This window comes from Saccostrea echinata, unplaced genomic scaffold (genome assembly GCF_033153115.1).
Source record: "Saccostrea echinata isolate AGI-Se365-2 ecotype Australia unplaced genomic scaffold, CSIRO_AGI_Sech_v1 ptg000030l, whole genome shotgun sequence".
NCBI lineage: Eukaryota > Metazoa > Mollusca > Bivalvia > Ostreida > Ostreidae > Saccostrea > Saccostrea echinata.
Genome location: NW_026889779.1, coordinates 9,957,332 through 10,016,797, shown reverse-complemented (window position 1 = coordinate 10,016,797; position 59,466 = coordinate 9,957,332). Strand labels below are relative to the sequence as shown.

General features: G+C 32.4%; 1 protein-coding gene across 2 annotated transcripts; it reads right to left on the bottom strand.

Moving 5' to 3' along the window:
- Nucleotides 1-4,151: 4,151 nt before the first annotated feature.
- On the bottom strand, nt 4,152-38,094 carry LOC133197252 (alpha-1,6-mannosylglycoprotein 6-beta-N-acetylglucosaminyltransferase A-like). Of its 2 annotated transcripts, XM_061333206.1 has the most exons (19): nt 37,995-38,094; nt 33,987-34,167; nt 27,550-27,649; nt 25,907-26,068; nt 23,995-24,096; nt 21,651-21,733; nt 21,033-21,122; nt 20,032-20,109; nt 19,195-19,365; nt 18,981-19,047; nt 18,369-18,471; nt 14,068-14,202; nt 13,544-13,677; nt 13,306-13,430; nt 13,029-13,193; nt 11,061-11,207; nt 8,392-8,511; nt 5,829-6,012; nt 4,152-5,487 (listed from the first exon to the last, which is right to left on the bottom strand). In XM_061333206.1, exons 2-19 carry the CDS (start codon nt 34,131-34,133, stop codon nt 5,231-5,233), a joined length of 2,370 nt encoding a protein of 789 aa, XP_061189190.1. In that variant the 5' UTR covers nt 34,134-34,167; nt 37,995-38,094; the 3' UTR covers nt 4,152-5,230. The 2 variants fall into 2 exon arrangements, with proteins under 2 accessions (XP_061189190.1, XP_061189191.1); XM_061333207.1 differs by lacking the exon at nt 23,995-24,096.
- Between the last annotated feature and the right edge of the window lie 21,372 nt (nt 38,095-59,466).

Sequence of the window (59,466 nt, the reverse complement as noted above, 5' to 3'; positions counted from 1 at the left end):
ACAAATTGATGACTTACAGTGTAATTTTTGCAAATTTTGAATGATGATTTACCTGCACAAATTGCTATTGTAGAACATTGCTTTTCAAAATTTTCATTATTTACTATTTCATCAGTGACATAATGGCTTATTCAGTAAAAATGCTTATACTGAAGTGCCAGGGATGGACAATTTTGCCTCGTTATAAGCATAATTTGTTAAATCTGCTAAGTTTACAATATACATGTGTACATGTAGTTTTAAAGTCACAGGGAATGAAAATCATGTTACTGTAAGCATTAATTCATTATGAGCATGTTTGCTATAAGCGTGTTTTACTGTATAATTATGTCAGAACCTTACATGATGCGCAGCCTCGCTTAAAAGCTCACTTTGAAACAGCCAAAAGCTAAAATGAGCTTTCTAATCTAGAAGTGTCTGACGGCCATGAATGTAATTTTTTCACATTTAATTCTGCAAGTCATTGAACTACTTTGACAAACAAATTAGATTTTGGAATAATGCCATCATATATTTATAGCACTGCCTAATGGGTTCCTTATTCGCAAATGGTCATTTTATGACTGTATATATATGCATTAGCATTTTCAGTGATGTATTATCAGATTTGTTCAAATCGTGGTCCTGATGGTGGGCTAGAGTGGGGCCACCATAGGGGATTAATGTTTTTTTTAAATTATTGGAATACTTAAGAAATATCTTCATAAATCTCTTTTATAAGAGCAGCAGGGCAACAATTAGTCATATTAATATGCAAGCATCTTCTTGTAGTGTGGATTAAAGTCAAGGACCCTTATGATGAGGCTGCAAGAGCAGATCAAAGCTTTAATATTTGGGAATTAATACACAGCTTCTTCCATAGAACAGGAAGTCCACAATTAGTCACCTTGATGTGAGCAAATGAATGTAGTGTAGTATTGAGCATGGATTACTCCATTTACCCGATTAATACAGAGGGTTTGCAGTGGGTCTGACCAGTCAATGCTTACTCCTCCTAGGCATTTGATGCCCTCTGGCATTTCCAGAGGTCTGTTTTTGCCCTTTTAACTTGATTTATGAAATTGACTACTATCTGGATTAGGGGTGGAGCCACAATAGATACATTAATATGTAGTCCAAGTTATAGCTATATACCGAAATATAGAATGTAGGGAAAAAAAAACTTTTCTGGCACAGCTATTGGTTCTTGAGTTTTTTTAAATGACCCCACCCAATTTTGCATTTTCTTGATTACCTCCCCTTGGAAAGGGACATGACACTTTGTAATCGCCTTATCCAAGGATGCTCTGTGCCAAGTTTGGTTGAAATTGGCCCAGGTCTTCTGGAGAAGTAGTTGCAAAATGTGTAAAATTTACAGACTTATGGACAGATGCCAGACAAGGGATAATCAAAAAGCTCAATTGAGCTTACAGCTCAGGTGAGCTAAAAATGATGCCTTTGAAACATCTTAACCTGTGCATGTTTAAAGAAGCTAAACACATCTTATTTATCAGATCGAAGCCAATGATAGATGTAATCTTTTAGTACTTGTATTGTATGACAGACAACGATAAGGTTTTCTTTCCAGGCGCAAACACATCAGCTTAAGGAACTTCTATACAAAGCATCCTAAAAAATTCCAATTCCATGGTATTTTATTGCAATTAAAGTGATCTGCCCTTGGATCTTAAAATTAAAATAAATTGATTACAACGTTATACTCCATTTGTAATCAATTAAAGCAATTTTGTTTAAAATGTAATTACAGCAAGTCAAGATAAATTTATTGACCGCTTTATTTGCCTGCTTTTCCCCCATTAAAGTAATTTCAGTTCATCAATACATTGCTGTCTTTAAACATTTTTTCTTAGGGGTAAATGGCAGGTTTCTTTTGTTGAATGTAAAATAGATAATAAACTCAGGTCTTACACCTTTTCACAATGTCAAAAAAAAAAACCAATAGTGAAATAGACGGTCCTAAATGACCAAATATCTTATCTTTGGAAACTTGATATACTAGCTGGTAAATACATCACTAATATGTACGTCCATCTCTTCATCGGTCACTTCATATTTTATCTAATAATATTGTGCATAATAATAAATACCAAACAATTGTCAACCACTTTATTTTAAGTGTAATTTACAATAAATCATGTAATTTTTCTGTCATAAAGATCATATATAGATGTATTTATTTTGACAAGTTGAATGCTGATTCTCAATTTTTTCACAGGTTTATTACTACAATTAAAAAAACAAACAAACAAACAATTGAAACACTCATTAAGTATAATATACATCTAACTGGTGTTTGTAAAATTCAGAACAAAAAAAAAGGTGTCTACCTAAAGTATAAATCAAGGAACAAAATATTTGTTCAGTGTACCAAGATAGGTATTTGGAATGGCTACATAACATTACCACAGGAAACAGCTAGTGTATACTGGTACAGGTATTCATGTGTGAATTCATGCAGTGGTTGTTTTTAATGGACTTTATGAACATTCATACTTCATAGTCAAGTTAAAACATAAAATATATTGAACTAATGAAAATTTTAATTAGTTTGCTGAATTACAGAAAAAGACCTTTCAATGAAACTTTAATCAACTTGTATGTTACATGTAATGAATTGCTATACCAATATTAACAGGAAAGACAATCATACATTTTATACAAATCCCCTGCAATAGATTCAAAATCTTGATTATTTTTTTTGTTTTACACAATATCTGTGAAGTGTAATTTTGATTTTTCAATAGATCTTAAATTTATCAGATTTAGACAAACAAGATCAGAGCACCATGAGGTAGCTTAACAAAGTACAATTAATTAAAGAACTAAACGAGTAAATAAAAACTGATGGCAACATTTCTCATGTTTTTGGTCATATATGTAAAAAAAAAAAAAAAATTCAATTCAGTAGTCTTCCATGCAAATTTACCCTGAAAATTTGATGGACCATAAAATCTACACCACTATGACCTAGAATAGATTAATGTGTACCAGGAATGGTGGGTATGTATGTACATGTATAACAATTAAAGTACTGAAATTGATAAATTGGTCAGAGTTGCACTTTGTTGCTGTTTGTTAAAATGATTAAATTTGTCAAAAGGAATGGAAAAAAGCAAATTCAAACATAAATTAAGTCATAAGTCTAAGCCTTCAGCACCCATATGACATTATACAAAAACAGAAATCAAAGTGCATATCTGTAAATATTTTTGCAATAATTTTCTAATTTGCTGAGGAGGGTGTATGACTGTGTGTGTTATTTTATATGATTACTGATAAACAGAGAGATAGATTTTTCTCTGCCTACTTTGCTGTACAGCTACCACATAAGACATATATCCTGTAGATTTCATTGGCACAATACAGGTACAGTTTCATCTCATTTTGATGATAAACAAAAAGGGAAGCAATCAATAAATTAACAGCATCAATATATCTATAAACAATGTACAGTATTTTGAACAACAAATTGCACTGACTGAACATTTAAGCATGTGACAATTTTTCTGACAAGAATATATTAACAAGTTGTAAAGCATTCAAGTATTGTAAAGCATTTAAAGTACTGACAAATGCTTACTTTAAGGCCAGCTTATTAAATCACTATCAACATTATCACAATCATCATCCACTCCTTTAAAAAAAAACAAAAACAAAACAACAAAACTTACATGTATTTACTTAAAAAAAAAAAACATTTTCAATTCCTGCGACAAATTTTTCAATTTGTAATTATATACCCTTAATTCATTATGTTACATATGACTGAACAACTAAAGATACTTGATTAAAATGAGACAGCATAAATTTATGTACCCAGTAGTTCAAAACAATGTTACATGTACTTTACACATACAGAACAATGGAATGTCCTCTCTTCTGACTAGCTTTGTGAGACTTAAAGAAATCACTTTGAATTCTATGCATTTACAGATTTTTATCATGTGGTTATGTTACAAATACTAGGATTTGAGCATTTATTAATATTTTTTTTTAACATAAATAATAGTTTTTATTTGTTTTGAAAATATTCTATAAATTTCTGATTTAAAATTTCCATTTAAACTTAGAAAATGTGTTAAAGGTACTAAAATACCATAAATGACACTATTTCATGAGCAATACCTATTTCATACATTTAAAGTAGTTGAAAATTTCATTTCTATCATGAACGTTTCTTAGACACGAGATCAACCTGACATTGAAAGCAGTTTTTTAAGAACATGTAAATTATGCATTTAAAAATTTAATTCAACTTGTGCTTCATTATGCTAGGAGTATTACAAAACTCAAAATATCAGTCATTAAACTGATTTAAGTATAATAGGTTTTCTTTAAAGTTTGTAATTTTTGCATTAATTTGCTTTTTCAAAGGTATAGTTCAAATGTCTGCATTTTTGCAAATTTCCTGTAATCTCATTGGATCTTCAATACATATACCAAAGATAATAGGAATGTGAATGTTTCACAACCCTATTTCCCCAAATTTTGACTATAAATTCAAAAATTCTGCAGAACCTGTTATGCAGAATGTTCTTTGAAATTTAAAACAGACATTACAGTATTTATAATTAACTTACAAGCTTTACCTATAAACACATATATTTATAAAAAAAAAAATCATTATTCACATATATTATACTTTCATGTAAATCAGTTGAATCTGATTTGTCGAGAAACATTTGTCAAAAAACACTGTTACCCACTGAATAATGAAGCCACGCCCTCCAGCGTAGCAACAATCAACATTGCTTGAGGACGGGTGATATTCCAAAAAATAGTGACTGCGCAGAATTTATGCATGCAATGTTCACTGTTATATGTATTTTTATAAAACATTCAGTATAATATAATAAATATCGCATGTAGTTGATATGCGCCTCAGTTGACAATGGTTTTCTTGGGGTGAAAATTTTCAATGTTACACTCAACTAAATGCAATATTTATATAATGTTTTATGATGAAATAAATAATTTGTCCATGATTTAAGTGAAAATTCCATCTTTAGAAATATTTTCCAAATGCTGGAATAAAACAGATGAAAAAGACTTGCACAGTAAATGGAAGAACAACACTCTTACATAGCAGGTGGCTGCTACATGTACATGTAATTAAATGCTGCATTGGATTTAAGGAAAGACAACACAATATTTAAGCCAATCACATGACTCAAACAATATTCTAGTCAACCAGACGAGTTAAAAAGAATATTTTGACCAATCATGTAACTCAAACACACTCCTTACAGAGAGCAGTTTGTCCCTTGATGTAATTTCGACATGGACAGTATCGACGGAAATTATTTTTCTTGCCTACACAGCTAAACAACAACTCTTCACGCTGGAGAGCACACTCCATGGTGCTTGGATCATAACCTGGCACGAAAATGTCTGCCATGTAGTCTTCTCGACTGCATTCCACCTTAGCCTGCTTTATAGAACGAGCTGAGTTAATCTGAAGGAAATGACTAGGCTCACAAATTAAACCTGAAAAAAAATATTGCATGGTAACATATAGGATAGAAAATATTTAATCAGTGTAAATATTTCTTTAATATTTCTATTTTTACACAACAAATATTAACTTCACTTTTATCTGAACTGCCTCCTACACATACTGTAAATGTACTTTTTTCCATGGGAACAAAATTCTGCTGATCGAATCAAATTTTCTGTTCAATTTGCATGTAGAAAATTAAACAGATTTCTTAGATCGTCTTAAATGAACTTTAAGTATGCTAGGACAATATTTCTGCAGAAAATTTGTGACTGTGTACATAGCATAAATTATACCATGTGTGCTTCTACAGTATATAACATAGCTGTACCTTTTCCCCAGCAAGCATCTTTACAAGACTGGCCATCTGATCCCATGATATACGATATGGCTGACTCTGGCGGCCATTTTGCCTCTTGTTTCTGGAAATGACACCAGTTCTGATGTTCTATGTAAGCATTCATCCTTTGGAGCATTCCTTCCTCTGTAAACTCATATGGCATGTGAGGTTTGAACTGAAACAATTTACAAACCATACATGTACATTTGCACATCTTGAAATGAGTGGGGGAAAAAAAATTAATCTGGATCTAAAACTACTCTCAATATATCAAATACCAAATACATTTGTAAAAAAGATTTTAAATTTACAGATTTTTTTAATTTTTGAAAAATATTTTCAACATTTTGACCAAATGTCCATAGAAGTATTGTCATGTTGTATTTAATGAACTGTGTAATTTTTGTCCTTGTGTGTACATCTCCAGCTGATCATATGAAGCTGTCTTTGAAATCATACATATAAATGTTCATATATCCCAAAAAAGCTAAGACTAATTCTGTAAATACTTTAAACCAACTATTATTCGTGTGCTAGAAATATCTGCAACTTTTGCCACCTTCTTTTACTCTTCTTTTACTCTCAAATATTTCTTGCTGCAAACCATGTGTTTATTTATTGCCAGAATGTTTTCACAGTCTCACAGTCACTGAAAGTTGCAGATGGATTTTCAATCAATTAAAAGTTGTTAGAATTCAAGTAAATACTAGTTGGTTTACAGTAATTCACTTGAAGTGAAATACAGCATGTTTATGGACAAACATGTTATTGACAAGCTGGAATTGACCCTCTATAATAATTACCAACAAAATAAGACACGCACCTCATGAAGCATACATATTCTTGACTGGTTCATGATTACACTCCTTAAACACGTACATGTACGTGTACAATGTATATAAAGTATTAAGCCTGTACATGTAATTATAACCCTCTTTCATTTTCATGTAAATGATAATGAATTTAAATGTGCATTGTGTTGTGATTTCCTAATAAAACATGCTAAATGTTGCCATAATGTTTTATGTACTATTACATATTTTTTTCTTGGACTCACACATTCATTGTAAAAATAATTAAAACATACACCAAAGCACCAGCACCTGCAAATTTTAAAATTTCATTGGTATAATATAAAATAAATATAAAGCAGAACGTGTAAGGCAAATTTGGTGCTGTAATGACTTACATGTTTTTTCATATCCTAAATTAAATTGTTATAGAGAACAAACACATCAAACTTGAAAAGTGAAAGAGGTACCAAGACACCACAATACCAGAAGTATGTGTTAAGGAATTCCTTAGGTTCAATCAAACCTCAGAGTTGCCAATTTGATAAAAAATTGTCTTCAATCTGTTCACTTAACACTTAATGTATATATTAGGGATGTCAAATCGGTCAATATTTGATAATCAGTTACTCGGACGATTTTCCGATCGAGTACCCGGGTACTCGGAAAAAGTGTGTATAAATGCATGTAAAAGTTTGTTGATTTATAGACCTGTATAACCTATCAAGGTTTCCTTTCATTTATAAGTAATGCATGTATATAATCATCGAGCCCAACGAAAATGATTTTTGGTACTTAATTTATGCATCAAACAAACACAAAAGACATGATCAATTAATACACCAAAGACTACAAAATTATGATTTACAGTTCTTGTTTAGGAAGACATTTTGATCAACGGAATGAAGAGAAGGACGCAACTTTGTAAAGATTAGACTAGCGAAAGAGAATATTGTTGTCGTGATCGCTAGTCGTAAATTGTTAACATTTTCAAATTTTTTCTTTTTTAATTAATAATAACTTTGAAATTTAAGTATGACGATTCCTTGTTACTAGTATTTATAACTTCACCCATCATGCATAAATTATCCCAAGTTTCCAACTGCCGTTGATGCTCTGGAAACAACCCAACAAAATAGAGAGTGTTTCCTTAAAATATATGGCTGTTTCCCCCCGTATACGCTAAATTTTACTATGCACAGCTGACTTTTAATAATTTTTTAATCTTCGGTTATTTTTAAACATTTCTTCACTTTTGAATTGATAGCGGTATTTCTACGTATGCCCGATTTCGCTACTGTATCCTGATTGAATAATCTAAGGATAATTAATGGATCTACAATGTAAGTAAACGATTGAAACATTGAAATCAAATAATTGAAGCCATCCAAAAATTAGGGTCACAAGTGTCAAGTGATTGGTCACAGTAATTATACTGTATATACATGTACATAGCCACAGGCGGTAACGGGCGATAACGGGTATTAACTGGAGAAGGTGACGCTAATTACTGTAAAGACATGGACAGTGCATATTTAAATAAAAGTTTTTAATAAATATATGCACTTTGAAATATGAAAAAATATACATCCGAGTACCGATTTTAGTATTCGATACACGGACGTTCGATCAAGTACCCGGTTAACTGGGTACTCGTTGACATCCCTAGTAAATATACAGTCATTCAGTCTATAAATGTCCGACCTTTCTAATTTTTATGTAATTGTACATTACTGTATGACTGCATATACATATAAACTTACTTCTCTTTCTAGTAGAATCTTATCCAGCACCTTCTCTACTTCTTCTTGATTATTGATTTCGACTGTATATACATATGGTTCACCAATAAACATTTCTGCATATGGGTGTTGACTAGTTAGCTGAAAAATAAGATACCAACATGCTATACAAGATAATTCATTTATAAGAATGTTTCTTTTTCTAACCTCAGACTAAACATTATAGAACATTAAAGGTTTGTAAAATATGTACAAAAATTGTTGTATTTGGAGAAATTTTGAATTTTGTTTGTTGTAAACATGCAAGCAAATGCTTGAAAACTGTTTTCACCTTAGTAAGTAAGACACTAGGATTATGGACCTTGATAGTAACTACAAACTCCTGACTCATGCATACTGCTGTATACAATTATACAATCTGGTGAAGGCACTTTGATCATTATCACATCGCATGAATCTTGTCTTCTAGATGCTTCTGAGTACCAAAGTTTTTAAAAGATGAAATGATCAACCTAGACCCACCCTAAGTACCAGAATACATTTATTTGGAACTCAAATTTTGAGCTTCTTTCCCAGTTTATAAGCATTTTACAGATCAATGATATAATGACTTTAGTTGAAGTCTGCTCTGCGGTCCTGTGGCCAGGACCACTGGTAGTACAGAAATAAAATTTTGAACACTGCATGAAATTTAATGATTTTAACCCCATTTTTCAAGCTTGGGGGGTAGGAGGTGGGGTTAGACCATGATGATGAAATCTGAAATTTTTGTCCCCTTAACTCATAGATACTACATACCAAAATTACTAGAAATTGCCTCAGATGTTTTAGAACAGAAACCAAAAATATTCAAAAATTTACAAACCATGCATGACAACAGACAGCATTATAGTCATCTGACTTAATCAGTTGACTTATAAAATTAAATCTCTGTAGCTTCCTCCAGTTTCTGTTTTCCCTTCACCCCCCCCCCCCCCCCTTTACCCTCCTTTTATCAATGTGAGATTCATGTATCTGAGGGTTTGAAACATGAAAGTTGACAATAAAATTCATATATTAGTCAGTCATACCTATACACCCTTCAACATCTTATTGATTCTCCAGATACTAAATTTCACAAGTACCCGGTAATTGCTTTCAATGGTTTTGGGTGTGGGCATAAACTTTTGGAAAATTCTTGATTGGATTGGGTTTCTATAAATATCTGTAAGTTTCCCTTTTGACACTGTGTACTTAAAGGCCAGAAAAATTTAAAATTTAACATCCTAACTTGCCTAAAAAATTGGGGCAGGTGGCCAAATTTTATTTCTTTTTATACAAAATTTTCACACTGTTAATATAAATATGGCAAGATAGATTTAATTTAAAAGATAAAAATGCTACAGAAAATGGTAAATCTATAAGAAATGTTCAGCAGAGGTTACATGTATATTCTATAGACTATATTACACAACCTGTTTTGCAAAATTCTGACAATTCAATTTTGATAATAAATGTTAATACGAAGAAGAATAATTTGATCATATCTTTTTGAAAATTGTTGATGATATCTAGATGTATCAAAACTTTTAATTAAGATAAGTATAGTTTTGCCTGTTTTCTGCCTTCTCTGTACAGACATATTATTTTTTTCCACATTATACATTGCTTTTCTCACTATTCTACTTTTAATGCAAATGGGGGAAGGGGGTTAACTCAGACTAAAGGGATGCCAATTGTTTTTCCTTAGCAGGGCTCGAAATGATTGATGGTCCGCTGGTCTGGGGCCAGTAAATTCTGGATTTGGGCTAGTGCTTTGTAAAACTCGCATGTCTTTGAGGCCAGTGATTATTTTATGCATATCAAAATCAATTCACAGTCGGGCTAGTTAACTAGAAAGGTTTGTGCGTCCAGTTTCTATTTGGATGCGAACAATTCCTTGCTCTGTTAGGTTGTACTATGAAATAATGCAATGTAAATTCAATATCAAGGATATTTCTCAGAACAAATTTTCTTGAGGAGTATATTTTTAAACATTATTTGTAATGTTTTCTAAATGCTGTTTCACCATGGTGGAACAAGATATAAATGGTGTATTACATGTATAAAACAAGAAATATGTGCAGTAAACAAGGGCTATGCACAATCTGAAAGTGGCACTACTAGAGTTGATTAAGGATCATGATTTAACAATGAAGAAATATGATTTTTTAAACTGTTGTATATTAAAATCGGAAGATAAACTCATGATTACGTTGAATATAGTCTGATTTTTATACCCTCATAACAGAGTTGGAGTGGATAAAGTAACACGCCTGTGTGTGAGTGAGCGAGTGTGTATGTGACGGAAGTTACGCAAGCAATAATTTATATTGGGATTGATGTGCTCTTTTGCTCCACCTTGCATACCCTTGTTTAAGCACTGGTTTTGGGCCAGTCTTTTTTATAACTACTTGCCCACTGGGACAGTGAAAGTTATCAATTGACCAGTAAAATTTTAAGTTGATAGCCCGAGTGACCAGTGCAAAAAATAATTATTTTGAGCCCTGCTTAGTAAAATGTAATATAATCAAAATAAAAAAACAATGTGCCGAGGCACTTCGAGAGGGGTGGGTGGGGATGAGGATCTGAAATTTCATTTCTCTGGCCTAGGAAACTGCAAAAATTTTATAATGATATCTACAGTGAAGCATTCATGCATTTAATCTTACCTCTCTAGCTGTTGGTTTGCCTTTAAAAAACTGTGTATTTTTACTACTATGTGGGGTGGGAAATTTGGGATTGATATAAATAGCACCATTAGCTATGGCTTCTAAAGGAGCAGGTCCTTCATATGGGAAGCCTAGGCCAACAAACACCTGTAAGAAGAAAATATTAATCTCAAAACAACAACCATTAAGTTTCAACACATGTAATTAATGTATCTGAAATATTTTTTTGTTCATACAATTTTTAAAATCATTTAAGACTATAAATTTACAGAAAGATATGTTTATGTAGCAACATGCCCCAGATGGTGACAAATTCAAGTTGACCCCTCAAACCAGACTGGAAGCTTTGTCATTAACCTTCAATTTGACTATACATGTACAATGAAACAATTCTACAGTAAAACAGTGAACATCAGGTTGTAATGAATTACAGAGAAGTTATTTTCATTCCCTGTAACTTTAATAATCATTACACATTGAACTGAATTACATTCATAACAAATAAAAACAAGAGGCCCAGGGGCCACATCGCTCACCTGAGCACTGTGGCTAGGAAAAAAGCAAAAATCAGTTTAGTAATGAAAAGCTTAAATGTATAAGTTGTCCCAACCTAACCCTAAAAGGGAGTTGGGATATGATTTGAACATAATAAGATCTAAACTAACTCAGGATGCTTACATAATTTTTTGTCTAACTGTGACTTTTTTCTCTACAAGTTTGAACTTTTATTGTGGCCCCACCCTACCCTGGAGGTCATGATTTGAATAGACTTGAATCTACACTATCTGAGGATGCTTCCATATAATATGACAAACTGTGGCTTTGCTGTTCTTGAGAAGATTTTTAAAGATTTTTCCTATATATTCCTAATCCTATGTAAAACTTTGATCGTTCATTGTGGCCCCACCTTTACCCCAGGGGTCATGATTTAAACAAACTTGAATCTACACCACCTGAGGATGCTTCCATATAAATTTGACCAGTCATGGCTTTGCTGTTCTTGAGAAGAAAATTTTCGAAGATTTTACCTATATACTTATGAAAATTTTGATCATCCATTGTGGCCCCACCCTATTCCCGGGGGTCATGATTTGAACAAATTTGAATCTACACTACCTGTAGATGCTTCCATATAAATATTACCAATTATTGCTTTGCTGTTCTTGAGAAAAGATTTTTGAAGATTTTTCTTATATACTCCTATGTTAAACTTTGATCGTCCAATGTGGCCCCACCCTACCCCCGAGGGTCATGATTTGAACAAACTTGAACCCACACCACCTGAGGATGCTTCAATATAAATATTACCAATCGTTGCTTTGCTGTCCTTGAGAAGAAAATTTTTCCTATATACACCTATGTTAAATTTTGATCGTTCATTGTGGCCCCACCCTACCCCTGGGGGTCATGATTTGAACAAACTTGAATCTACACCATCTGAGGATGCTTCCATATAAATATGACCAATCATAGCTTTGCTATTCTTGAGAAGATTTTTGAAGATTTTTCCTATATATTCCTATGTAAAACTTTGATTGTCCATTGTGGCCCCACCCTATCCCCAGGGGTCATGATTTGAGGAAACTTGAATCTACACTATCTGACAATAATTCCACATGATTTTCATCTTTCCTGGCCCATTGATTCTTGAGAAGAAGATTTTTCAATAATGCCTTTAATTTCTAGCTATTTTGTAATTATCTCCCCTTGGAGGAGGGTGTGGCCCTTCATTTGAACAAACTTGAATCCCCTTCACCCAAGGATACTTTGTGCCAAGTTTGATTGAAATTGGCCTAGTAGTTCTGGAGAAGAAAATGAAAATGTGAAAAGTTTACGACAACGCCAATGACGACGACGACAGACAATGGACAAATTTCGATCAGAAAAGCTCACTTGAGCCTTCAGCTCAGGTGAGCTAAGAAATGTAATACCCTAGCACATCACTTTTGGTGTGTAATGATTTTTTACCTTAGATTTCCTCAGCAATATATGAAAATCCTCTGGCTTTTGCAGACCGTGGTTTTTGACAAAACTGGGTACAAAAGATTTGGTGTCTTTAGCCTTTTCATCAACATAAACTGTACCATGAACTTCCAAATGTTTTTTGATTGTATTCAGATAATTTTCCTTGCCCTAAAGTAGTGTTAGACAAATTCACAAATAAAATTGTTTAAAACATTGAGCTCTACATGTGTTTTTAACTGCTTTATTTTATTACTTTCACAGTAAATCAAAGACAATTTACCTCATACATGTAATCATTTTTTCCATACACTAATGCCCTGTTCTCTCGTTTGATTCCCTTCACATCTGAATCATTTAAATGCTGCTCCACAACAAACCCCATAAAGGAATTATCTGGACTGTGAGCTACACAAAGATGCAATACAGAGAATTATGTAAATAATTGCAAATATTAATCTAAAAAATGATGTGGAAAGAAATTTATGAATACATATCTTTCAAACAAAAAAACATCTTACGAAACATGGTGAAGAACTGTTGAGGTAAAAGGTCCTGTCCCCCCCAGGAGGTTAGCATTTTGTGGGCCTTGGCATATGCTCGTAAGTTATATGCCGGCTCTGTACCAAAGGAGTCCACAATCCTCAATAAACAGCTGAAAATTTTAGACATCACAAAAACATTCATTCAAATTTCTTTCATATGGACAGGTAAGTGATTGAAACATTTGAGGAATGTTTGTATCACAGAGTATCTTGGTGTTGTGACTTGTCAGTCTAACTCAGCAATGGCCATTGTTTTTAATCTGAGATACAAAAGCACTTTAACACACATTTTGTATTGATTGCAAGTCTTTTTTAGTCTATTAATTCATTGGTATTTCTTGATGATTGATTTGACTTACCTCCTTAATACACACATTTTTATCTAAATTTATATCAACATCTTTGTTAATGAAGACCAATTAAGTTTCCTTGCAATATAAGAATTAAATTAAAATTATAAAATTATAAACTAGAGACAATGTAAAAAATCCTTCACACACCTGAATTTGCCATAGCCTCCTTTAACATATCTTTTGAATTGCCTGAGACCTACAATGTCTGTGTAGATGATATGGACGGGCAGATCCTTTCTACTCTGACAGGGAGAGTTAGCCGCAGGCAGCTGGCTCAGAATTCTACAAATCAACACATTGAACAATATAGATCCCTGTACTTTATATAGAATTTATTCTTTTTCTAAGAAATTCATAGTAATATTTTCTTATTCACACTTACTGTTTTGACTATAAACAGATTTTACTAAAAACTAAGAATTTTAGTTACACATAAAACATGACTTTATACATGTACAACTTGACTCTTTATTGTGACTCTATCCTTTAATAGAAGTAATTTTATTTTAGCAAAGACCACATTAGGGTTAGTGCTCCATTCCTTAAAAGTAATGGAGCCAAGGCCCCAAAGGGGCCGAGGCCCATTGCTTTTAAGGAATGGAGCGCTACTCATACATTAATTAACCTGATTAAAATCCACTTAAAATCCACTGTTTTAAATGCTTGTAATTATTGTTTGTTAATACCATATATAATAAACAAGAGGCCCAAGGGCCTTGAATCGCTCTTCTGATAAACTGTACAACCTATCACTTCTATTTGAAGTCTCTAAGTATCCTGTATATTTAGATAAACCATTGAAATTCCAATTCACACTCTGAGAACCCAAGATGATTCTAAGTCAACTAGTACCTGAGAGTTGGTCAGATGACCTACTTATCACTTGTCATTCTCTGAGGACCCATCAACTAAGTTTGATGATTCTAAGCCAATTAACACCTAAAATATTTTTTAAAATTATAACCATAAAATTTCAAAAGTAGGACATGGTGACCTACTTTTCAGTTGTCATACTCCAAGGACCCAAGATGCATCAACTGACAAAGTTTGATGATTCTAAGCCAATTAGTACCCAAAATATTTAATTAAAGCCATAAATTTTCAAAAGTATGTCACCGTGATCTACTTTTCAGTTGTTGTACTTCAAGGACCCAAGATGCATCAACTGACAAAGTTTGATGATTCTAAGCCAATTAGTACCTGAAATATTTAATTAAAGCCATAAATTTTCAAAAGTAGGTCATGGTGAACTACTTTTCAGTCGACCTACTCCGAAGACCCAGATGCATCATCTGACAAAGTTTGATGATTCTAAGCCAATTAGTATCCAAAATAATTAATTAAAGCCATAAATTTTCAAAAGTAGATTACAGTGACCTTCTTTTCAGTCGACCAACTCCAAAGACCCAAGACTCATCAACTGACAAAGTTTGATGATTCTAAGCCACTTAGTACCTGAAATATTTAATTAAAGCCATAAATTTTCAAAAGTAGGTCATGGTGACCTACTTTTCAGTTGTTGTAGTCCGAGGACCCAAGATGCATCAACTGACAAAGTTTGATGATTCTAAGCCAATTAGTACCTGAAATATTTAATTAAAGCCATAAATTTTCAAAAGTAGGTCACTATGACCTACTTTTCAGTCGATCTACTCCGAAGACCCAAGATGCATCAACTGACAAAGTTTGATGATTCTAAGCCAATTAGTACCTGAAATATTTAACTAAAGCCATAAATTTTCAAAAGTAGGTCACCGTGATCTACTTTTCAGTTGTTGTACTTCAAGGACCCAAGACGCATCAACTGACAAAGTTTGATGATTCTAAGCCAATTAGTACCTGAAATATTTAATTAAAGCCATAAATTTTCAAAAGTAAGTCATGGTGAACTACTTTTCAGCCGACCTACTTCGAAGACCCAAGATGCATCATCTGACCAAGTTTGATGATTCTAAGCCAATTAGTACCCAAAATATTTAATTAAAGCCATAAATATTCAAAAGTAGGTCACAGTGACCTACTTTTCAGTCGACCTACTCCAAAGACCCAAGATGCATCAACTGACAAAGTTTGATGATTCTAAGCCAATTAGTACCTGAAATATTTAATTATAGCCATATAAATTGAAAAGTAGGTCACGGTGACCTAATTTTCAGTCAACCTACTGCGATGACCCAAGATGCATCAACTTACAAAGTTTTATGATCATAGGTCTTAAAATGTCCAAATTATGCCTTTGAAATGCTTTGAAATCGAATGCCTGCAAAGTTCAAAAAGTAGGTCACTGTGACCTACTTTTTATTACATATGTTTTATGGCCCCAAGATGCATCATCTTGCAACATTTCATGATTCTAAACCTCTCAGTATTTGAATTATTGACCTTAATTGTTTTGAAAAAGATTAGCCATAAAATTCAAAAAAGTAGGTCAAGGTGACCTACTTTTTAGTTGATGTACTTTGAGGACCCAAGATACATCAACTGACAAAGTTTGATGATCATAGGCCTTAAATTGTTCAAAATATGCCTCTAAATCATTTTGAAAAATAATGGCCACAAAATTTTAAAAGTAGGTCACCGTGACCTACTTTTAAGTCAACATGATATGAGGTCCTTAGATGCATCAACTGACAAGATTTGATGATCCTAGTCCTTATGGTAAGCAAAATATCAACATTTTATTAAAATGTAATTTTTGGTCAACTTTGAAGTGACCTTGAGACCAGGCCCTTTGCCCCAGGGTGATGCCTTGAACAATTTTTAATCTACAACATATCCTCATCCTTTTGTATAAGTTTGGTGATAATCTGCCCAGTGGTTCTTGAGAAGAAGATTTTTTAGCAACCAGTACTTTTGTTTCTATTTTCCTAATTATCTCCCCTTGTTAAAGGGTCACAACCCTAGTTTTAGTATAAAAGGGAGTCCTTGGGCCAAGGATACCCTGTGACAAATTTGACTATAATTGGCCAAGAGGTTCTTGAGTTATGGCCCATATTCTAAAAAGTTTACGCACACCGCAAAAAATGGCCATAGCATTAGCTCTTTGAGCCTTTGGCTCAGAAGAGCTAAAAATGTATAAAAAGATACACCGTAAATATATATTTAACATAGTAGTATTTAATATAAAGAGAGAGAGTAAGGCAAGTAAAGTGTTATAAAAGTAATTTAAATCTATCGTCTGTCAACAGCTTAGATAGCTTAGTGACATGAGTGTCTGACTATCATAGGGAGGGTATCCGGATTGATCCTCAGCGGTACCTGTATAATTTTTTCTTAATATGAAAATAAACTTAAGTTAATGAAATTTTCTAAGTTCTTTCTTCGGTAGAGGCACGGGAGTGAGATTTTGAACATAGCGAACACCGTTTTAAATGTAATTTGCAAATCTCCATTCCTGAAAAATAATGGGGCGCTCAAACAAAAGAGTGACATCACAAGTGGATTTTAAATGTTCAGTAAGAAAGTATATAAATCAAGGGTACATAGGTTAAAATCATTAAGTAATCTTTGATAAATAAAATTGATTATAGTCATTTATTAAAAATTTGTATAGATCTCCCAAATTTGTAACCAAAGTTAAAAACCCTCTGAAAGAAAAATCATTAGATGGCTTTTTTTAACAACATACATTTTTCATGACAATCAATCCATCTCTTGGTTGTTTTTTGTTTTTTTCATTTACCTTACTATGATTTTCCTTTCAAAATATAATCATTAAAATGACCACCAAAATCAGGAGGATTGGAATCAATTCTTAACAAGGGAAGTAATAAGATCATTGCAGATCCAAGGGTTTCTTTACCACCACGTCCCTTAAATGTGTAGAATACATCAGAAACACTTGACTGGCAACGATGTTATTAATGGCAGTTGTAAACTTTATTGAACATTGAAAATTAAATCATAATAATGAAAACCTTTATTCAAACAGATAAAAGCATTCAACAGAGAATCCACAAAAGAGAATTGTCATAATGGTACATGTAATTATTTTTCTCACTTGTATATGTATAAAAGTTTTATGAAATTGAATCCAATGAAATGTATAAATGTAATACAAAAATGATAAATAAAAAGAAAAACAGAAGTAGTCAAACAAGTGCAGTTTTCTTACTGAAATGATGACCTATTTAAACTGAGAGTAAAAATCAAGCAATGCATTTTAAGTTCTGAAAAAAAAACATAAAGATACTGAAAGTTATATAAAACAAATGTTTTATATTACCTATGGAAACTCATCACTTGTGGAGAGAAAGTATTTTTTCTATTTTTGAACTCTGAATTACAGAGCCAAACTGCTTTATATGATGTAGACATGCAGTTTTACAAAAATAAACAGAAGAATGCAAAAGAAAACTTTCATTTAATTTAAATTTATGGCCATGCACTGACTTTAGATTGGGGTTAAATGATTTTTTTTTACATTTACATGTAGTTATGTAACTTACTTTTCCAGCTGGTAAGTTTCACTGGTGATGGTCAGCTGATGTCCTAACACATACAAAGTACATATGAGATCACTCCATTGGACAAGTTCTCCAAGTGGACCACCTGATTAAAACAAGTAAAACACATGACTGTGGAATCATCACTCTTTGTGGTTCATGGTTTTTGTGGCTCACCCTTACCCACAAACTTATATCCCCACACTTAATCTTCTGTACCCATGAAAATACTTCCCCATAGACCAATAAAATTTTGGTTGCCCTCAAACATTGACCCCCAAGAATCAAAATGATTCCACAGTATTTCACAAACCCATTATCCCTTTATCATTCTGCAACTCAAGGCCAATGTACTATTAGTGAATACCAAAAAATTAAGTTCAAAATTTTCTAAAATTTTAAGTGACCATTACACATGTATAAAGATTATGCAATAGGAAAAAAATTTATACTGTCCAAGCTTTATTAAAATCCAAAAATCAACCAGCTTTGAGATTTTAATAATGGAAACCACGCAGTAAGCATTGTGTATTGAAAAAAAACATGCCAAATATAATTTCTCTTTTGAGACAAAAGTTTTCACAGCCTTACATTTCTAAGAATATACCGCTTTACCTTTAAATTGATTTTCTGCAAACCTCCACCCAGACTGCTTGGATAGAAGTCCCAAATGAACAAGAATCTGGAAGAAAGCCTCTGATAAATCACCACTATCCCATAAAAACAATAACTGTTCTAAGGAGATACCACTACATGAAAGCAGAACAGTACTAAATCACCTCACTATTCTAAAAATCGTAAAATATTCATAAAAACTTTCAAACTGTACCTTTTTCCGCCGGCGTTTCTTCATGCTTTGTTTTGATTTGAGTTTTTTGGCAGCGGACACCCACTTGGGCCACATTTTGCGGATCCTCATTCGTATCCAAGCATAACCCTGTCTTTCATTTGGATCCACCAAAATCTTCATTAAATCTTCAATATCATCATTTATATCAACCTAAAAATCATCATATTTATTAATTATAAACAATCTAATTCCAAGCAAGAGAGGGTATCGAATGGCATGTATCAACATCTATACAAATCCTTGAGACAACTGCATACAGTCCAGGGTATATTTTTTCCCCCTTCATGCATCATCATCTTTAATATGTTACATGTACTCACACTAAACCCAGTACTAGATGCACTGTTCTATTCTATTTATATGTTATGATCTTTTATTGAAAAACTACGACTAAGTTTATGTTTTAAGCATTAAATGAATTTAAAGAAAATATTTCGAAAACACCATTAGCTAACGCTAGTTCTTGTGACCCTTTATCTCTTTTCTTTGAGCATGACAAAAATTTTCAAACTCCTGATGAAAATGAAGATTTTATAAAAGCCATATTTATTCTGCAAAATCTGTTAGCAAAATTTCTTGTATTGGTAAATTTTTTTCTCTCTATATGTTAATGAGTGATTAATCTCCATAGTAATGGTGAATATAAATGTCAGTGTGTTCATACCTAATGTGACATAAAAACTGACAAAATTTACTGCAAATTCTTGTACCAATGTAATACAATTTAAATAGATCTTAATTTTCTGTAGAAATATCCAAGCCACAGGAATGTTTTAACAAATTTTTTATCACTTTTCCATGAAATCAATTACTTACATATTGAATTTTTGAAGCATCTTCTACAGGTATTTTCACACTCTTTTTCCAAGTTCTCTTTGGACACCATCCCTCAACCTGTCCATGCAAAAATATATGACAAGGAACATTATTCAAAAAAAAAATATATATATATATATATATATATATATATATATATATATATATATATATATATATATATATATATATATATATATATATATATATATATATATATTAGTGTTGTCAACGAGTACTGGGTTAACCGTCAAACGATGCGAGTATCGGTTAGTAAAACTGCTACACGGTTACTCAGATGTATAATTTTATAGATTAAATAAGTGGAAATATATTTTGCTTGTAAATGATACCAATTTTATTTAACGTTGGAGTTGATCTATCATTTCACATTCGATTTGTTTTGATTATACTCTTGGTTTTTAGAGTTCAAATAATTGATGGCTTTGATTGCCAAGGGGTATACAGTTTAAGAAGAGCTGAATCAATTATAATTACTGCAATTAAATTGTGTTAGCATGTCCTCAGTATGAATTTCGAAATGTTTTAAAAGAACTTAAATCCATAAACTGTAAATATTTGAGATGGAATGAAAATTCATGGAAACCAGAGATATACTTCGGACCCCTCCTCCCTCTCAAAATAGGAAACTATTCAGGTGTAATGAATACAAATTTATTTAAGAGATATTGTGTTTAAATTTGTAATTATAAATAACCGGTATATAAATAAAGTGTGTACAGTGCATTTGAGTTTTATACAGGCCGGTATATAAATCATGAAATGATATGGAAATTGTATATAACAATTACCGTTTAATATATACCACAAACAAAGATGTTAAGGGGTTAAAGAAAAACCATCCGAGTAACCGGGTACTTGATCGGATAAGTAAGCGAGTAACCAATTACTAATAAGCGTCTGATTTGCAAATATTTTTTCAGTTTATTTCTACATGAAAGTATATTGTGAATTTCACTGATTTTATGTTAAACACATACCTCACTTAAATACATAAGAAATGAACATTCCGATCCATCTACCCCATAAGAGGCGTAACATGGGTCAGACTGCCACATCTGTCTCATCCACTGGTAAGAAAAAAATTCTCATACAAATAATTTATACATTCCTTTTAAGTTTGTTGTACATGTATATTATGGATCGAGTCATCCTAGTAATGTTCAAGTCAAACTACATTTCTACTTCATGTAGAATATGGATTTTATTTTTTCATATTTTTATTCATTTTTTTTTACTATATTGAAGTATTTATACACATGCAGTGAAAAATGAACATTTTACAATCAAGCAATAAACGATATCATTAGCAAAAATATAATGCATGCATTACTTTTTCCTTAATACTGTGAAATCAACTAATTTTTGTGGGGTTTTAACTTTAGTGTTTCATTTCTTTTGCGATTTGAAGAGACCTACAAACTCATGTCCTCCATAAAATGTAATATTTCAGATCTATAATAACCTGAAACTTCTTCAACCATGAAATTAAATCCCCTTGAAGAAATAACTTTTCTTCAAACCACGAAAGTTTAACCCCAAGAAAATGATGGATTCTATAGTTCTTCTATAGTTCTTCCTTCAGCTGTAAGCCTTACCTCTAATTTTCCTTCACATTTTGTGTATACTTGTTTGTCCTGTTCAGAAAGGGTACAAGACTCTGTCCTTCCAAGAATTAAGTCTGTAATCAAGCAAATGAAGATTATTTTATAATTTTATATAAATGGGAAATCGAAAGTTATGTACACATAAGGTCACCTTATAATTACAACATTTATACTGGAAAAAACGATTTAAAATGAAAATCATGCAAAACTAAAATCACTACAAGTATTAATTTTAATATCTTCTTTTTCTACTGGGTTATATCTAAATCTTTTAAAAGTTTTAAATAAACAAAAAATCACTGAAGGGAAAAGAATCTTGCTCAATCAATACTGAAATTTCTTTTTTTAATAGTGACAATTTAAGTTGATGATATAATTATGAAGTTTAAGCAACTTTATTATATACTACATGGTCAAACTTTGAGACAAATCATTGTTGATTTGAATGAAAAAAATTCAGAGACGAAATGGGGTGATTATCATCTGTCATAGAGATTGATGTCATTATCTGTGATTTTGTTAGTTAAAATGAAATAAAACACAGAGAATTCAGAGGAAAAGAGTTGAATATACAGTTTTAAAACACAAAATGGTGAGAAAACCAAGTCTACAAATGTGATCCATCCAGTGCCAGCATCCAAATTCACACAATAGTAGAGATGGTAAATAGAATAATAATATACTACTGGCGTAAAAATCAAAGTAAAGAGGTGATAACGAAATTATATTCTACCAGGTGAGAGCACTCCTGACATTTAATGTATACTTAATATAAAATCAATCTTATATAAATATAATTAGGGTTTCAAGCTAATAACAAAGTAAAATATGCTCTACTGAGTTCTACCAAAACAATTACATATAATATTCAACTTAATACCAGAAATTACAAGTAATATTCAAGTTAATACTAGTTATTCTCCAACTTCTTCCTTTTTTTGCACTTTATCCCCCCCCCCCCCCCCAATGAAATAAATGTATAAATATTATGAAAAAAATCAATTTTTAAATATACAAATAAAATGAGATATTGATGATTACTTTGACTGTTATCACTAGTTTTAATAGACAGTATATATAGTCAACATTATAGACTGATATGTGCTTATTAGTAAATGTGTTATTAATCTTCCAATAATCTTATGTTAGTATAGTCACAATCATAAATTTTATTAACCACCTTAATTACCATCCTATTAGTGAAACACAATCAAAATTGTCCATGCTGAAAATACAAGCAACTACTGGTTATAAAAAGATTAATAAAAAGATTACGCTTCACTTCCTCAACAAATTTAATGTCCGACTTACTATCATTTGATTCATCTGATAAAGGCCAGGCCATGAAATCAAAATTATAGTGTATATTTATTATCAACTCACTTAAAAAAGAAATCAATGAGGAATTTTCACAGACTGTTAAAAACATCCCATATAAATCTTCTTTAGACCTTTATAAGACTATCAATTTAAATGATATACTAATATGCTCGAGCAATCTGATCTTTGGTCTAGCTACTCCAAAATTCTGTTACAAAGTATAGCAACGACTATCAGAAAAAATCAGAGATCTAATTTTGTCAGACTAGGGCTTGAGATCGATGCTTACAAAAGAAACAGTTTTCCATTCTATACATGTATGTTTTTAAAACATATTAAACTATATATTGTAAATTATATAATCCAGCCAGGTCTTTGAAGATCTACTGGTTAAGGCTCACAGCAGATTGGCACATGAGGGATTATAGCATTTCCATCCACAAGTTTTGAATTGTTTTTTTCATATATATGTGTGATGTTACTCTCAAACTTGTATCTCATGACCTACATATCTAGGACATTACAGACTTTTTGCTAATTTTCAGGGTTTTGGTCATAAATTCTGAACTGGGTCCTAGGCCAAAGAAAATGGGAATAAAATAAAAATCATCACTTGTACTAGTAGATGAGAAAGAAAAAAAGATTTTTCACAATTTCTTAAAATAATTTTAACATCAATATTGGCTTAATTTATAATTCTAAAAGGAAAACAAATCACACATACATTTTAGAAAAAAAAAACTTTGTGTTTTTCTCCTTGCAGTTGTAACAAAAGACCTAAAAATCAAAGAATCCATGCAGAACTAGCTGACTTTGTTGTGTAGTTGTAACAAAAACTTAACAAGATGAAGGCAGCTAGTGTATGTATTTTACAACATCAGTTTTTTTGAGTGCCTAAATTAAAAAAAATATATATATATTTTTTTAAAATTCAAATCAAAAGTGTGTGTTTTGTCTGCTAAAGTGACTACAATGTCAGTTCTGGAGAAAAATCACTACAGCTAGCACACCATACCAAGTTGTTCCCTGCTGTTTTGATGTTTTATGGCACTCTCTCTCACAAGAGGACTTATTTTGAGAATTCTGGTTTTTGTTTGTAAGGCTGGAGGCCTGGGCACTAGAAATTATTTTCAGTATATCTTTTGTTAAAAACACAGATCAGAAGTAAAATTACTAAATGCTGTACATTGATCCTAACTTTTTCATTGAACACCAGTTTTCATTCTTTTTGTGGTTAAGCCACGTACACAATAAAATTAGGTGATCAATAAACTACAGATTATACCGTATAGGGTAGCTTTCTATTATTTTAAAAATCAAGTGAACAAAATAATATTTCTTCCCAATACTGTGAAATTTGGTGCCCACCAGCATTATTCAAACCACATACATTATATATATACCAAACAAAAGCCACAATGGATAAGATAATGGGAACTAAAATTAATAACATAAGTAAACAAGTGAATAGTTTACTTATATAACAATAAAAAGACAATTCAGCATCGTAGCTGGAAACATCATCAGAATAGCAAGTTTTTCATAAATAAATCAAAACAACTGACTTCAACATGTTAAATTCAGAATATAATAGATGAGAAGGTAATATATGCCAAGTCATGCATCTCATGATACCACATGCATATATCCTTTTCAGCTTTACTCATGCCATTTTTTTTTCTTTCACTAGGTTGCAAGCCAATTAAATGAATTATTATACATGCAGTTGGTATTTCTTTTAAACATTTTAATTTGAAAAGTACTTTTTATGTTTTTTTTTCTTTTACAAAGAATACTTATTATATTTGACTTTAAAAATCAAGAAAACTGATAAGAATTAAAATACAGTTAAACTTCGGTATCTCAAACACCAATATCTCGAATACCATGGATATGTTATGAAGTCCCAATCAAGAATTCTATAAGAATTTTACTCTTGATATGTTGAATCTTTCTGAAATCTTAAAGTTTTTTCTTGGTCCTACTGAGTTTGAGATAATAAGGTTTGACTGTATGTTACATTTTCCTGAGAAAAAGATAATTATAAATGATACAGTGATACACGTCTATAGTGAAATCCTTTTAGCAAATATCTGTAGTAACAAAATCATATCCTGTTACCAACTGTTATTAAGTGTATATCAAACATATCACAGAATATGTATATTATTTTCTCAAAAATTTGAGATTTCCCTGTCAATCACATCCATATCTCATTCTATGCAAACAGATTGTACTTTTTCTTATGTTTAGAGATTGGCCATGTACACTATTATAAAAATAAACAAGGTAAGAAACAAAATTCATAAATAAACAAAGGAGGGGTTCCCTGCTTAAAGACATATTTCCAAGGCAATAATAGTGTTGCTCATCATATTTTTGCAAGCACTCTGTCAGGGAGATGTTCTTTTACTAGTCTCTTCAACTTAAACCCCACCCTTTTTGTTTTATATGCCATATTTGGATGATTTATTAATTGGATACTTAAATTTTTCTCCATTGACAGTGATAAAGGAGGTTTTAGTGTTATCACTTTGTTTTAGTTTACCTGATTGGTTGAAAGTATAATTTGAATTTAGTCGGATAAAGCAAAACAGATCAGAGAGAACCATAACCTCCTTTATCCCTGTCAATGGAGAAAATTAAATATTTTTGAGAATTTATAGGATCTTACTATTTTTTTTCACTAAAAAAGGGGGGGGGGGTTAATCCACACTTCAGGTGCCTCTGATCATACATACATCTTTTTCATTAAAAAAATCATGAGAAACAGATTGCAAACAAGATTACAAGTAATTATTTTTTTTAATTTCATGCATGAGATCCGATTTTGGGAAGACACATATGTGATTTATACTTTGTTTCAATATATGTATACATATTTTTTTTTTGCTTCCATGTATAGATGTATATCTCTGAGTCTGTACCTTCTGCATGGAGGGAGTCCTCACTCTGGTCAGCCATCAGGGGGCGGGTAAGATTGACCAGGGAGGAGTTGGATATATTCATCACATGATGGACTTGAACCTCTAACCGACCAAGACGTTCAAGCATGTTTTCTAATAATACAGCCATTGTTTTCTTGAGATCTGTAAAATCCAAACACAAGTTGTTTTTCTCTTGCATGTAGCTTCAAATTTACTGACCAGAAATAAATTGTATCCTGGTACATTCCCCAGGTACCTATTTTAGTTAAATCAACTTATGACTTTGTGGAATAAAGTATGCTCATAAGGAATTCCAGAGGACACACATATTTAGTTCCTAATAAGAAAAGTTCCATGTAATCATACAGGGAATGTTTACGCAAAAATTACTGTATCTAAATTTAAGAGAAAAACAGCAATTTAAAGAGTTGATAATCGCACTGCATTTGCAACTGAAGTTAAAATAGTAAACGTCAACCTTTCCATTGTTTGAAAGTTTAACACTTAGATATCTTATTTTCAGATTAATATTTAACTACGAGGGGGTATCAAAAAGTTCGTGGACTAGCGCCATAAAATTAAAACCACTTTAGGTACATTAATGAATTTTAAAATATTTAGTTAGCATCATCTTTTCTATCTAAAGAATAAACCATAAATCAAAAATTTTATTTTTTAATAAATTAGTAATGTTTTTGTAAGCAATGGTATGTCCAGGCGGCGCAACCTTGAATATGACGTTTTTTCAACCTGAGTATTACTGAGAAAAACTATTTTGTTATGAACATTTGACATCCAAAAATCCTGTTAATTCAAGTGTGTGATGGGACACTATTGTTCCGTAAAATATGATTTTTTACCTCATTCTGCAAGTTCTATGAAATTTTATCGTAAATTTTGTTTGGAGTGTCCAAACAATTAAGGGCTTGAAAATGACGTCAAAAAGGGAAAGGGGTTTCTTTTTCCAACATTCTACAAAGTTTTGTCCCTAAAAAAACTGGTATAGGCCTATGAAATCTTTAAACTGGCTACAGAGAAATAAAATGCATCTAGAGTACTTGATGTTTTTTTAATGCCAATTCAGCGAGAAAAGGGATGCACAGTTAATATCAATTTGTAGTCACTGTGTGAAAAGTCAATCACGTCAAAAAATGAAGTTGATCATGTGTGATAAATTATGAACTTCAAAAAGCAAAATATGCTGGCATAATCAAGTGAGGATCTCTCCTTATGTATAAATCCATTTGCAATATTATATGCTATGAAAGCAGCTGTTCATGACATTGTAAAGTCACATAAACAGGAGGGTTTAAGTCCTTACTCAACTCCAGGGAATCTCATCAAGGTAAGTGTATGAGGTAGAAGAATCGGACATTGAATAACAACGACGTTGTCGGACGTCATGAAACTAAACGGAGACAGCGCCAGGTGATCATATAATGTCATTTTCATTTTATAATAATTTGGCAAATAATGAACGTATCAAGCTAAAATTTTCAAAATTTCTTTATTTTTTGTTGTTTTATGTTCCTTATAAATTTTGAAAGCACAGACTACATAGTACTAATTTTGTCGACTCAGTCCACGAACGTTTTGATAACCCCTCGTATAGGCCAAACTATTGTGTCATTGTATGTAATTACCATAAGCAGTAAATCTTCCAGCATATGGTCCATCTACAATGTCAGCATTTTCCCGCGAGAGTGCTCGGACATATTTTTCACTCAGACTGATGATTTCATTCTGCAAGGCAAAATACATAGAGTATGATTGAAATTTTGGAGGTAATACTATACAATTATTGCTTGATTGGATTTGAGGTCAATATTATATACGCGCCGAGGTTGACAATGGTTTTCTTGGGGTGAAAATTTTCAATGTTACACTAAACTACATGCAGTATTTATTATATTATACTGAATGTTTCATACAAATACATATTACAGTGAACCTTGTGCGCATGAATTCTGCGCAGTCAATATTTTTTTGAAAAACACCCGTCGTCAAGCAATGTTAACTGTTGCTACGCTGGAGGGCGTGGCTTTATTATTCAGCAGGTAATAATGTTTTTTAACAAATGTTTCTCGACAAATCAGATTCAACTAATTTACATGAAAGTATAATATGATGATTTAGACACCTGAGGAGTCTGCATTATTGCTTTAAGATCATAACAAGAGGTCAATGGGTCATAATGCTCACCTGAGTCAAATTTCTCTTCCACAAAGGAAAACAAAACTCGTTATTGTGGGCATTTATTACACTTAAAGTCCAGGATTTCAACATGTTCAAATTACATAAGTTTGATGCATGATGTTAGATTTATAAAATGCAGTCTTGTGGATAACTGTGTATTTCTATGTGAAACCTTGATGCCTTATTGTGTTCCCATTATAGAACTAAGGGTCATGATATATATAAATACACTAAATTGGGTATGATTACATATTAATTTGGCTATTGACCTGCTTTTCCTGATGAGATCTTTAAAGATTTTTTTTCCCGTTAATATGCTAATGCATATTCCTATTTTAAACATCGCTGTGATGTCAATCCTTTGCTCTTGCAGTCTAAAATTTACCTTTGGCAGTTAGATGTTAGTGAGTTGTTTGGTATTAATTATAATACTAGTCTCAGTACTGATGTCCTTCCAAAGTGGACTGTTACTGAACAAAGGATTCGGAAATAAAAAGCTTGATTGTTTAGCATGGAGCAAAATCTGATCTTCTTTACAGTAATTATTTTGAAGCAGAATAATATGTATAAATCATACAGAATTGGAGAATGAAAAAAACTTCTAAACTTCAAATTTAACCGAATATACTATAAAGGAAAGGGGGAAAATATGATAAAAATGCCAAAGTCTATGCAAAAGTTTTTGGGTCACATAGGACATTAAATCCTGTGTACAGGACCAAACTAAATTTTGTCAGACTGAAAAACCTTATAATGTAAGAAAATGAAACAAGTGAAAATGCAGAACTTAAAGGAAATCTTTTGGTCCATGCAGTTTTAATAATACTCATTTACATACTTGGATTTGTGCAATTTTTTTTCTGGAAACAAACGTTTTATAAATCTATGTCAAAATAGTAAAACTCAAAACTAGACACTAAGACATATCAGACATTCTGGTCCGGTGTAAAAAAAAAAAAAAAAGATCCATCAGACCTGCATGAGGCACTGTACAATAGTCAGGTCCACAAGTCCAATGTCTTTCACATTAAATGAAGACCAGGATTAAAACATAAGATCCCTTGAACTTGTCATAAAGGTATTTAACTTTAAGCAATGTTTTTAAAAAGTGTTGATCACAATATTAAAGAATTTCCTTTAAACTGGCTTGGATATTCATAACTGGGGGTACGTTCCCACTAGAAGCAGAACTGGCTGGTAAATCTTTCATTTTAAACATAGAAGAAATGAAGAGTTATGGTATATATACCTGTGGTACTTTACAAAATTTACATCTTTGTTTAGTTCAAAGCAGAAGTTCACATCTGCATTTATCTTTTCCATTCCCAAATATTATTCACTAGAATGTCTGCATCTTAGTCCAATGCACTGTTTTAAGCTCAACCCCCCCCCCCCCCCTTGCCTCCCTGTATTACAACTGATCAAATTACATCAAATAGCTTCCCTAAGACAGTATTCTTGAAAGAATTGCTTCAATGGTCATTAACTCTTTTGTCTAAATTGTTATTATAGATCAGGCTGTCTCGGGTAAATCAAGAATTCTATAAGAAAAAATATCAGAAAGTTTTTGGCCCTAATGGGCCTCAAACTGTCTGGGTTTTTTTGTTTTTTTTCATAAAGAATAGTTTTCTGTATTCAGCATATATCCAATACTTAAAACTTTGGCCTCTATTTTGGCCCAGGAAGGCCATGATTTTTAGGAATCTCTGACTCTGGGCTACCAGTTTATGAGGATCCTTGCATACATGTGTATCAATCTGACTACAATAAGTATAGACATTCTGTTTTTGACAAGATAAATTTTTTTAAAAATTTCAACAATATTCTTATGTAAGATCTTTGTCCTATTATAGCCCAATTAATGTGCAAATTTTGTTTAGTTCTTTTCCATATTGTTCATTAAATATCTAATTCCATAAAAGTCGGAGAAACAACGCATTTGCTTTTATTTAAAATATATTATCAAATATTTATAAAAGATTATAGTGCTGCACATTGTACATGGGGTTTCGTTACTCAATAAATCATCGATAATTTCAGTTATTTATGTGTTTGGCAAACATTTACAAAATTCTATTGCAGATCCACATGGCATATTTATCAATGTGGATATTTAAAGGGCAAAATCAATGCCATTATTCTTCTATTTCTCACTGCTAATAAGAGTTATTTTATAAAAAAATTTTTGGTCATTTGTTTCAGTATATATATATAAATATCTATTTCTTTGAAGATTTTATTCCGAGCGCCTTTTTTTTTTTTTTAAATACTAGTATTGCGACTATTTTACTTATTTAAAATGGTTAAATGACGGAAAAGTTGTTTTCAATTGACAATTAAATCATTGAGTTATCGGATCAATAACTGTGACCTACAAAATTAATGCATATGTATATTTAAGAATAAGTTAAGAACAATAAATGAACACACAATATATAATTAAATATCTAGTTGTCTCCATATCATGCATTCTTTCTTTCCTTTTCTTTCCTTTTTTTTTTTTTATTTTTGAAAGAGGTGTGAAATAAGTAAAAAAGATAAATTAATCAAATATAAAAAGGGAGACCTAAATAACTGCTAAGGCTGGTTTTATCCCTTTTAATTTTTTTTTTACTTCTTATTCATTCTTGTTCTGTTGTGTTTTTTTTCCGTCGGGGGAGGTAACTCGCGTTCATGAAGAGAATAATTTTTTACCTGAGACGGATAACACAAACCCCGATGGTGTGGATTAGTTGAGGACCCGTACCGCAAGAACACGCGGTTTTACCTGAGTTACCTGTGTTAAACCGCGATCAATTTCACACCGCGAGGACTCGCGGTAAATACGGAAACCGCGTTGACTGTAGTGTATATATATATATATATATATATATATATATATATATATATAAAGCACTAAAAACCAACAACACTGTATATCCTAAGTGTCGGATCTACTAAGTAGATACAAGGTCATGGATGGAACTTTATACAAAGCACTAAAAATGACCAACGACATGAACAATAATAATTGTCAAATTTTCGGGACGACCTGTCCCTTCCTCAGGACAAAGAAAAAAGTTAAGAAGTCATAAAAACAAAGGAAATAGAGAAACAAAATCAACTAGAACTACTACTAAACTACCAAACACTAAATATTTACAGTATTGCATGTTTAATTTGAAGTTTATAAACAGTTGTGAACAAAGAAATCCGGAGCGCTATGAATTGCGCCCAGTCTATCGGGTGTACTCTGGTGAAGTGCGATTTACATAATTGAATGAATTAATTATCGCTAATTAATTACGACCAAGCAGATAATCGTACATTGTCTTATTCTCTCAAAATAGCGAAACTATACATGATAAAAAGAAATTAAAGATAATATGGAAGGGCAATTTTAAAATATGAATTTGGATATATTATAAATTTGGAAATCTGATAAAAGAAATAAACAAAAATGTAAGCTGTAAATATTTGGGTAGGTTTTTCCAGAATTGCTAATGCGAATTAATGGTAAAGTTTTCACTATATAGAGAGAATGAACTTGTTTGTTACAATCGGGGATTGGGTCTAGTTCACGTTCATCCCGGTGAAGTCATTCAGTTTGTTAATACCATTAGGGCAGAATGACTTCAGCCTGTGCATCCAGAACTTTTCCTTGCCTTTTCTCTGAGCGTCTGTCCATCTTGGATTATGGTCAATAACCACCACTGTCATGTCCTCCCATTTGTGACCTTCAAGGTTGAAATGTTCCCCAACGGGTTCATTGAGTTTTTTGGTCCTAATGGTAGAACGGTGATTATTGACTCTCCTGCGGAGATCTCCTGTTTCACCAACATACTGTTTGGAGCAAACTTTGCAACTGATGAGATAAATGCAGTTGTCTGTTTGACAGGACAAATTCCCTAGTATTTTGTAGCTGCAGCCTGTAACGGGGCTGTTAAAGCTGTCTGTGTCAGAGCTGTGCTTACAGAAGACATCTTCTGTCAGAGCAAGTTTTAAAGCCCCCGTTAGGTAATGGATTGTCCAATCTGGTTCTTACTACCATGTCCTTTAGGTTCCTCGGGCGTCTGTATGCAGCCAATGGGGGCTCCTTAAAGACCTCTGCCATTCGTTTATTTGAATGGAGAATTGGCAGGTTCTTTTGAAGGATACCGCTGAGGTTCTTAAGGACGGGATGGTATGTGGTTACCAGAGGAACCCTGTCGCTATTGTCTTTTTCCTTGTAGCGTAATAGGTTTTGCCTGTCATGTCCCGCCATCTCATCAATAGCAGTTTGTACGGTGCGGGCATTGTAGCCTCTCTTGCATAAGTGGGACTTGAGGAGACCGCTTTGTTCCTGATATAAGGCAAGGGATGAACAGATGCGCCGAATTCTGGTGGCTAGACCCTTAGGCACACCCTTAAATGTGTGTGGGGGATGACAGCTAGTTGGCATAAGATACAGATGGGAATCAGTGAGTTTTGTGTGGAGACTGAACTCGATTTCACCATCAGTCAGGGTAGATGTAGTATCTAGGAATATGTTTTTCGAATTAGATACGTCTACTGTAAATTCGATAGACTGATGAAAGGTGTTGGCAAGCGAAATGAATGCCTCGAGGCTCTCGCAACATCCCACCCACTTCATCTCTATATCGTCAATGAAACGCAACCAGCTAAGGGGCCTAAATGGTGCTTGAAGTATATATATATATATATAAAATAGATATATATAAAAGATAGAGTTAATGAGCCATCCTGACAGAGACTAAGTATATGCTAAGTTTTCCAAATATGTCATTAAAAATCCATGTTTTCAACGTTTTTCAATCTCACTTAGCTATGACTTCTCAAACTACGACGTCACAGCCTATAACACTGTGCAACAAAAATACAGCTCTAGCCAAAGGGAAAATATAAGAAAATGTAATTAACAGAAAATTCAATGTTTTGAAGATGAATATGGAATTTATTTCACTCATGAGACAAGATTTTTTTATATTTTCACTCGTGCTTCACACTCATGAAAATATCAAAATCCTGTCCCACTCGTAAAATAAATTCCATATTCATCTACAAAACATTGAATATCCTCTATATATAAATTTTACGAATTCCTTATACAGATATAACAGATTATGGATATAATAATGTGATTTCACAGGTCCCAGTGACTTCGTTATAACCAAGTTTTACTGTATATAGAAAGTTACCCATCTTTTTAAGGTCTAAGCTATTGCATTACTCTTACTTTATTTACATCCAGTCATCCACTGAATATTTTCTCCTTTATTTGTTAAGAAAACCATTGCCGTTTATCAGTCAATAAACAACACTAAACATTTCACCTGTAATGATTTCTTGAGTAGTGGCTGTACTCAATGAAACATACAATGACGTACATGTCAATAATACAATTTTTAATCTGCTGAATCCTACTTTAGATGATTATTTGTACAGATGTAAATATCAACAATAAAATGTCTTTCTTTGTTTGTTAGTACAAGAATTAACGTCGCAGCTATTGCAGAAAAAAATTACATACAGTTGAACTTCGGTATGTCAAACACGGATATCTCGAATACCATGGATATGTCGAAGTGATTGGGAAGTCCTAACCGCATATTTCTTTAAGTATTTTACCCTCGATATCTGAAACTCTCGGATATCTCAAAGTTTTTTCTTGGTCCCATCGAGTTCGAGATAATGAGGTTTGACTGTAATTGTATTTTTTCTGCAACATTAATTCCCATACTAACAACCAAAGCATTTTATTGTTTAAATAATTCCTTGAGAGGAAATAATTTGAAAATGGTCTATTGATTCACTTTAACTGATTTGCCTTCAACATTTTACAGTTATTGATATCTAATATGGCAAGAATTTTCATCTCTTGATTATGTAAGTAAATGATACTAACCTTAAGTACTTCACTTTCCTTCTGCCTTGCAGGATTAATATTGGAAACCCGATAAAGTGTCATACACCAGAATAGGAAGAGAAGGCATGCCAGAACTAAGAGCTGTCGACTGTTGGGAATTACACGTAATCGCCATGGAGATACCATTGCTTTCACTCTTCAAACTCTATTTCTGCAGCATCTACAGTCAAAATTTTGATTAAAGTATAAATTTTTTGTAAAATTGAGAGAGAAAAAGAGACCCCAATTTTAAAGATAGAAATCTTTTTGCATGGACCATTAAATTAAGAAATGCACTTTAATTTGTATATATTTCTTTGTGGATAAAATATGCTCTGACTTGTACATAAAATGCAAGTGCTGTGTCATTTATCTCCAAAGGATAATATAAGCTTATCAAGTGAATTCCCATGGACCATTAAATTAAGAAATGCACTCTAATTTGTATATTTTTATTTATGGATAAAATATGCTCCGACTTGAACAGAAAGTGCAAGTGCTGTGTCATTTTATTCCAAATTACAGAAAATGCGAAACCATTATGTTTATCAACAAATCACAGACATTTTTGGACATTTCAAGTAAATTCACAGAATAGTTTTCATCATCAAACATACATTTTTAAAAAAAAAAAACATATATTACATAAGCAAATAAACATAAGAGGGTTGTCCCAAAATTCTGTAGACTGATCTCATATATTTTTTACAGAAAGTCACATATCTTGATTAAATTTTCTGGGTGAATATATAAATTATTCTTGTTTACAGCTCTTAGTAAGAGGATATAGAGGTAACCTGGTAAAAATGTTTTAAAGCCAACATTCCCTTGTATTATACACATATAGCTTATAATTGGTCTATAATAATAATAATAAAAAAAAATACTTAAAATCTTGAGAATTTTACCATTCAATATTTTGGTGTTTTATTGAACGCTAAGTTTGCAATATGTATATGAATATGTCTTTTAACATTCCGAATGTGAGTGTTCAATATCGAACGACACATTGTAAGCCAAAAAATGTCATCTGGCCTCAAGACCATAAACTGAGAACAGACTTAAGTCAAAATTTTGATTTTAAATATCTTGAGTTTTAATTAATTTATGTGCATGAAACTTTGCTGGTGTGTTTATTACAAAAATCCATACACGTGGACAAAAATTTATTTCATTATCAAAATCATTTAAAAAATTATATTGATTTAAAATTTTGACTTAAGTCTGTTCTCAGTTTATGGTCTTGGAGCCTGGTCATCCACTCAATGGCAATACTTATGATGGGTAGTGGCAGCTAGGTAAGATGTGCCTATTTTCACACAAATGGAATTTATTAATTAATAATTTAGTACCTATAAGCCTAAATAAAAACCTCAATAAGCAAATCATAATGCTTGGTAGAGATAATGGAATGATGATGGAGAAATTGAACACATCCAGGACAGATTCTGATATTGCAATTTTAATTATACCCACACTTTCTAAAGAAAATTCGGGTATACCGTTGTTACCCTGCTCCGTCCGTCCATCCATCTGTCACACTTTATTCTTCCTCAAACTCCTCTTTTATTTAAGCAGTGACAAATTTATCTTTTGGAATATGATAGATGGTGTCCTGTAGATGTGCAATGATGTTTTGGAATCTTAAATATTACCCCAGGGGCAAAACGGGACCCCCAAAAAATGATGTTTTTTCCACAAAAACCTGGTTTCCAGAACTCCTCTTACATTTTACACAGTAGCCTAATCATCTTTTGAAAGATGATTGGTGGTGTCCTGTAGATGTGCAATAAGGTTTCAGAATTTTCATTTTCACCCTGGGAGACGAAAAATGATTTTTTTTTTTTACTATGACCTGGCTCCCAGAAACCCTCTTACATTTTACGCAGTAGCCTATTCATCTTTTGGAAGATGATTGGTGGTGTCCTGTAGATTCATTTTCACTCTGGGGGTCAAATGGGGGTTGAAAAATGATGTTTTTTTAGTACAAAAAAAAGACCCTGGTTCCCAGAACTTTTCTTACATTTTATGCAGTACCCTAATCATCTTTTGGAAGATGATTGATGGTGTCCTGTAGATGTGCAATAAGGTTTTTGGAATTTTCATTTTTATCTTGGGGGCAAATAGGTGTCAAAAAATGATATTTTTTCTGCATTTTTAATCTACTTTTTGTAACCATGGCAACATCATTCATGGAAATCAGATACTGATAAACATTGAATTATGTACATTATTAAAGGCTGATTGTGCACAAAGTTATTAAAATCAAACCAAAACTCTAAGAGGAGTAGCAGTTTGAATGAATTTCACAAAAATATCTTTTTTTTTACTATCTATGGCAACAGTGTTCAAGGAAATCCAAAAATGATAAACAGAATTATGTATCTTAGTAAAGTCTACTCTTTCTCAAAGTATTAATGAAATCCAGGGTCAAAGCTGTAGAAGGAGTAGAGTTTTGAAAGAACAAATGTCCCCTTATACCATTTAATTTGTCATAATACAAAGACAGCTTTGGGGTTTCTGATTTCATTTAAAGCAAATTGATTGTTTCCATATCCAGGGAATGGAAATGACCCCCAGGAACTTGCTTCAATGTATAACTTGCATGTGGCATCCATTGATCTTCGACCCTTTTTAAACTATAACCTAATCATTTGCATTTCAGATAATTTTACCCCATTCTATACCTAAACTTGTACTTGCCACTTGTCATAGGTTCTGTCAACTTCATTAAATATAATCCAATTAAAACACACTATGAATTAATTCCTACTGATATGATGATGTGTACACCATGTGCAATCCAATAATGATAATGGTAAAACTAGTACTCGTAGGGTGACACAAGTCCAATGTGAGGTGCGGGTCTAGAAATTTTCAAAAAGGTGTAACATAATATGTTTACAAATTTTATAATCACAAAGAATATTTCTGTACATCTTGTGCAATTTTTTTTCCCCCAAAACAGGCAAATTGGAGGGGATGACAAAATCGACTGGGTTTGGGTTTTGTAGAGGATTTTTGCCAACTCAAATACTGATAAAAGTTTGCACAATTTGATCAATTCATTGGCATCTTAATTTTTTTAAGTTCATCAAAAATGTTATGCACTAAAAATAATCATATGTTATTTTGAAAATAAATTTAAAAAGTTCCAATTACGGGCCAAAATTTACATCCCCCCCCTTTTTAAAATAAAAATTATTTACATCATCAATTGAATTCTGTAATTTCAAACTGGTAATATATTTAGTATATGAAATACTTACATAAGAGGCCCTTGGGCCACATGTTCACCTGAGCATTTTATGCTCGATTTGACTTGTATATTTACCGTATAAATTATAGAATTGTGGCTTTTTAATTGGTTACCCAAATATGAAGGAGTGTGTATTTAGAGGCAAACACCTTAGTGCAGGTATTACTGTCTTATGACAGCATCTAGTTTAAATACTGATACTGGAAAATTTTCATTAATGTTGAGTTATTCAATTTAATTATTATAAATTAATGGGAAAATGATTTAGCTGTTTAATAAAGCAGCAGTTGAACTTATCTTAGTGAATACTGGCACTCACAAGCTCATGCATATTTGTACTGCCAACTCTTGCCAATATTCACCAATATAAGTTCAATAACCCTACAGTATTCCTTCTACCAAATGCTTGTAAACAAAAAACTTTTTATAAGTGGAACTTATATGTAAGATACTGTATTTAAACATATTCAAAACAGTAAATTATAAAAAGAATTTATAAAATAAATATAGACATATTACATCCAAATACACATAAAGACAGATGAAGTGAAACACTATAACTACACTGATCTGTACAATTGCATTCATTTTTCACTTACCTTTGAATCCTAAGTGGTGTTTGTGGTTTTATATGTCAAACATTTCAAGTACTTCCTTCTTTTTCATTCATCAAACTTTCTGGTATATATACATACTTGTCAATGTTTTCTGTACACTTTTTTGTAATTTATACAGGTATGGTATCTTACCTTTTCAAGTTTTCATGAACACTGATCCACTGTTCTATCACTGCAGCTCCAGTTGTTGATCGGATATAGCATCAGAGGAAATTACTGATACATACATGTATCTGGAAATACAGGTAAAAATCAATCCCACAACATCAGTATACAGGTGAAAAGGATACAGTGGGAGTTACATTTTGGAACATCCAAGTCCGTACAGTACAGATCATCAAAAATGCAGGATTTAACTACTGTCTTCAACACAAGATCAACAAATACATGTATACATGTTTTATGTTACTACTGCGATCAGCCCAACTGTAACAGAGAACTGATCAGCATCAAAGATCTAGATCATGAATAAATAATGGAATGAAAGCTTGTGAGACAAAGAAATTTAAATCCTGAACCACATTTATATGGCATTGTCTCTAATATACAGTCAAACTCAGTTATAAAGAATTCGAATATAATGATATCCTAGTTATAAGGATTTTTTATCACCTTATATAAGGATATAAAGAATTTTAGCTATAAGGAACTAAAATGTCCTTATAACTGAGTTTTACTGTACCATGTACTAAAGAGGAAAAATTTTGACAATTAAAAATGTTAAAGCAGAAATGTGGTCTTCTGATAAGGATGAAGGACTGATACTAAGTATGCTCTTTAAAAACTAGGATTTTTTTCAAGCATTGTTTACTACATGTGGAAACATACTAAGGAAAACCAAGCTTGCAAAAAATTTATTCTGAGCAACTTTTCAGACAAGACTTGATTATATGACAAATACATAACCAGAAGTCTCTGATGAGACTCTAGCTCTACTGGTTTGTACCTATAACAAAGGAAGAGAAAAGTAGCAGTAGGACTTGAAGCTTTGCATTAGCAAAAAATAAAATATAAATGATCCTTGGTTTAGTCTCTTTCTGTGGCAAGATTTATTGCAATCAGACTAAAACTGTAGGAAGAGTAGCCTTTTGAAAGAATTTTACAGAAATTTCTATTTTTAGCAACTATGGCAACATCATTCATCAATATCAAAAACTGATAAAGACAAATATGTATCTCAGTGTAATATATTTGCATGCCAAGTTATATAAAAATCAAACCAAACTGTGGGGGTTGTAGCATTTTAAAAGTATTTCACAGAAATTTCTTTTTTTTAGTAACCAAGGCAACATTTCACCAAAATCAAAAACTGATAAATAGAATTATGTATCTCAGTGTAAGGCCACATAAATTTAAAATTTAGATTCTCATCCTAATTTCTTAAAAAATTGGGGCGGGTGGGCGGATTTTATTTTTTATTTTTTGTAATTGAAAGTATCAACAAAACACTCTTCGTACACAAAATCTTTACATTATGTTAATGCCAATATGAATAGATTTTATTGTTTTCATATCCTTTAAATGTCTACAGAAGATTCTTGTTATAAAAAATTAAAATATTTATAGTTCTATTAACAAATTATCAAGTAAACAGATACGGCACACGCCAAACAAAATCATATGTCATATTTGCAAAATCTGTAAAATATTCAACTGAAAGCCTAGGCCTGAACATTTTTAAGATTTAACATTTCCTTTGCACTATTATTCTCTAAAGTCTGCCGACGATGTCTTTTTTTTAAATGCAAAATCACATACAAGTACAACAGGAGATCGTTAAAACTTGTCCTGGTGTCATTTTCTTCTTCTGTTTTTACTTGGTTGAAATCTCTTTAAAAACTTGCTCATGCCAGTGATAGTATCTAGATGTCTTTATGTTATTTTTGCTTCTCTGTCTTCTCTTTACTGACAAATTATCTTTTCCTTTCGTATTTAAACTGCTTTTATTGCTGATTTTTCTCCATTGTTCACATGGCTTTTTGCTATAAATAGCGCCACGCGACTTTTAATACAGATGTAAGATAACTCTTAACTTTTGACCCAAATTCTTGCTGAATAAAAATACATGAAAATACTTTTGACACCCAAAAATCAAAATAAAAAACAACGGAGCGGGGCACTTTGAGAGGGGCGGGCGGGGATGAGAATCTAAAGATTAATTTTACCTGGCCTAATTAATCTACATGTGTGCCAATTTTTATTGAATTCCCAAAACTGTAGGGGTAGTGACGTTTTGAATGTATTTCACAACAATTCTACTTGTAGTAACCATAGTAACACCAATCAAATATTTATAATTATGGCTTATCATGGTTTTCTTATACTTGAGAAGACCTGTAAAAAAAAAATTCCCCCATATATTCCTATGTAAAACTTTGATCGCTATTGCACAGCTCTTCCTTTCCTTGGGGGTCATGAGTTGAACAACTTGAATTTACACTACCAGAGGATGCTTCCATATTTATATGTGATGTGTCATGAGAAGAAGATTTTAAAGGTCTTTCCTATATATTGCTATATAAAATTTGATCACCCATTGTGGCCCAACCCTACCCACAGGGGTCATGATTTGAACAAATTTGCTTCTAAACTATCTAATGAAGCTTTAAGTTTCATCTTTTTTTGCACCATAGTTCTTGAGAAGAAGTTTTTTAAAAGATGCCATCAAATTTTCACAAATTCTTATTATCTCCCTTTTAAAGAGGGTGTGGTCCTTTATTTGAATAATCTTGAATCCTAATGACCCAAGGATCCTCTGTGCCAAGTTTGGTTTAAGTTGGCCAAGTGGTTCTTGAGAAGAAAAGGATATTGTGAAAAGTTCACAACAACATCAGACAAATTTTGATCAGGAAAGCTCACTTTAGCCTTTGGCTAAGGTGAGCTGAAAACTATTTAATACTATTTCTATGCTCTATACTCTGCTGATCTTCTTCATGTGTTCAAATGTATATTTTTAATCCAATTTGCATAGAGAAAAACAGACCCATCATTATCAAATAATGTGATAAAATTGAAGGTGACATAAACTGATATAATACAAATATCACAAGATTATACTTATGTGTGATAAAATTAAGGGCTAGAGTATGGAAATGAAAATATTTCAATTTTTGTCAGAAACTAGCCGCTTGTATGCACCTGATAAGCTACAGTGTTAAAAGAGCTATTTAGCAGTCATTCACCAACAGTTCTTTTACTGTCATTGTACACTAAGAACTGGAAAATAATTCTTAATTATATTTTTTTTTAAAAGCATAATAAGGGGAGGGGTACATGGTAAAAAGAACATCTCCATTAAGAACACCAGCAATTACACTGTACATGTTCAAATCATAGCATAACGACATAAGTACTGTATGTATTTGTAAATAATGTACGTGTCATTTTACTTCATTTTGATTAAATAATTTAAAAACAAAAAGTACACCTGTTATTCAGGTATATAGCTCAGAAACTTTTAAAATACTGATGCACTTTAACGATTAAGTTTAAAATTAAATCAATAATTTCCATTAACAACAAAATCTCCTTACAACACTAAATATTGACCTTTAATTTACAAATTATACTTTGACTCTAATTGTTGCTAAAATTAATGTTCTGCCTTTGTAATTACATATAAGTCAAACATTGTTACAAAGTAAGTTAAGTAGAATTTTCTAAAAAATTACAATCTAATGCTTATGCCAGGTTTAGACTGAAAAATCTATACCGTTATTGAACGAAACATCATACTAAATCAGGTCAACAGTTAAAAAATGTTTTGTTTGATGTACTCTGACTGACCCATCAAAATCAAACCTACTCGCTAATTTTTCAGTACTTTAAATTTTAATGTCATTTTTTGTTCCCAGGGAAATACAGATTGTCCTTATCATTTTTCAAGTCAAGATTTTTCATTTCTGAAAGACACGTTTTTAGATTAAAAATTATTTTATAGCAATAAATATTAAATATATATAGCTGTTCCTTGTATACATTATAATGAAATTAACATCAATGAATTTATAAGTCTGAAAAAAACCTTCCTTGAAATATGAAGGTCAGAGTACATCAATTAAAAAAAAATTAATGATGGCTTCATGTAAATTGACATTCATATTGAAATATATATGCAGTGAAGGAGCAACAACTAAGTTTGACTACAAAATATTTTGACCTCTATAACGTGTAACAGATACCTCTTTGGAAATTATAACTTTAGGAAAGGACAAAAATCTGGGAGGGAAAAGAAATTGGATTCATATTAAATTTACTATAAATTGCATTTTCTGATTTCAAATTCCTTTAAATAATTGTATAGTTTAGTTTAGTTTTCTTTGTTCACTTTTAAAACAAATTACTATACCCTGTTTATCTCTGACATATTTACTGTTATATACTGGACTGTTACATAAACACAATGAATAATATACCCTTCAATGTGTATCATTCAATGTTGCTGTTGATTTCACAGAATCTGTATTCATATGAAGCAAAATTTATTCAAAAACTTCTACATGAGAAGAAGAAAACACTTGCTGTGGCCTTCAACTCAACATTTAGATATGTATGTCAACGAGATATTACCAATTAACAATAGTTGCTTCCATTCATATGTCGACTCGATATATCCAAGAGAACTTGAAATAAAAAACACCACAGAGTCTGACACATCTGTTCCATATTTGGATATATTACTAGTAAAAGACATGAATGGTAACCTAACAACAAAACTTTATGATAAATGTGATGACTTCAACTTTTCTATCGTCAACTTCCCTATTTTATGCAGCAATATTCCCTTATCACCTGTATTTGAGGTTTATGTATCCCAGTTGTTTAGTTGATTCGATATGCAAGAGCATGTCTATGTACGAACAATTTCTAAAACAAGGCAAGCTATTGACAAAAAAAGTTGATGAAACAGATATATCAAAAGCCTCATTTAAAGTTATCATTTCCCAAGTTCTATGGTCAACACACTGACTTTGTCATAAAATACAATCTATCATTAAGTTGAATGCTGACTGATGTTTTTCACACCAATTTTTAGGTCATTATTTACACACTGAATTGTCTAAGGATTTTCCCATTTGCCTGATCACGACAAGGAGCACATGGCAGGTGTGACCAGCCAACAGGGGATGCTTACTCCTCCATGGCACTTGATCCCACCTCTGACGTTTTAGAGGTCTATGTTTGCTCTGCTCCCAATTTGTATTATCAATGGACTTTTGAGTTTGATTTCTGTTCGTTATCTCCGTATTTCATTAATGGTGTGTCCTGACTTTCTGAATCACTACACTGTGGACTCTGTGGTTTTCTGAATCCATATATTACTCTCAATCACAACCTCTGCCTTTCCAACAAATGGAAAAACAACTTCAAATGTGGTACGTAGGCATCCATGACAACCCCCCTTTTCATAAAACATTGAAATTAATTTGATACACCTCTTATCTGTAGAACATGGAGCTAGACTTCATTGAATACAGGGGGTTTTTTAGGTCTTAAAACCAAGGGCCTGGGCCTTTCCATTTGGGAAAAATAGCGACTTTTGGTTGAAATTGGGAAGAATATCATATTTCATATTTTTGTAAATAAATTCAAATAAGAGGGTTTTTTTTCATTTGCAAGGTATTTATTGACTTATTTTACGTTCAGTCAATCAGTTTTTGGAGCATACCTTTTAGATTTTTTTTTTGAACATCATTCCTGATAAACCAGGGTTAGAAACTCCCTAAAATTACAACTCGCAAATAATTGCGAGTACCAAGAAAGTGAACTCGCAATTTTATAAGACTACTCGCAATTTTCATATAAAGTTAAATTTATATAAATTAAATACATGTAACTTAAGGAAAAAGTAACTGTACAATACACAAAATACAACTACAGTGTGGCTTTTATTTAAATTACTGATTTAAATCAAAAGCATTGTGTTTTGTCATATTATATAATTTTTCTACAGTTTCAATGCAAGAAAAATCAACTCGCAAGTTTTTGCAAGTTACCTAATTTTTAACTCGCAATTTAGGAATTCTAACTCGCGTTTTGCGAGTTGTATATAGTGAATTTCGAACCCTGTAAACGTTAATGAGTTCAGCCATTTTTTAACCATATTTGTTTGTTTTGATTCTCTTTTGGGAATTTTCTTTTATGAAATTGGGAAAAACACCTACTTTTTACCATTGGGAATGGGGCCTATTACAGGCCCCCTACGACCCCTAAAAAAAACCCTGGAATACAATGATCTAACCATAAAAATACTTCAGACAAGGCAATCAACTCTATTTAGCTAATACTTACTACTTAGAATGATAAGAAGCAACTCCATTTTCTATAAAATTTTTACATCTGGTGATGTTAACAAATTTAAGGTTTTTTCCAAGCTTGTTGGAAAGACTTGAGAAGTTGCAATGGATCTCATTCTCTGAAACTGTCAGATAAAGCACGAAACAGCACACAACATTTTTTTCTTGCTTATAAAAAAAAAAAATCCTATAAGGAAGAGTATGAGGTTAATTTCTGATGGAATTTTTTCCTACTTAAAATAGTTTTAAAGAAGAAAAAATAATTGAATAGTATCATATGAAATGTTGCCCTAATGTCAGTGAATACTGCCACATGTATTTATGAACATGTAACAGGAGAGGAGAAAAATGAGACAGGCCAGACCTGCATTCAAACACACACCTCCCCCTCTGAATCTCCAGTCAGGTGTTCTACCAATTGAGCTATCTAGCCACTGGTGATCGAACCTGTCTGACCGCCACATTCCTAGCCCCTAAGATGCCAATCCAGGCTCCTCCCTAGTAGGTCTTTCACCTGACACTTCAAGGACATGGCATGGCACCAAATATAACAAGAGAGGAGAAGAATATGATGGACCAGACCAGGATTCAAAACTGGGCACCCTGAATCTCTAGTCAGGTGATCTACCAACTGAGCTATCTGGCCACCAGTGATTAAACATGTCTGATAGCGACAAACATACAGAAAAGAAATGGCAAAACTGACTGAAATTCTCTTAATGGATAACCCTGAAGCTTTCTAAGAAAATAAAAGATTCCCCATCTAAAATCCAAGCCTTTGAATAAAAACTTGAAAAACACGTAAAGCATAGATAAATCATGGAGATGCTTCTAATCAGGGTTGCAAAAAACCAGGAAATACTCATATTTCCCAGGACAGTGGGAAATACTGGTAATTCCCGGGAATTACTGGTATTTCCTGGGAAATAAGAAATAGCTACATATTTCATAATTTTAATATTTGTCCGGGTATAGACATGTAGTACACCTTATTGGTTAAGATATCTACCTGGTATCACTGTCAATGATTTAAAAGTTTCTGGTTTCCAAGTAATTCATTTTATATAATCATAAAATGTTTAATCATATATCAGTCATGCGCAGTTTCCCTTTTACGCGATTTGACACAGCTTTTCTTTTTTTTGCTTTTCCTCAACTTTTTTTCCCTGCCTCTTCTGTTAGCCAGGTAAAAGTTGTTGCCCCCTTGCTTACTGCGGGGACATGGAAGGTGGATTTTAAGCAAAATAAGTCTTGTAAAACACAAAATAAGAAAATTGATTTAAAAACAATCGCACTGAATAAAACAAAGATTGAAAACAAGCACTGATCTAGATTTTCCAAAGTCGACAGAACAAATATGCACATTTTCTCATCTAGTGCAAGCTCCAAATTTAAGTGTAAAATGTGAGATTCATTCAATTTTTTATCACAATGTGATTTAGTACTCACTACCGAGTAGAATGCTCTGTGGGAAATGCAGGTAAAAACAGGTAAATATCGGCAATCGTTTGATGTTAATTGCTAACCATGACCATTTAAAAATCCTGAAAAGGACGTATCATAGAGGAGATAACACATAACATATAGTAAAAACCAATCGCAGAAAAGCAGTAGGGAGTAGTTTCGGAATAGTTAGAATAATCTGTGTCTCAAGACAAGCCCTCATCACAGTTAGAATGCCTCCCATATACCCGCAATGTGGCAGAAAATTGCAGAATCGCTTCCAAACAATTTTGGAGAAACTCAATGAATTTGCACAGGGTTTGAAATTAACAGTCGCCCACTCGCAATTTGCGACTAATGTTCCATGTGGGCGACTTAAAATTACGTTCAAGTTGCCCACATGGCGATTAGAAAATTTACAATAATAAATATTTGTTTTTCAATTTTGTCCTAATGTTTTGTATTTTTCTCTTGAAAAATTTCCTAATCAGTAAAGTGCTTTATCATTAACCGTAAGAAGTACTTATACATAAAGCGTCTAAGTGATTGTGTCGGGCAAAATGTGGCATTGACGGGTCAAGATAGAAAAGAAACACGAAGCATATGATAAAAAAAACGATAAATGGGGTTGTTGTTTTTATATTCAATAAAAGGTGTGATAATCTGTGGGCAAATAAATTTTGATGTGGAATTGCAAGGTTCAGTAGCCCACATAGCTATCAAGGATTACAAGTTAGTTTAAAACCCTGTTGCATTGAAAATAACCATCAAATTAATCATAACTGTTACTGTAACAAACCTTTCTAAGGCTGTGGATACATTTCACCTAAAAATTTAATCCACATAATGGAAGAATTCAACACTTTTCTCAATGTTTTTTTTATTCGCTTCAAATTTACATGCCATATTGGCATTCAGAACTCTTTTGGATTTTTCAAGTAAATGCACTGAGAGTTATCGCCCATGTTTGCTTTGCTACATTGCCAATACACAGAATACATTCTATCGTAAAACTGGGTTCGTAGGACATTTTAATGATAGAACATTCTTTCTATTTGCGGAAAAGCAGACATCGAGTCAGATGTAGTCTATAAAGGTCCATGAATTGAACCCAAAGATTCAATTGGGTTTTTTATGCAACTAAAGAAGGATCCAAGAAAATCGTTAAAAAAGAAGAGGCCTTTCAGTTCTACTCGAAGTAAACCTCTCAAAACAGGAGCACAAACTGTCCAGAGCAATCTGTTAAAACAACATGATTGACTGTAATAACTACACAATTGAATGAAGGATTAAAACAAGTTTATTTTGTTCTTGGATTTATAATTAACAAACTTGATAATTTTTCAGAACTGAAAACAAACTTGAATTAAACTTCGAATTTTTTCTTAATAAACAGCCAGGGAAACAAGGGACCTGGAGTAGTGATACACTCTGAATATATTAAATTGCAGTTTGAGACATATTCAGTATTATTCATCTTCTGTTTTTCTGTTTATTTTATTTCTGAATTTTGCACAAGATTGAGTGAATTAAAGAAATAAAAAAAAATCACTTTAACATTGTATTTCCCAACATTTCCAAGTTTAGAGAAATTTTGTAGTATTTACCTGGACATGAAATACTGGTATTTACCACTGGTAATTCCAGGCCAACCCTGCTTCTAATTCATACGACTTAATGACTTATGACTGAAACAGAAACTAAACTAAAAGTAGGACAGGGGTTGTGTTGCTAGAAAGAAAAAAAAAATAAAAAATGCTTATGATAAAAAAGACTTTTAACGAGTATTATTTTCCTCTATACAAAGTATTTTCTTCCTGGGACGCAATAGCTTACAAACATTACCCAGGAAATACAAGTGGACACATATGTGCAGTACGTTAGACCTGTCGAAGATTCCTTTTTTACACTTAGGTCCACACGAAAAAATCCGACCTTGTAAGTATAAAAAATTGAATGACATCGGGCTTTACATAACAGATCAAAACAAATCCATCAGATTACAACATACCGTCTATTTTTGACAATAACCACAAAGATACATTATTATTGTCAAAGAGTGTCCTGTAAGCTTCCAAAGTAACGCGTACGTAAAGTAATTCACAACAAAACATTAGACAACCCGTTCTCGATTTTTAAAGCGTCCGTGTCCTCACATTACAAATGTATATTTTTAAAAGAAATGTTTATTTTGTCTTTGAATGTTTTCATGAATTGGACTATTTCTCGTCCACATGTAAGAATACAAAACTTTTGTAAAATGTTCGGGTTTTGCACCATGATTAATTTATAAAATGCATTTTTGTGAAATTTATTCATTGTTTATTGTAACTGTTCTATTGATAGGAAGTTGATTAAATGTTTACAATATACTGTATGTTTTCATTTATATAATTATGAAGGCATCTTAGTTGATATACAGTTAAATTTTTGAATAAGTAATGACCCCCCCCCCAAAAAAAAAATTATTCAATGTCTAACCAACATTGATTTTCAACATTGAATCAACGTTAAGATTTCAACGTTGAACCAAATTTTCACAATCTTACATAAACTGAACGTTGAATCAACATATATAATCAACGTTGATTCAAAGTTTATTCAATGATGTGTGCCTGTCGAGTCTCTTTTGAAGTGTCCGATTTAATAATTTAATATATATAAAAAAATAAATAAATTGAAACAGTAAGTTTATACGTATAACTCTGATTAATATTCTCTTTCTTATTCATGAACTGTGTTTGAAATTTTTATTTGCTTGATTTTTTTTCCCATTCCTCGTAGGTTTTTGAACTTTCAGGTGAGGTAAAACGTAGAATTAATTTCAGACAGCCTACTTAAGGTCAGACGACACGTTCCTCAGAAATATATAACTTTTCCAAAGATTTTGTGATTGAAATATTGCTACTTTAACAAGTTTCCTCACAAAAAATTGAGACCCTGTACATTATACCAGGCATTTGTGCAAAGATTCCGGAGGATGGTGTTTCCTATATAATCCTATCCTATAGAGATCACTTGAACTGGTGATATCACGATTTTTGGTATATATATTTTTCAAACATTTTGAAAATAGTTCATAAATCAAAATATAATGGTAATTATAAATATTTTTGGTATATTACAAAGGAATGCAAGAACAGATATTTGAGGAACGTGTCGTCTGACCTTAAGGAATGAATTTAATAGCAGTCTAAGTTATACTGTATAACCTGGGTTGGGGCAGTTTACGCTTTATAAACCGAGAAGTGGTGCTTTTAGGCTTATGACCAAAAAATATAAAGATTTTGGCGAAAATCTTATCATTATTTAAGTCAAAACAGGTTAGTTAGACACCCCCCCCCGCCCTTTCGATTCATTTCGCCTTCCCTATGTCAAATGACTCCCCTGAATTATGGGAGATAGTTTGTTTAATAATTATATTGCAAACATTCTATAGTCTGAAAGTTTCTTTGATTTTCTTTTACTTTATTTCATCCTGAATATTTTCCATGTTTCTGTGTCTCTTCTTTTAGAAATTTTAGACTTGATACCAAAAAGTTGATCAGCATCACTTTTGTAAATTGTGCTTTTATTGAGTTCGTCCAAATTTTTTTTAGACCAGACAGGCTATAACTTATCCATCAGAATATACATGCAATATTTGTTTTGAAAAAAGGGACAACGATATTTTTTGGAATATAATACGGAGATGTCAAATCATATAGGCTGCACCGAATTTTTCGTGAAGATTTAACAACCAGTGGCGGGAAATTCTTCATCTTGGAGTAAGATGCATAGATGTCGATGCTCAGGTGACAGATAGATAAAGGATATTCCTTTTTTTTTTTTTTTTTTTTTTTTTGGAAATGGAATTTATTTCACGAGTGGGACAGGATTTTTTGATATTTTCACGAGGGAATATATATATATATATATATATATATATATATATATATATATATATATATATATATATATATATATATATATATATATATATATATATATATAATATTAAATCCTGTCTTACGAGCAAAGATCGCGATTACCTTACTTGACAAAAAATAATAATTAAGCTTAAGGTCATCATGCAGACATTATTTACTTATCATAATCCGTCCATACTCGCTACTTGGATGTCGCAAGCAAATTAAATTACATTGTTATTAAAGTAATTGGTAAATTTTGTAGTATTTTGTTTTTGATACGTCTATATTTACCCAACCAACATGTTAAGTGTTAATACACGGGTTAAAACCTCTTTGGGGTCCAAGTATATAGTCTAATAAATGGCTTTTCGATCTGTCGCTTAGGCAAAAGGCAAAGTTTGGACCATTGAATAAAACACAGCAATTATATTTCATGCTAAAAGTTACAGCTTTTACATATAACAATGCATATTACAATGCATGAATACTAGTATATTGAATTTTCACACTTAAGATATTTGTCTAAAGTGAAATTTTTAAAAAATATGAAATAACTTTGTCGCTTTTGTGTAATATACGTTATCAAAATCCTAGTATTTGCGTAAATAGCACAAAAGGGTATCTAAAACCTAAAATACTAGAATATCCAACAAAGTCCATAAAATGCAGTCGGAAACAAAGACAAGTTATATGGCAGAATACTTACAGAAACACATTGGTCTTTTAATCAGAGATGAGTGGATGTATTTTACGTTATCAACGATACACAAAATGGCACACAAAAATGGCAATCAGAAGTTAGAAGGTTATTCCCTATTCCCTATTGACTATTCGAATGGCGAACCGGATGCTGCTACCGGTTCCCTATTCAAATTACCGTAAGTGTCCTAATAATTTTTTTTTTCAAAATACTTGAATAACTCATTATAATACATGTTAAAGATGCAAATCAAAGACATCACTTAAAAAGGAAGAATGAGGACCCCAAACCAATGTAGCTAGCCTGACCAAAATGATGACAATGGATAGAAAAGGTAAACCTTGAACCAGGAGCTGGTTAACACCCTGGATCCCATATTTTGACCTTCATCTTTTTACAGGGGAGGGGTCTGGGAGGGACCCCTTGACTGTCAAAAGGAATTGAGTTTACAAGAGCGGTAACCTATTTAGCTAGCCCGGTCAAATTGGAAAAAATCCCGTATAATACAGTTATAAGAGTCCATAGTTCTAGGGGCTGGCTAACACCCTGGATCCCATATTTTGACCTTCATCTTTTTACAGGGGAGGGATCTGGGAGGGACCCCTTGACTGTCAAAAGAAATTGAGTTTACAAGAGCGGTAACCCATTTAGCTAGCCCGGTCAAATTGGAAAAAATCCCGTATAATACAGTTATAAGAGTCCATAGTTCTAGGGGCTGGGTAACACCCTGGATCCCATATTTTGACCTTCATCTTTTTACAGGGGAGGGGTCTGGGAGGGACCCATTGACTGTCAAAAGGAATTGAGTTTACAAGAGCGGTAACCCATTTAGCTAGCCCACTCAATTCCTTTTGACAGTCAAGGGGTCCCTCCCAGACCCTTCCCCTGTAAAAAGATGAAGGTCAAAATATGGGATCCAGGGTGTTAGCCAGCCCCTAGAACTATGGACTCTTATAACTGTATTATACGGGATTTTTCCAATTTTGACCGGGCTAGCTAAATGGGTTACCGCTCTTGTAAACTCAATTCCTTTTGACAGTCAAGGGGTCCCTCCCAGACCCTTCCCCTGTAAAAAGATGAAGGTCAAAATATGGGATCCAGGGTGTTAGCCAGCCCCTAGAACTATGGACTCTTATAACTGTATTATACGGGATTTTTCCAATTTTGACCGGGCTAGCTAAATGGGTTACCGCTCTTGTAAACTCAATTCCTTTTGACAGTCAAGGGGTCCCTCCCAGACCCTTCCCCTGTAAAAAGATGAAGGTCAAAATATGGGATCCAGGGTGTTAGCCAGCCCCTAGAACTATGGACTCTTATAACTGTATTATACGGGATTTTTCCAATTTTGACCGGGCTAGCTAAATGGGTTACCGCTCTTGTAAACTCAATTCCTTTTGACAGTCAATGGGTCCCTCCCAGACCCCTCCCCTGTAAAAAGATGAAGGTCAAAATATGGGATCCAGGGTGTTAGCCAGCCCCTAGAACTATGGACTCTTATAACTGTATTATACGGGATTTTTCCAATTTTGACCGGGCTAGCTAAATGGGTTACCGCTCTTGTAAACTCAATTCCTTTTGACAGTCAAGGGGTCCCTCCCAGACCCCTCCCCTGTAAAACGATGAAGGTCTAAATATGGGATCCAGGGTGTTAACCAGCTCCTGGTTCAAGGTTTACCTTTTCTATCCATTGTCATCATTTTGGTCAGGCTAGCTACATTGGTTTGGGGTCCTCATTCTTCCTTTTTAAGTGATGTCTTTGATTTGCATTTTTAACATGTATTATAATGAGTTATTCAAGTATTTTGAAAAAAAAATTATTAGGACACTTACGGTAATTTGAATAGGGAACCGGTAGCAGCATCCGGTTCGCCATTCGAATAGTCAATAGGGAATAGGGAATAACCTTCTAACTTCTGATTGCCCACAAAAATTACAAGATAACTTAGATCCTAGTAAAGCGACAGGGCCAGATGAAATACCATGCAGCTCGCAATCTGAAACAATACGCATCTAAATTTGCTCCACACCTTGCACACATTTTTAACATTTTACTGGCACAAGGGGAAGTACCTGCAGACTGGCGTCAAGCTAATGTTATTCCTATATTCAAAAAAGGGGAAAAATATTTGGCAAGTAGTTACAGACCTGTTTCATTAACATGTATTTGTTGTAAACTGTTAGAACAAATAGTTGTCAGCAACGTCTTGAACCATTTAGACCAACATGATATTTTAGTAGACTGCCAACATGGATTTAGAGCTAAGAGAAGTTGCGAAACTCAGCTACTTACTCTTAGCCATGAATTACTGAAAAATTTACATTCAAGCACTCAAACTGATCTGATCATTCTGGATTTCTCAAAGGCATTTGACAAGGTGCCTCACCAGAAGTTGCTGAGGAAGTTGGATAATTATGGGATACGTGGCAACACCTGGAGGTGGATCTCTGCTTTTCTCAGCAACAGAGTACAACAGGTTGTCCTTTATGGAATGCCAAATTAACATATATTCAAATATTTGAACCTATCTTCAAATAATTGTACCTATCTTCAAATAATTGAATCTATCTCCAAATGAATTGAAGATAGGTACAATTGAATTAAAGATAGGTGTAAATAATCATACCTATCTCTAAATAATTAAACCTAGGTTCAAATAAATTACACCTATCTTTAATGGAATTACACCTATCTTCAATTCAATTAGAGATAGGTTCAATTGAATTATACCTATCTTCAATTCATTTGAAGATAGGTACAATTGATTTAAAGATAGGTACAATTGATTTGAAGATAGGTTCAATTGTAACATATCCACAAACGATTTGAAGATAGGTACAATTCAATTATACCTAGGTTCAATTCGTTTTGTGTTATTGAAAATAATGATCATGAAAGCTCCCTCTAACAGCGACTTGAACATGGAGGGAAATGCACAGTACATTTTTATGGGGAGTACGAGGGTTGTCCAAAAAGTTCGTGGACAAATGCTTAATTTTCTTTATAAAGTCCGCAATGGCAAACATGTACGATAATATCTTAATATAGACCATGATTGAGTAAATGTACAAAAAATTAAAACAATGCACACTATTTACTGAACATTATAGCCTTTTATAGGTGTAAATACTTTGTATATGCAAGTCGCACGGGCCAGACTGACGTAACGCTTATTTCATGATAACATCAGAAATATGAATTTTGATTTTTTATCGCATGTTCATAGACGCACGCTATTTTTCTTTATTATGCCACATTGCCAAATGTGTGCAATAATATTTATGTATAGATTATAATTAATTTAAGTTTTAAAATTCAAAACAATACACAATAATTTACGAGCGTCATCTATATTAACACTTCGTAAACACAGGATGCACAGCCCAGCCGACGGCGCTATATTTATAACAACGTCATGAATAGGAATATATCCTATTTTATCAAATAACAATGGTTTTCCATTTCTTGTAGAGTCTCCGAAATTTTACACACCGTTGAAAAATCGTATACACCAATTACAAATCACTAGACTAAATATTTTCCAATAAATTTAAGTTGTTTGAATAAATATTTTGTTTTTGACGACGTTTCAACCATATTAACTATAATTGTATGATTGGACGCTGTCCCGTTCGGATGGCCTACGTCGCTTTTTCTGTCAATTTTTGAAACATACTTCTTGCTGTTTTCACTTAATATTTTCATTGTCTATTTAGTAAGCGATCAAAAGGTATCAAAAAATGGCGATAACCGCTTCATTTGTGATATATTAAATTTTTATTCAGTTTTGACTCGTTTTAAAAAGAATATAATCATTTCAATCAGATCATTTTATTTAAAAGTTCATGGCATTTTAACCCTGGTCCGTGCGCACTATCGGCGACCTTTAATGACCGAGATTTTTACAGAAATATTAAGTTCAAACGATAAAAACCAAACTATTCCGACTTGGATTTTCATAACTAGTATTTTGGTATACAATAAGCATATCTTGAACCATTCATTTTGACAAAAACGCCATTGTCCACGAACTTTTTGGACAACCCTCGTAGTTGTTATTGTCAGTATCTTTATATTTAAAGATAGGTTCAATTCAATTGCACCTATCTTTAAATCAATTATACCTATCTTAAATTCATGGCATTTGCACCTATCTTCAAATCAATTGTACCTATCTTCAAATCAATTGTACCTATCTTCAATTCAATTAAAGATAGGTATAATTGAATTAAGCCTATCTTTAATTCATTTGGAGATAGGTACAATTGATTTGAAGATAGGTACAATTGATTTGAAGATAGGTATAATTAATTGAAGATAGGTTCAAATATTTGAATATATGTTAATTTGGCATTCCATAGTCCTTGATGGTGAGGTATCCAGTCCAATGCCTGTGGTCAGTGGGGTTCCTCAAGGGTCAGTCCTTGGGCCCCTTCTATTTTTAATTTTTATAAATGACTTACCATCATCTGTTACATCTTATACAAGGCTTCAAAAAGATCTCGACTCCTTAGCTAATTGGGAACATGTCTGGGGGATGCAATTTCATCCTCAAAAATGTAGTTCACTCAGTATCACCAGATCTCGCACACCTGTAAAATATAATTATAATTTAAGGACATACGCAACATAGTTTGAACTTTATTGCCTTTTTCCCTGGTGTTGAAGAGTTCCAATACTTAAAGGAACTGTGTGCTACATTTTAATGTCTATATATCCTGTTGTACTCTTCTTCCAAAACAAATTTTGATAAACAAAACATCTAAAATATATGTTTAGTAATTTTTGTATATTTTTCTTCAAATTATACAAGAATTTTCATCAATTGATATCTTTTCAAAACCCCTGGTAATGCATGTTGATTTTTTGTCTATGAACATCTGATGGCATTATGATCTTAAATTAAGAATATTTTGAAAAATTATCAGTAGGTAAGGTACGTTGCGTATGTCCTTAAAAGGACACACACTAGAATCTATAAAGACATAGAGCACATAATTAGAGCACAATGTAAATATATATATATATATATATATATATATATATATATATATATATATATATATATATATATATATATATATATATATATATATATATACTTTTTTTTCATGCACAATACAAATTGATTTCCATAGCACTTAGTTTATTTATACTTTTTAAATTAAAATTTAGAGGTCTGTTTGCGCAGGGCCAGCCTATAATCATCAAGTTTGATGGAACGATGTACTATGTAGATGTAGATGTAGATACGTAAAACTGTCTTTGCATATTAATTAATTTATTCTTCCTGAGCTACCAAACACGTAAAATATTAAAACGAGCATTGATCTGTGCGAGTGCATATTTTACACCAATTAATCTGATACAAAGTAATTTACGTTATGTAATTTCCGTTATCAGTATAATACATATATGGTACCTTTCTTGCAAATAAGACGTCGGGACAATACGGAACCATGCAGGAAACGTTATTGGTTTTATCTCGAAAGCATCTTAACATCACCGAACTTCCGATGTAGATATAATGCAGGAAGCGCCATCAGTTAACGTAAAATGTTAAATTACGTGTTTTCCTTTTAACATCTTTCAAATATTTCTTTATTAATTCGTCAAGGATGTATTTTTGATGTGAATTTCAATTAATTTTTACAATCAAGGTGTACTTCTATTTATTTGTAGCAATATTTCACGCATAAATCTCTCTCATTACTCAGTGAAGCAAAACATTCATAACGTAAATTACAGTAAAAATAACATAAATTAAATATATTTTAATTGCCTTTCTCTGTAATTATATTTCATAAATTTCATTCAACAGAGATGGTTAAGTCAAAAGCAGAAATTAAAAATGCGTATAATGGGAGTGAAAGAAGAAAAAATAGGGAGAGGCATACACTGTAACTAGAGAAAGATAGGAAAAATACATACCAACAGCAGATCTTATGTTATCATTATATTTAACTGTGAAACTCTCAAAAGGATGAAAAATAAATAGTGTTTGTGGCATTTTATGGGTATTTGAAAATACTGCATGTCATTTAGATGGGTGAAAATAAATTAAAGAAAATATTAAGTTTTGGTTTGAATAGCAATAAAATTGTAATTAACGTTATCAATATATTTCTTTTAGAAAATTGATTTAGAATTTTCACAGTTTCTTCCCAAATTAAGTTTTAAAATCTTCTTTTCTTCAGGATTCATAAACATAAAATTAAGTCGCACAGGTATTCAGTTTAAATATTTCTAGCAAAAAGGAACAGAATTATTTCAGTTGAAAAATAAGATTAAAGCAAACAAAATTTGTTAATTACAAATTAAGAGAAAAACACTGGCACAGAAACAAAATTTTTGAAATATTTTTTTCAGTACAGACACAGTGCTCAAAAAACAAGTAAAACTGAATATTCATTTTAGCAATAAAACGATTTTTTGATGGGGTCATTTCGACTTAAGACAATAGCGTAAATTACGAAGGAAAATACACTACCTATTTTGCTTATTGAATATGTTTGTCATCATGCATGGTTGAGTTCTGATATTTTGAAAAATAAATCTCCCATGTTTTGTTTGCTTAAAAACAATCGACTTCTCCCCCAATTAATGACTTTATTTTTTTATGAAAGTTAGGCTGCATGTGGACGGATTATGTGAGAATAGGTGAATTATTGAAGGGGAACTAGCATCAAGTTAAGTAGCTATTTTTTCTATAGTATTCTATTATTAGCAAAATTGTTGCCCCCCTCCACACCCCTGTTCCTACAGCCATGACTTTAAATAGATATCTTTTACATGCCATCCTCGCATAATTTTGGATCTGGGTAATTTAATCTGTAAAGTTCTTTCCGAGTCATAATTTTGGTTCTGGTCCAAGTAACAGATGAAGTAATCAGAGCATTATGATTACTGAGGTCATTCTCATGGGAAATTGTCTGTAAAAAGTACATATTTTTTTAACAGATCTTAAAAGCTGCTATACAATTCAAAAAAAAAAAAAATGACCATGCTTTCTTTCATGTTGATGCAATGCTGAAGTTTATCCTCCCTCAGTTCAATAGAATAAGATTTTGCTTTAGTGTTAATGACCCCCCCCCCCCTCAAAAAAAAATCAAAAACTTTGATTAATTAAACTGTGAACATTATTAAATACCTTGCAGGGCAAAATTTGACAGAAATAAACCATTTATTTACTTGACAATTTTTTAGGGGAATAAAATTCATTTATCCCAGTTAGAGTTATCTCTCTTATGAGACTAAAAGGTGAAAAAAAATTAAGGACAGATGATACAAACAAAAACAAGAGGCCCATGTGCCACATCGCTCACCTGAGCACATTGGCTTGGCAAAAGCACAAATCAGTTCAGTATTGAAAAGATTGAATTAACTACTTGATGATGCTTCTATGTAAATATAACAAATGGCTTTGTTGTACTTGAGAAGATTTTCAAAAATTTTGATCCACCATTGTGGCTCCTCCCTATCCCAGGGGTCATCATTTGAACAAACTTGAATCTACACTACCTGAGGATGCTTCCATATCAATATGACTATACATAGCTTTTCTGTTCTTGAGAAGAAATATTTTTTCTATATGTTTTTATGTAAAACTTTTGATCCCCCATTGGGCCCCACCCTACCCCCCGGGGGTCATCATTTGAACAAAATTAAATCTACACTATCTGAGGATGCTTCGATATCAAAATGACTAATCATGGCTTTGCAGTTCTTCAGAAGAAGATATTTTCCAAACTATTTCTATTTAAGACTTTGATCCTTCATTGTGGCCCCGTCCTACCCCCAGAGGTCATAATTTGAACAAAATAGAATCTACACTACCTGAGAATGCTTCCACATAAATATGATCAATCAGGTCTTCTCTGTTGCTGAGAAGAAGATTTTTGAAAAATTTCCTATATATTTCTATGTAAAACTTTGATCCTCCATTGTGGTCCCACCCTTCCCTCGGGGGTCATGATTTGAACAAAAATGAATCTACACCACCTGAGGATGCTTCCACATAAATATGACCAATCAGGGCTTTGCTGTTCCTGAGAAGAAGATTTTTAAAGATTTTCCTATATATTTCTATGCAAAACTTTGATAGTCCATTGTGGCCCTGCCCTACCCCCGGGGTCATGATTTGTTCAAATTTGAATCTACACTATCTGAGGATGCTTCCATATAAATATGACTCATCTTGGCTTTGCTTTTCTTGAGAAAAAGATTTTTAAAGGTTTTTCCTATATATTTCTATGTAAAACTTTGATCCTCCATTGTGGCCCCGCCCTACCCCCGGGGGTCATGTTTTGAACAAAATTGAATCTACACTACCTGAGGATGCTTCCACATGAGTTTCATCTTTCCTGGCCCTGTGGTTCTTGAGAAGAAGATTTTTAAAGGATGCAATTAATTTTTCATGAATTCTTCATTATCTCCCCTTGAAAGAGGGCATGGCCCTTCATTTGAACAAACTTGAATTCCCTTCACCCAAGGATGCTTTGTGGAAAGTTTGGTTGAAATTGGCCCAGTGGTTCTGGAGAAGAAGTCAAAAATGTGAAAAGTTTATAGACAGACAGACGGACTACAGACAAAATGTGATCAGAAAAGCTCACTTGAGCTTTCAGCTCAGATGAGCTAAATATGGATCCTTGGATTAATTGGTATATATATTTGGACCTATTTTGATTGCAAATGATACAAATAATAAATTTCGGAAATATAAAGAAATTGAAAACTTTCTATGATTTTCAAAATTCTACTTTTTCTGCAATTTTTTCTGCAACCATGCTTATTAATCTATACAACTTTTTATCTCTTTAAATCCTATTATAATGAAAGTTTGAATGAAAAATTAAAATCAATGCAGTTAAACTTATTCATTTTACTTATATAAACTTGACTTAAGTTGTTATTTTCAAGACTTGATAAAAGTTTGTATCATCTTTCCTTAGAGAAATGTTTTACTTCTTCAGGGTTAATTTCCAATGACAAGTCAAATAGCAATATACAATTTGTAGTTTGTTTCATTTAGGGAATGTCTTATAGGTTACCTTAGTCACTCTGTTCCTTTTTGTCCATCACTGTGCTTTGTGTGTCACATTCTGCCTTTGTGTTACATGCAGAGCTGTGAACAGGATTGTTGGAGGGGGGGGTAGGGATGGGGGACATTTAAGGAGGTAAGAATATTGTGGTTAGGTAGATTAATTGACAAGAAAGCCCAGTCACTGGTTCACCTGTCTAGCATATAGGGGGCTCA

Coding starts and splice junctions, on each gene's coding strand:
- LOC133197252 (XM_061333206.1), bottom strand. CDS start 34,133: ATGGTATCTCCATGGCGATTACGTGTAATTCCCAACAGTCGACAGCTC. Junction 26,069..27,549: donor TGGAAGATTTACTGCTTATG/GTAATTACATAC, acceptor TGGATTTTACAG/ATCTCAAGAAAACAATGGCT. Junction 6,013..8,391: donor AGATTCTACTAGAAAGAGAA/GTAAGTTTATAT, acceptor AAATTGTTTCAG/TTCAAACCTCACATGCCATA.